The sequence below is a fragment of the Puntigrus tetrazona genome, chromosome 9 (assembly GCF_018831695.1).
Source record: "Puntigrus tetrazona isolate hp1 chromosome 9, ASM1883169v1, whole genome shotgun sequence".
Classification (NCBI taxonomy): domain Eukaryota; kingdom Metazoa; phylum Chordata; class Actinopteri; order Cypriniformes; family Cyprinidae; genus Puntigrus; species Puntigrus tetrazona.
This window is the reverse complement of record NC_056707.1, coordinates 6,111,393-6,183,481: the sequence shown is the minus strand read 5'-3', so window position 1 is coordinate 6,183,481 and position 72,089 is coordinate 6,111,393. Positions and strand designations below refer to the sequence as shown.

Genomic DNA, 72,089 nt, shown 5'->3' with positions numbered 1-72,089 from the left:
TTAATATCACTGGCTGGTAAACAAATGTATTTCAATGCAATTTGTAGACGTTGTAATCGTCTTGCCTGGGTAACCAACCAATCCTGTGTCTCCTTTAGCTCCTTGAGTTCCAGGATTTCCTGGGATGCCCATTGTACCCTTCTGTCCCTTCAGTCCAGGTTCACCAGGGAAACCGGGGGAACCAACATTTCCCTGTAAGTATGAGATGTAGGCTATGTTAACACCGTTTTGGGAATTGACAACTGCAATTAACTTACAGTTATACACAACCTTACAGTTGCATTTGGAATAATGACATTTTTTCTACATCATGCAAGTCTCGATGCTACATAGGCCTTCGTATTGTAACCTTATCAAAGAAACTAATAAAATATGAAAATAAATATTCGCAAATAGATATATACTATAGGAAATTGCATGCAACGTACATGAATTTTATGGGTTATGGGATGACTTGCAAGTCACTACTTTGAAATACCATCTATATGAATGTGCAACAGGAGTCATTGCAACAGTGACCTAAGTGATATCAAATCATTTTCTGACATGACAATCCAACCTAGCCATGAGTTCATCCATCAAGTCCTTATTAACTGACAGCAGCTTTTTAATATTTGGGTGGAGTGTGGAGCATTTAAGTCACAAAACCTGAAGGGAGCAGCTTTGATCTAAAACTTTCAGATGATACACAGAAGAGCTCATTTCACCATCATTGTATGTTACCATTCGTGAAAACTTGAACACATGGTATACACACATTTGTCAGGCAGAGCGACTTTTTTTGCACTGTTTGATGTGACAGACTAGTCGTCCAGTTCTGTTCACATAGCATGTTTCCCTAAGAATGCACTTGTGAGTCCTGAAAATTTACAGGTGTGAGTTCGGTTACAGAATGCGGTTGTCAAGCACATGTATAACCATGCTGTGTGTGAACATTAAGGCCTCAAACACATGACATCATATTCTGCTGCTGTTTGAATGTGGTCATATGTATATGATGATACCAAGAAAGATTTATAGTGTATTGTTAATATGCAAATTCTTAGACTTGATATTTTTATACTCGTACAACAGACCTTCTGTCCTGGGGGACCAGGCATTCCTATTCCTGCTGGACCAGGTTCTCCTTTATCTCCTTTGGAGCCATCAGTCCCCTTAAATCCAGGGTGACCCGGTGACCCACCAACACCTTTAATACCTTTTGGCCCCATTGAACCTAAAGAACCACAACATTTTTACTGATGAATATCAGTATGAATTAGATCATCAAACGAAATAAACAACATTACCATAATTTATCCCATTGATCTTAATCTAAAACGTACTATAACACCCATGGTTAAAAATAAATGATTAAATAATAAAATTGCTTTAATGATGAATAATATTTAAAATCTTACTGTGAAAGGTCATGTGATGTATTTATGGAACATATATATTACATTAAAATGTCTAGAAGAGAGTACTATATTTACCTGGGTATCCCATGTCTCCTCTTGCACCTGGGTCTCCAGTTTCTCCAGTTTGTCCTGGCTCCCCGGGGACTCCAGGGTCTCCTTTCTGACCTGCAGCAAAGCCACAATAATCAAATAATGTCCTCATGATAACATTGAGTCATGTTACTTACCAGCCACTATACTGTTCATCTGACGTCAGACTATTGCCTGGAAACTAACCTTGCTGTCCAGGTGAACCTGGCATTCCATCTTTTCCTGGCATTCCAGGGTCTCCTGGTGTTCCAGCAAACCCCCTTTCTCCGGTGGGACCAGGATCACCTGATTACACAAGATTACAATATAAAGACTAATAGGTTTATAGTTCACTGATTTTCAACATACATCAGCAAAATCTTTAATGACGATCCACCTCCAATGGAAACCAAAAATTGTATGTATGCTTCCAACAAAGGTTCTTTTTTTTCATTTTCAAAACATGAGACCATTAATTTTGGTCCTAAAACCTCTATGACAAACACCTCTCTCCCACTGTACCTCTGTCTCCAATGTCTCCTTTGTCCCCTTTCAAATGCACCATGTCAATATCACTCATGTTTCCTGGTGGCCCCTGTATGCCCGGCTCTCCTCTCTCACCCTTGGGACCCTGATCACCAAACACTCCCCTGACACCAGTCAAACCAGGGTCACCTGAAGGAGATAAATATGATAAATATTTAAATAATACAACTAAATATTCCCTCTGTCAAAGTAATATCACAGTATCTTATTTAGCCCAAATAATATTAATTATTATTAACCCTCTGGGGTCTGAGGTTGTTTTGAGGCCCTGGAAAAGATTTGACATTTTTCCAGCATCTTAAAACATCTGTCAAGGGAAGACTTGTTCACGGAGTAGACGTAAATTTATTTTTAATTCATAACAAATAGCTTCAGCACACATGCTTCATTAAACAACATTAACAATAGACAAACAGAATGGGGCAGACATTGTTTTAGTAGGCTAGATACTGCTTTTCAGTAAAAAGTTTAAAAAGTACAGATTTTAGGAGGAAAACCCTGAACAGAAAAAAATTGTCACATTGACTCACATGTATCTAAATGTAAAAATACAATACTGTTTTGTCTGAAAGTTTGCTTAGAATAAAATATAGAGGCTACTCCTTTTATTAAATACCCCTGGTTTATCACATAAAGAAATACTTTATTTGTAAGTTTTTGTAATATCTGTGTCAAATATGTATGTGTCATGGTAGATTAGACTCTTATTATTACAGTTTTGGTGTGGTAATATGTGGTAACATGGTAATGGATTAAACCATAAGTAACAGGCTGGATGTAACCTTACGTCTATTTTTAGTTATTTTCATAGTCATCCACAAAAAAATACAAGTCTGACTGGACAAATGCAGGCTTCGACTCCAGGTGGTTTAAATTTGCAGTCTATTACCTTTTGGTCCTGGCTCTCCAGGGTTTCCAACAGGACCTAAATGTCCAGGGGGTCCTGTCGTTCCCATGATTCCAATTTCTCCTTTTGGACCTGAAAAAAAAATCTTAAATAAGAATCATCTTAAGGCATCTCAAGCAGATGCAAGAAAAGCTCCAGGAGTAATGGGTGCTCACCACGTTCACCAGGGAAGCCATCCCTACCCGGAGGTCCTAGTTCCCCTGGCAAACCCTTTGGTCCTGGTATACCTGGGACACCAGGGCTACCCCTGTCTCCTGGAGGGCCAGGCATGTCTAAACCAGGTAGGCCTTGAGAACCTTTATCACCCTTTATACCAATCCGACCTAGGACATTGTCGAGGCTTGTTACAAACCATGTTAGACGTGAACATCAAGGCAGGTGTGTGCATATACTGTACATCTTTGTACATTGTAATCAATAGAAAACCTCACCGAGGGGTCCAGGGCCTCCAGGTGGCCCCATTGGTCCAGGTGGTCCAGGATCCCCAAGCCCTGGAGGACCTGGCGGCCCCACTGCACCACGAGCTCCTGGTGGTCCAGCAGTACCTGCAAATCCAAAATTAATTTGATGTTATTACACCCACTGAACCCATCTCCTTTAATTTCTTGCAAACCATTTCTCCAACACTTTCTTCCAGTTTGAAGTGAAACGCATTATACCTTTAAAAATCATTGTCTGACACTCTCCTTATAAAAATAGATCCTTCTGTCTGAACTGGCCCTCATAGAAACTGCGGGTATTCACTGAGCTTGACCAGCATCCCTCTGCCAGTGCAAATGACCTGGTCTCAACCAGGTTGGAGTGATGATGAGCTACATTAAAAAAAGCATATGGACATCGAACTATTCTGTGTCCTCGCAAAAGCAGTCCAGGAACTGAAAGCCCCTCATCAGTGAGCCTCTCCATTTTTCCTGGAGATCCCCTACAGCCTGTCTGATTGCTTTGTCTTTTTCTGTCCTCACCTTTGTAGACAGAACCAAAGTAAAGGAGTACAAAAAGTTGTCTCAAGCTGATTTGATCTGGCAGCTTTCAGAAAACTGCACAGTTTGACTGACAGACCAAGTCTGCCTCGTCCCTTCACTGTCCCTACATGGGATCTGTCCACTGTTCTGAGGGCTCTGAAGGGCAGTCCCTTTGAACTGCTAATGACCTTCGACCCCTGTCACTCTTCATGGCCATTGTTTTGTGCAGCACCACTGCCGTGCAGTTACTGTACACTGTTTTATTGAAAAAAAGCCTTGATTTAGAAGAAAAAAAATGACTTATGTATCTAAGGGAATCAATATTACGTTAGTAACCAAGTAAGATTTCCATTCAGCTGCTGAAGAAAATCTGATGGATTCCTATTCAGGTATTTATCATTACAAGAATGAACTACTGCACTGCTCTATTGTCCTTCAATCATGCAGAATACAACCTATGTAAAGTATTCAGAACATGACTGGCCTTCAATCAGATGCCCTTTCACATATTTTCCTATTGCTTTAGAGCTTACTGTTGAGCTTGTTTTCACCAGAGGGTTTGCATTATCTACAATGACTGTATGATTATGAAAATCATCATTCTTACCCAATGTTGGTGTGCTTTCCTTAAACAATTTGTAATTGCCAATTTTTATGTCCAAATTTTATCAGGGGAAGATCAAATAATCAATCAATCAAATACTTTTACATTTATTTAGCTCTTTTGACAATACAGATTGTGTCAAAGCACTAAATAGTATCAGCTAGGAGAATACAGAGATACTAATGTATAATGCTAAGATTAAACATAATTGCTAGAAATTAAGTGTCCCCAACTAAGCAAGCCAGAGGTGACAGCAGCAAGCAAATGAAACCCAACCCCCAACCCTGTGACAGAAAATGTTTTATTGTGTGTTATTCATTTAAATTATACAAGAGTTTCAACAGACTGTTAATAGTATAATGAGAAGCCAACACAGTAAATATACCTTTGATTCCCTGTAGTCCAGGTGGCCCAGTACCCCTCAGTTCCAGGAACCCCTGGCATTCCAGGATTACCTTTCTCCCCTGGAAATCCTGGCAGTCCTGGCTGACCTACGACACCTTTAGGACCAGGAAGACCCCTGCCAGGTTCACCCTACATATGTTAAAGTTTAGGGTCAATGTAAATGATATGTCTTACCCTTTTATATACAAGCATAATACTTGAAAAAGTCTAAATGACATCCACCATCATACTTTTTGCCCAGGTGTTCCTGCACGACCAGGCAAGCCATCTTGACCTGGTCGACCAGGCTCTCCTGGAATCCCAGCAGGACCTGGAATCCCAGAGTATCCTAGAAGAGGAAAAAAATTGACAATTAAAAAGGTGATAGGATAGTTTATTGAAAAATGTATTGGATATCCAATCAGTTGGAATTGGAATGGATTCAGTTATCCTAAAACGGATAATTAAATTAATAATTTGACAACCATTTTTGCAAAAGTAATTGTAAAAGTAAGGTCAGTCAGAATAAAAAGTAACGTGAATTTATGGAAACCTAGAATATAGATTTAAACATTCAGTTTAGCAGTGTATTTCACCTTTAAACAAAATTTGCTGATAAAAGTTAAACACTTGCAGAAAAAGCAATATGGTACTTTGCCTTTTGGTCCTGGAGGCCCCGGCAGGCCGATTCCTGGCAGTCCAGGGTCACCTTTGTCTCCTGGAAATCCTGAAATTCCACGTTCACCTGGAAAACCTCTGTCACCTGAGTGATAAGTGAAAAAGACATTAGCATAACCCGCTCAGTCCAGTTTTTGGGCAGGATTATATATTAGCATGTACTGAATTTACCCTGAAGACCAGGTCTGCCAACCTCTCCACGAGGTCCAGGGACACCCTGAGGTCCAGGTAAGCTATAAATTTTACCAGCTTCGCCTTTAGCTCCTACAAAGATATGTGCAATTGTCATTATTGTGTAAAGAGCAGAACAATGATAACCAGTGGATAAGCACATTCTTAGACACATTTTTTAAAACACTGACCTGGTAAACCTGGGTTTCCTGGTGAACCAGGCAGGCCTGCTGAGCCTTTTTCACCAGGTTCACCAGGCCGACCTATGCCTGGAAGACCTGGGGTCCTCTCACCCGGAGGGCCAGGAAAACCAGGATCTCCATCCAGGCCGCGATCACCCTTAATACCAAATCTAGCCTAATCACACAAAAAGATATGATACAAAACAGCAGATATTCCAAGGTCAATAAAACATTGCAATATAGATTTTGGGAATCAGATACACTGACAATTAAACGTGAAAGTGAAATTTAGCTATTTGTCAAGCCTGTTTGGTGGATTTTTCAGACTTTTTACTCACAGGCTCTCCCTTTGTTCCAGGTAGCCCTGGCTGGCCATCTTTTCCTGGTAACCCATCAACACCTGGAAACCCTCTGTCTCCAGTAGTGCCAGGTAAACCCTTATCTCCCTTCAGCCCTGGAGCAACAAAGACATCACCAGGCTCACCGTGAGCGCCAGGGGAACCCATTAAACCTGGAGAGCCATCTTGACCCTAAAGTTCAATAATAAGCAAAAAAAAAGGTCAAATTTATATTGATAGGATTTTGTAGTGTTGACATGCACATTTATAGTGGTCACCAGGGACTCTACAAAGGTTAGGATGATTTTAAGGGACCAACAAGGTAAAGGGTGTCTGAGCATGACTTCTACTAAGGGGGAAAGGAGCACGAAGGGGCACTAGTCAGTATGCTCTTCACAGGGTCCAAAAAACATGGCAGCGCCCTGGTGGGTTGTAAGACTCTAGCATGCAGTGACTCTCCCAGCCACTAGGTGGTTCCAGTGGTGTATACAGTTCTTTGTGTTAGTGCTAATCAGGTTCATTTGTAACACCTGTGGACTGGTCTATTTAAGCAAGCTTCTCTCAGTGAATTATGTTCAGTCTTGGACCTTTAATCGATGTATTTTTTGTTCCCGAGAAAAGCTGTTTTTTCATTTACGCAAGTATTCTGCTGCCATTTTGTTTTCTGTATCTTTGTGGAAGCTCGGCTTCTGAGTTTTGTTGTACTTTGTTAAATACCCAGTAAACACCTTTTTTGTTCAGCAATCCAAGCCTTCTGAATGTTACTCCTCTGCTCTTGGGTCCAACTAAAATACATGTCTGCTATGGCTCAGTGAGGAAAACCTCATTCCCTCAACTGAGAGACCTGTGTTCGATCCCAGCGCTTGGCACCCCATCACAGCAAGACTGAACCAAAAAGATGGACCCAGCAGAAGATGCTACTTCCAGTGCTGAGCATATCCTTGCTGCTCTTTCTGACCAAGCCTCTATGGTTCACAAACATGAACAGATGTTAACTGAGATCCTTCAGCAGTTAAGTCAGCTGTCTGCCCATCCAGCATTTACCACTCAATCCACGCCAACGGATCATTCTAGACCTTCACGGACTGACTTTTTACTTGAGCCCAGGCTACCCGCACCAGAGAGATATGATGGGAACCCAGAGAGGTGTCGAGGCTTCATTACTCAGTGTTCTCTAGCTTTCGGCCTACAACCTAACAGTTTTCCAACTGAGAGCAGCAAGGTGGCATACATAATGACTCTCCTTACAGGAAAGGCGCTGGACTGGGCAACAGCATTGTGGGACCACCACTCACCACTCACTGACAATAGTGATCTGTTTGTTGCAGAGATGAAGAAGGTATTTCATCATCCCCCTAGTGGAGGAGATATTGACCACAGACTACTTCAAATTTCTCAAGGAACACGGAGCGTGGCAGAGTTCGCTATTGAATTCCGCACTTTAGCCACAGAGAGTGGTTGGGACCAACAGGCCCTAAGAGCAGCGCCACCATGGTCTCTCCCCTGCACTAAAGGATGAACTGGCATTTCGTGATCCAGCTCCTGACCTGGAGTCCTCATAGCCATTGCCATCAGAATAGACAACCGCATTCGAGACCACGCAGACAGGAACGCCACAGGGACGTTGGAATGTCTGAGCCCCAAATTTTTAGTAGCACCTTTGAATCACCAACACCTTCTATGAATTCTGAGGAACCCATGCAATTGGGAAGGGCTAGGTTGTCACAAGCTGAAAGAGACCGCCGCATGAGGGAGAGATGCTGCCTATATTGTGGAAAACCAGATCATTTCAGGTTCAACTGCCCTGAGTTAATGGGAAAAGGCAACTCTCGTCCAAGGAGAGGGGGGCTGGGACGAGAGTAATTAACTTCCCCCGACCGGCAGCCTCTGGGGTTTCACTCCAGGTTTCACTGCATCTGGGTAATCAACGTCACAAGTTGTGGGCCTTCATTGACTCGGAGCTGCAGGAAATTTTATGGACTATGCTTTGGCTAAACACCTGAGAATTCAGCCTCTTATAACCCAAAGACCTTTGACCATAACCGCATTGGATGGGAGACCTCTGGGTTCTGGCCAGGTAAGCCAATACACACCACCTCTCCACATGCTGACTAATAACCATAGTGAGAAGATACAATTTTATTTGATCCACTCACCAGAGTTCCCTTTGATTCTTGGCTACCCATGGCTGTCTCTTCACAACCCACACATAGATTGGACATCTAGAGAATTAATTGCTTGGGGCACTAATTGTGGGGTTTCAGACCTGTCTCTTTGTTATTTTTTCGAGTTCCCGAAGACATCTCTGAACTCTCGACCAGACACTCCCAAGTCACTGCCTGCTCCTCTCCGGTCAACAGCCCAATCCATAGAGGTACTAACTATTCCCAAACTTCAACCTGTGACCTCTAGTAACTCAGTGTTGTCTTCTCAGTTATCTCGAGTCCCCAGAATATACAGATCTCTGTGAAGTCTTCAGCAAGACCCGTGCTGCTTCCCTGCCACCTCATAGACCCTATGACTGTGCAATCAATCTACTTGCAGGAACCTGTCCTCCTAGAGGGAGACTGTATTCACTCTCAGCCCCTGAAAGAGCCGCTATGGATGACTATATTAAAGAGGCACTTAACAGTCAATTCATTCGCCCATCTACGCTGCCAGCAGGAGCTGGATTCTTTTGTAGCAAAGAAGGATGGTAGTCTTAGGCCATGCATAGATTATCGTGGACTGAATAGCATTACGGTAAAAACCGCTACCCCTGCCACTCATGACTACGGCCTTTGAGCTCCTACAGGGGCAACCATTTTCACAAAGCTTGATCTTCAAATGCTTACCACCTTGTTAGGTAAGGGCTGGTGACGAATGGAAGACTGCTTTCAACACCCCCAACGGACATTATGAATATCAGGTAATGCCTTTTGGGCTAGTCAATGCACCAGCAGTATTTCAGGCACTTATTAATGATGTTCTACGGGATATGCTAAACAAGTTTGTGTTCGCTTTATCTTGACGATATTCTTATCTTCTCCGTTGCTATCAAGAACATGTCCAACATGTACGATCTGTCTTGTCTCAACTGCTAATTAATGGATTATTTGTCAAACTAGAGAAGAGTGAATTTCATGTGTCTACCGTCTCTTTTCTTGGATTCATTGTTTCAAAGGGCAGTGTTCAGATGGACTCCAATAAGTTTAGGGCAGTGCTGAACTGGCCCCAACCACGCTCTGTCAAACAGGTCCAACGCTTCTTGGGGTTTGCAAACTTTTATAGGAGGTTCATTAGGAACTTTAGTTCTATTGCACAACCCCTTACTGCTCTCACCAAGAAGAGATCAGGCTCATTTAAGTGGACTGATAAGGCTAATCAAGCTTTCCTCCGGCTTAAGCAGCGCTTCACTTCTGCCCCATCCTTACACTCCCAGATCCTGAGTTGCCCTTTGTAGTGGAGGTGGATGCCTCAGATGTTGGGGTCGGAGCAGTTTTATCACAGAGAGCAAGGAGTGATGGCAAGCTCCACCCTTGTGCGTATTTCTCTCGGCGACTTCTCCCCGCTGAGAGGAATTACGACATTGGTAACCGGGAGCTTCTGGCTGTGAAGTTGGCACTAGAGGAATGGAGACATTGGCTGGAGGGAGCTAAACACCCATTCCTTATCTGGACAGATCACAGGAACCTCACGTACATCCGGGAGGCCAAGCGGTTGAACTCCGCCAGGCTCGTTGGGCCCTATTCTTTAACCGCTTTGACTTTACCCTCTCATATCGTCCAGGTTCCAGGAATGCAAAGCCTGATGCCCTCTCAAGGCAGTTTGACCCACCTGAGGTAGAGGGCAGACCAACCAATCATACCCAACTCCAGAGTGGTGGCATCTATCCAGTGGGGACTTGAGGTGGCGGTTAGGAAGGCCCAACAAAGACACCCTGTTCCAGGCAACTGCCCTCCAGGTCGTCTGTTTGTGCCCAGCCCCATGCGTTCTGATGTGTTACAGTGGGGTCATGCTTCTCTTCCTTCGGGCCATCCTGGGAGTACAAAGACACTGAGACTCATCCAGAGAAGATTTTGGTGGCCAAATATGCAGAGAGACGTTCAGGCTTTTGTCAACGCCTGTACAGTTTGTGCTCAGAACAAGGAACGCAGAACCCACCCTCAAGGCTTACTGCACTCACTACCCATCCCTACACGCCCTGGTCACATATATCATTGGACTTTGTTACAGGTCTACCAAGTTCTCAAGGTAACACAGTAATTCTGGTGGTGGTGGACAGATTTTCTAAGGCATGTCACCTCATACCATTACCCAAGATTCCCACTGCAGGTCAGACAGCAGACCTACTAGTGAAACATGTCTTCAGAATCCATGGATTTCCCAAGATATGGTCTCCGACAGGGATCTCAGTTCACTTCTCGGTTCTGGAGGGCTTTCGGACGTCTAATTGGAGCATCTATTAGCTTGTCTTCTGGGTTTCACCCTCAGTCAAATGGGCAGACTGAGAGGGTCAACCAGGACATTGAAAAGACTCTAAGATGCCTGGTTTCCAACAACCATTCTGCCTGGAGTTCCCATTTGATCTGGGCTGAATTTGCACACAACACTCAATATCATTCATCCTTACGCATGTCTCCTTTTGAGTGCCAATTTGGTTTCCCTCCTCCCCTGTTTCCTGAGCAGGATCCTGAGGTCCGGGTTCCAGCTGCTGCTCAGTTAGTGCAGAGGTGTCGACGGGCATGGCAGAAGGCTAAGGTAGCCCCTACGTAAGGCCACTCAAACCCAACAGAGGTATGCAAACCAACATCGGAGGGTTGGACCATCACTCAGACCAGGTCAGAGGGTGTGGTTGTCGACTAAGGATCTACCGCTACATGTTGAGTCACGGAAACTAGCACCCCGTTTCATTGGTCCTTTCAAGGTTCTCAGAAGGGTCAACCCTGTGTCTTACCGTCTCCTCCTACCCAGGTCCATGCGTATTCATCCCACTTTCCACATCTCTCGTTTAAAGCCTGTTTTCTATTCTCCTTTGTCCCCAGCCAGGAAGCCACCCCCAGTACCTCGCATTATTGGTGGTCAACCAGCTTACACGGTACGCAGACTTCTGGACTTTCGCCAGCTCAGAGGGAGGAATCAGTATCTTGTTGACTGGGAGGGTTATGGCCCAGAGGAGCGGTCGTGGGTGCCTGCTCGAGATATTCTCGACCCAGACCTCATCAGGGACTTCCACCGTCGTAACCCAATTCAGGGAACGTCAGGAGCCGCCATATAGAAGAGGGGCTCCTGTAAGACTCTAGCATGCAGTGACTCTCCCAGCCACTAGGTGGTTCCAGTGGTGTATACAGTTCTTTGTGTTAGTGCTAATCAGGTTCATTTGTAACACCTGTGGACTGGTCTATTTAAGCAAGCTTCTCTCAGTGAATTATGTTCAGTCTTGGACCTTTAATGGATGTATTTTTGTTCCCCGAGAAAAGCTGTTTTTTCATTTACGCAAGTATTCTGCTGCCATTTTGTTTTCTGTATCTTTTGTGGAAGCTCGGCTTCTGAGTTTTGTTGTACTTTGTTAAATACCCAGTAAACACCTTTTTTGTTCAGCAATCCAAGCCTTCTGAATGTTACTCCTCTGCTCTTGGGTCCAACTAAAATACATGTCTGCTATGGCTCAGTGAGGAAAACCTCATTCCCTCAACTGAGAGACCTGTGTTCGATCCCAGCGCTTGGCACCCCATCACATGGGTACAGTGCACTACTGACGCATTTGTACCGTGGGTGCCACAAAAACCAAGATACTAAATAATAAATATGTAATTAGGATGAAAATATACACACAGGAATTCCAGAAGGCCCAGGAGGTCCCATCACACCCTTCTCTCCTTTACTCCCCGCTTGTCCAGGATAACCTAAAATGAAAACATACAGTGTGATTCATAATCTCAGAAAGAACAAACATAACAAACATAAGCTTTTTTCATTGCTTCTGACCTTGCTGACCCTTTGGCCCTGAAGGACCAGGCAAACCCGGTGATCCGAAAACAGTGCAATCTGTGCATGTTTCACCCTGATTACCTGAAAAAGCAGAAAAACCCAAATTTTGATAAAACCAAAACTACAGTAAACAAACAGAACATTGAATGACCTCTTTACCTTTCTGTCCTATCTCTCCTTGCAATCCAGGAGGTCCAGGGGGGCCTTGAGATCCTTTTTCAATTTTACAGTCTTTATCTAAAAGAGAAATAGTAACACCAGTGACACCTTGGAATTAACATTCAGAGGAACCACACAAAAATCTTTATACGTTTTGCCTCCTCTTTTACCCAGTGGATTTAGAATGTATATCTATATGGTCACTCCATTCATTCTATGAGTTTGCAGAATGATATTACAGCGTGACAAAAATGATTTTTTTAGTAAGTGCATATATAAGATGCCTTAAGTTGCAAAGATTAAATAGCAGCCTATGCTGGGTGTGCACAGAGACTATATAGTTGAGCTATTTCAACTCTGCAGGTATAGTCTGGTCCTTCTGACTCACAACCTTTTTAAGTAATTTATGTTTTCTTATTAAAAGAACCTGCAACTTACTATTCAAATGCTAGTTTTGAGAAGTGAAGGGTATAATGTTAGTGCTTGAATGTCATTTCTCTGATCACAAATGCAGACATGGTGTAATGTTTACGAGGTGCAATGCAAAGCAATATAAAGACAGTACATTATAAGTCATTATAATCAAATATAACAAATGCCTTATTTGTAATGGTAAAGCAGCATCACGCTACAATAAGGGTGTAACGTTTCCATCAGACACTTGGGTATTCAGCCAATCAAAATGCACTGGATAGCTGGACAATCAGAGCACACCTCACTTTTTTAGAACAATGAGCTTTGTATAAATTGTCCCGTTTTAGTAGGCAAGGCTTAGAGGGGAAACAATGTACAGTATGTGGAAAATAATATTTCTTGCGCCCTAAACCACAAAGACATTGCATTTCATCAAATAAAATATAATGTTCTTTTTAGCAACATCATATGACGCCTTTAAGAGGTTCTTACCAATCGGTCCTGGCGGTCCAGGGGGGCCAGGCTGCCCATCAGCTCCTCTTGGACCTTCAAGAGACTGTCCATCATCTCCTTTATCTCCCTTCTGGCCATTCTCTCCGGGGGAGCCAGGAAGCCCAGGAGGACCAGGAATATACCTGCCTGCAGCAAACAATGATTGTGAACTACATTATATGCCAATAATAATTGTAACATTTAATATGGACAGGTAAATTCCTTACCAGGGGGACCAGGAGCTCCACGTTCTCCTGGATAACCTGATGGATAAAGAAAATAGATGAACAAGTAAAGACACTGAAGCATTCAACAGGACAACAAAATATTAACAATAGGGATGCAAAATATTATTGGACTGATAAAAATTAAGCCGATATGTCTTGCTGATAAGAATACATTAACTTGTGCTCAGGGTGTGCTAGTTTTTAGATCACACCAGCAGTGTGGCTCATCCTTAAAGCAAAGTTTTGTCAGAAATATTAGATTGACTGACTGTTTTGGAATGCTTTATTTAATATGTAAAAGCACGCACAAAGTGACACATTTGGTGTGTGACAGAGTAAACAATAGCATGTGTACCGGACCTAATGCCCATTGGGTAAATAGTTTTATTCTGTAAGGGTTGCTATTGGCCTACTTCTAATTACATTAAAAGTAAAATAGCCAATACAAATAACATTTAGGCTGTGTTCTGATGTAATAAAGCTGTAAAGCTGATGTCATAAAATAATGAGTATGTTTTTGATTATGAAGCTATAGCTACATGAAAAAATCGCAAACACTTATAAATTGTACTGATCTATTACATATACCTGTCTCTCCTTCTGCTCCAGGGGGGCCAGGAGGACCAGGAAGGCCAGGACGACCACCGCCCTGTAAGATTTTATAATTAGCCACTAGCCACTACCAGTACATAGTTGTAAGGGAATTAGGTGCAGAAGTGGTGTGTGTCTTTGATAGTCTTCAGTAGAATTTCAGTACAGCAGGCATTATCTTAGTTTTGTATGGCGTTAGATAACCACTTACATATCCCGTGGTCCTCTTTCTCCTTTTTCCCCCTAACATGAACAAAAGTCATGAAAATAAATAAATAAAATGAAATAAAAAATGTGTATGTCTAGTGGCACATCGTGAACTAGGAGTAGTTTTTTTACCTTAGAGCCATCAAAGCCAGGAGTACCAGAGAAGCCCCGATCACCCTATCATAATCAAAAAGTTTCAAAAAGAATTTGATTAAATATTTGAATTAAGAGAGTATGTCTGGCTACAAATTTAACAAAAACACATTACTGATGAGATCTGAAGTCACTATCAAAGATCCCCATACCTTTTCTCCATTCTGTCCATCTTTCCCTGGTTTACCCTTTGAAAATATAATAAAACATTCAGATTTCACATATAAAATACTATCATTTGATGACATAGTAGGTTCACAATCATTACTAATAAAAACAAACAAGATGTACAGCGAGACCTTTTGGCTTAAAAAAAGACTTATTTTTCTTGACATAGTGCACAAAGTATATGAGTGATAATGATAATAAGTAGCTCTTTGTGCAGCGGTTCAAAATTCTTTATGAAGATGATCATCAGCATTTATGCGAACTTGTGTTTATGCAGCCAGTGCTGCTGTCAAAAGCTTATACTACAGCATTCTCAAACTTTAAAAAATGTTCTTCAGACTAACCTTTGAATCAATCTGTTGTGCTGATAATGTAATTCATAATGGGAAAAAATGAGCTTTTATTAAAATTAAAAAGCACATTTTTACTAGCGGTGTACGAAATTGGGACCCCACTGAATGTAATAGTTAAAGCAGTCTGATTTGTACTAAATGTATTTAGTTAAATTAAAGTAAATATTGTGTACAAGTCACTTACGATTGGCCCCGGTGGTCCTTGTTCACCTTTCATTCCAGGTTGATGTGGTGCACAGGAGCCCTTGGAAAATGAGGGCAAAAGCAAAACTAACGTTTTTGCTATACATATCTTATAAAAAAATACATATTGTTTTACAATAAATATCTATTCAAATGAGCGTTGATTAGACAAACTTAGAAAGTCAAAGATTTGAACGCTTTACAGGTCAGACACACAGACGTGTATTCTTATTATGCAGTTACAAATTTGTATGACAATATAATACATTTTGATATATACAAAATGTGCAATAGAATTTCTGTTATGGCTCTAATTATGTGCTGCCACTTACCCTTTCACCTTTCTCTCCTTTAGAGCCTGTTTCACCCTAGAAAATACGCAAGACACATGTAACTCTGAACAATGTAACTTAGATCAAATAAATGTAGTCCCCACATATCTGGACACTTAAAACACACATATAAATATTGATGATATCAAACCTTTGGTCCAGAAATGGTTGTGCCGGGGCTTTCTTGTCCCACTAATGTCCCTGGTGGACCGGGGGGACCAGTTAAACCTTTTTCTCCCTGAAAAAAGAAATGGGACATGATTGTGATAATTAGTGAGGCTAAACCTGAAAAGATGCCAATCAGCTTTGGTGAGGCAGCAGGTGGGGACTGCGAACTTGATACAGAGCATGATGCTTGTGCTTATTGTTTGTATCATATCATCAGCTTCCAGTCATGTTCATTAGCAGGAAGCACTCAGGCAGATCTAGTTTATCACTTTGCGTTTGCATGGCCGAAGAACTATAGGTTCTATAGTTCATGTCACTATAGGTTCTAATGTCAGATGTTTTTTTGAACCCGTGGATCCTCACCTTTTGTCCTTTCTCACCTCAAACGCCAGCCTGTCACCCTACAACGAGGACGGTTAAGACAGACAATGGTCATTTCACCATTTCAAGTCTAGACTAAAATGTTATGAAATATTCAAGACAGATGAGTGGAATAGTTACCGGCTCTCCCTTTTGGCCAGGTTCACCAGGCCTTCCCTTTAAAAGAAAAATTGTACGGTGTGAGATTCAGGAACAAGTTCACTGGTGTTGTGCTTTGGGCTAAAATTTATTTTAGATATTGTAGCTTCAGACTCACAGCAGGTCCAGTTGGTCCAGTTGGGCCGACTGGCCCTTGTTGCCCAGGATTTCCTTTTAGTCCCTAAAAAAGAAAAAAAAAGAATACGATGGAACATATTAATGTATACAACAGACAAGAATATATTAATAATAAATGCATATTTTTAACACGAATCCTTACTGGTGAACCAGGTTGTCCTGGAAAACCCTTGTCTCCTTTTTGAGGGATGGGTGCTCCAATAATACCACCTGGATCTCCCTAGGAGAGGAAAAAATACATGCAAACAAACTTTACTACGCTGCTTTTCAAACATTTTTCAACAAATAATGATCTAAACTACTTTAAAATGTTATTTTTTATCATTCATAATTGATATTACATTGTATCATCAGTGATGTATTGTACCATGTATATGTACCAATGATGTACTCTAGGCTGTAGGCTACATTGATTTTGCCAATTGTTTTAGACATTCGTGCTTCACGTTGTGCTTCCACTGTTTTTTGTTGGGTTTTTTTCAACCAACTTTATTTTGTAGTATAGGTAATTGATTAACATGTACTCTTTTTTCATGTTAGAGCACACAGAAACAAAAACATGTATATAAGAAATATCTATTAGAAAACCCTGTACTTGTGCTAAAATCACTGTAAAATCAATGTAACAATGAGGGGTGAGAACCAGAAAGTGTTTGACTTTACAGGAGGGCCAAAACAAAAATGTATCATACTTTGATATGACTTTGTGTATTGACTTTAATCGTGATTTAAAATGTGCTCCATACCTTTACTCCCTTCAAACCTGGAATACCCTGGGAAAAAGTCAGAAACATATTTGTTAAATTGAGAATCTTTTGTTGGACTGGATTAACAACATATAGTGACTTTTAGCACAGTGTAACACATGGCATGAAACTACTCATACCGGTGGTCCCTGCACTCCTGGGAAACCTGGAATTCCATCAAAACCGCGCTCCCCCTGCGAAACACAAAATAAGTCCCACTTAGGATACTCTAAATAATTGAAGACTGCTGAAGTACTGGCTCTGTCCCAATAGGCTCACTTTGTTCTTTTAAGGTTCAAAAATGCATAAAAACAATAGACATGGTTTACCTTTGTTCCATTGCATCCTGGGATTCCGTGAGGTCCTGGTGGACCTTCTAGACCTGGAAGACCCTGCAGAAAATAAAGCAATAGCAGAAACATATAGATATGCAGAACGTTTATATTTTTGAATAAAAATGTATTAATGATGATCATTAATACGTTTTGATCATTTTGATTTACTTTAAAAAGAATTTACTTACTGGAATACCTGGACGTCCTGGGAAACCAGCCACACCAGGTGGGCCCTACAATAATAAAAAACTCTTTGATTAAGTACAGTATACAGTGTTATAATGAGGCTATTATGTTTCATCTGCCTTACAGAATATTTATAAGATATTTATTTTGCATGATATTTATGGATATTTATTTACTCTGTTTCCTTTAAGTCCTGGAGCTCCTGCCTCCCAGAATCTCCTGGGAAAACACACAAAAATATTGAAGAACACTGCAATTCATGTTTGCCTTTCCTAATTTACACATTACTTAGCCACCATGCTATTATAACTATACATAATTATATGGTTCTGTATATAACTATTACAGCTATAACCCTTGTAACCCATGATAGTGGTAACCAGCTCTAGTGATTGCTAAACAGCTGTTTAAATAAAGCAGTAAGCTCAACACCTGCATATTCAACATTGATCAAATAAGTAGTTTAACGCTTTGAATATCATCAGTTTGAATAAATGACCCATCAGTCTATGCCATGTTGAGGTTTTTGCCCTTTATGCAACTTGTCATATGTTACAAATGTATTATGTTAAACTGTTACGTTAAACCTTTGTACAAAAGTATTATTTATTGTTAGTTTTACTGAGGCACTCCTTTGGGTAATGAGTGCTTAAAATAAAAGTTAGTTTCATACATTCTGTGTGAGGACAGGCATTTCCATTATGCCGTGTTTTATTACTGTTATAGTATATAGGCACACGCACTTTCAAAAAGGGACATTTTGTATAGCTGATTGTCTTTTAAAATGACTTCAAAACAGTACAATACTGTACCTTAGGTCCCATAGGCCCTGGGGCCCTCAGGCCCTGGCAATCCAGGAAATCCCACGAGGCCCATCAAACCAGGGAGCCCAACCTCACCCTAATAAGGATAAACAAAAGATGATGACACATAGTAAATTTCACATGCATCCTCCATCCACCAATGGTCTTACAGGACTTAGCATATGCTGTTAACATAACCATACCACTAGGTGGCACAATACATCCATCTAAGTAAGATTAGTGCTCTGAAACACATGTAAACTGTAATATGGCACGTGTGTACAGTGCATCCTGAATTACAATATGCAACAACTTTTAATAACTATTCTAATCTTTCCTTCACAACCCTCCAAGTCCTAATCTAATTCAAAGGATGCCTTTATAAGTGAGTTAATGCAAGTGAAGGAGTCTGACAATGAGAGGAAAACGTACTTACCTTCGCCCCTTTAACACCGCTGCAGTCACATCCACCACATGAAGAGCCTGAGCATCCACCCTGCAAGCAGAAAACAGCGGTCAGGTTCCCACTGAACCACTAGGAGGCAGTACACACATAGAATTGGCATCAGCAAGCACAGTAGATGTCTTTCAAGAACAAGAGCTCATAATGGGCGATGTAAAGGGTGCATCAGACAAATAAGTCAAAGCTACTGAAACATGCTAATGACAAAAATTAACATGATGAAATTAATAACAGTTGGCATATATTGCACTCAACTGTAAAATATGTAAATAAGAAAGTGGAGCCTGAAGTTGTGATCACTTGTTTCTTAGATGTAGACAAAGGTTGCTCTTTTTTGGTGAAACAACTAACACTTTCAACATGACTAACTTTTCAGTAGCTGAAACGTAGCTCAAATGCTTTCAAAATAGTGTAGCTCTTCCAGAAACAATCCACTTTTTCCAACGATTATTGGTGTGAGTGACGCAACCGAGAGCCATGTACACTGTAATTGTGTGCGAGCAACTTTTCTTCTACAAGCAGACGTAAACGAACAAACAGCTTTATTAGCTTTCTTCCCTGTGCTGGAAAGTCTAATTCATTCTGGTGAATTGGGTTTTGATTAATGACTACTGTCTCTGTCCCTTGGATGGGGCAAGACAACTAGTTCTCTAATCATTTGCCACAAAAGGTAGAGGTCCTATGAATTGGCAGTATGCAGAAAATCTTCATATCACATACAATATACTACATACATGGCATGTGTGAAGATAAAACAGATTGTTGACATACATACATATTGTTGGGACTGAATGATGACAGATCCCATAGAGAGGGTCCTGTAAATTCAAACAGGGGCATCAGGCCAAGAATTTAACAGACCTGTACTTCTGTTAATACTCAAATAAAGGCCTCTAAAGTCCTACTAGATATCACTAGATGGACAGCTGCTCTCAGCCTGATACTGACCCTGGGAACCCATTTCCTCCAGCCACGCATCCTCTATTACTGCAGCCGCTCTCTCCCTCACGTGTGAGGCAGGCAGCCAAATGTCTGCACATCTGGAGAAGCAGGTCCGGCGAGGCACCAGCTGCTGGGGGATTGGCCTGAGACCGCACTGCCCCCCACCCGTGAGCCCTCCTGAAGGCCTAACTGAATCAGCATGTGGGTGCTGAGGACCATGAGAATCACTGCTTTCAGTCTCAAATATCGCCTCTGGCGTGACCCGCTCTGGCCATTTCTACAAAAGCTCACCATCCCTGGAGTGTCATTTCTGTATGTGAACAGGCTGAGCTCTGGCTATAACGTTAGATCTGACATCCCTAATGCAAACTCTGTGCCAATGAGAGATATACTTCCAGCAATTCACAGACAAATGTGTATCCTTTTGTGCAAGGGAACTGAATGTCTTGTAAGGAAAACCCACACACACACACACACACACACAGTATCACGCCGCCTGTTTTTGAACTGTTTAACATGCTGACCTACTTCTTAACAGTCCCCAGTCTGTTAAAACAAGCAGGCACTTTCCAGTACTTTTTAAAGAACTTTGACAGACACAAATGCTGTTTTCATTGTCAACACTTTTACACTACTAACAAATAGGTTAGTAAGAAAAGTATGTCATTTTAGCATGTGCCATCTTGACTGTATTTTAAATAAATAAATACATTTATTAACAATGGCAAAGATTTATGATTACTAAAAATAGTGTTTATATATATATATTTATATATATTATATATATATATATATATATATATATATATATATATATATATATATATATATATATTTTTTTTTTTTTTTTTTTTTTTTTACAATACTGTAATTTCATGATTCCCTGAGGGAATATTATATTGTATTATATTATATATTTGTTTGTATTTATATATATACATAATAAATATACACAGTATACACACATTTGTTATGGAAACATTTAATAATGCTTTTGGCAGCACTAATTTTATTATTTTATATTATGTAGTATTTATGTTATATGTATGTATTTATTTCAAGAACGTAAACTTGATTTTGTCCCCTGTTCGTGAAAAGTGGCCATAATTCATTCATCCTGTTAGAAACAACCAGCAGATCTCTGAAGGCCAGAGTGAGATCTGTTGAGAATCAGACATTCCAGTTTCTCCAGCGCATGACTGGCGAAAACGCATGAGTAGTGTGATCTCTGTACATGTGTATATGTTGCTTTATCATCTGAAGGTATGTTTTAGCGCTCAGAGGTCCTGTGATGACGCAGCCTGTTAATCTGCGGACTGGATCGGCACAGCAAGAGAACCGCTTTGATTTTTGTTTTTCCTTTCCAGGGTCATTCTTGCATCCTAACAAACCCAAACATGACATGAGCAGAAAAATAGCAAAAAGCAGACAAGAGTGCTGATAAAACTCTTAACAAGCACTGCTTTTTATAGATGTAGAAAAATATGTGAATGCTGAAAAGTCGTTGCTTTCAAAGGCACTATCGTGAGATTTTGTGCTTGGCCTGTGATACGTAAACCGTCTCTCTTCTGGTTTTGTCTAGGGTGTCTCCGCACCGCTCTCAGAACAAACAAGCCGTGAAAGTGAGAAAATCAATCGGTCATGAAAACACAAAAGACACAACTTTTCCTCACCTTTACCTCCGTGCTGGTTTCTGGTGACACCATCGGTGTGAAACGAGGCTGTTTTATAAACCCCAATGTAGTTTCTTTGGCTTTTAGAATAGATTTTCTGATATTTTGGATGAAACGACTTGGTATATAATTGGTTTCAGGCTTGGACAGATTGTATAATGAACATGTATAGACATTTATTTCTAAATGAGCAATGGTTTTTAGGCTTTTGAGAAAAAATAAATAAACGGGGACTGACTTGTCTTCCATGAAAGCATGGAAACAAATGATTCATCAGTTGAATCGAACTGATTTGAATTGCTTGTTTTGTCGTAAAAGCAGTTTCATTTTCTAACGCTTGTTTTTCTTCTCTCGCCTCCCTTGAGTTTGTTGTGTTCACATATATGAATGCGACGTGGAATGTTTGGGAGGAAGTGGGGAAATATTGATAGAGCAAAAATATAAATACAACTATGACTGATTAATTACTCGGTCAATGCACCTGTGTTGCTAGAAATTTTAGTTTTGTTTTCCAATGCAAAACTCTAAAGAGTTTCGAGATACACATCTATCTATCTATCTATCTATCTATCTATCTATCTATCTATCTATCTATCTATCTATCTATCTATCTCTTTTGGGACTGATTAATTGTAGGCATCATCGATCTGAGATCTGAGCTTATAACTCAATGTTAAGTGACTTTTTATTTTTACTCACTTTTTACTCAAAACCTGTGCAAATTGAAAGAAAGCATGCTAAAAAAATAAAATAAATAATATGGCTTAATGAGAGAGCACCAAATTAGGTAAAGAGTTTTCAGCAGAGCACAAGGGTTGAGAAAAAAGTAAGAAATTTGTACCGGAAAGCAAGACAAACATCCTGTTATGCGCTTAACCATTCCATAAATCAGACAGGACAGGTGAAACTGATGAGTAAACGATGTGTTTTATATTTTAAACTAAAAAAACGTCACACGCCCTTTAGAGTTCGAAGACATCTTCTGAGTCATAATCAGATCTTAAAAAGATAAAGGAGGAGTGGGAAGTACGTGTTCAATTAAAGACTGCAGGGAGGGTGTTTTAGGAAGGGAGCATTTAGAGGCCACTTTCAGACGACAGTCAGTATTTAAACTTAAAAAGTGCAGATAACAAGAGCAAGGGAGTGTAAAAAAGTCAAAAAGATTGTGAAATGAAGCTCCTAAATCCCCGAGGTACAAACAGTTTGGGTGGATTCTGTCGGTTTGGCTCTCCATGTGTATTTCAGCACTGAGAAGCCAGTACAGGGTTTCTTTTGCTTAAACAGCGTGAAAGACAGATGCAATGTATAATGCATGTAAGAACGAGAGAATGTCGTATGTCCGACTGGCCTTTCTCTTTGACAGGATACAGCAGTGGAAAGAAGGAAGAGCTGTCTAACAGTGTATAAAATAATTCACATCACACACATTATGTAACACAGAGAACATTTAGTGCATCTGGTGACTTGACACATGAATCTCAGATATAACCTGAAAGGTCAGCTTAACGCTATTCACTAAGGCATTAATTGGGAGCACACAGTTTTAACAAATTAACTTATTTTAGGCTTATCAATAGATCTTTTGCCTGGGCAGAAGAGTCACATGAATCTTGCCTTGGGAAACCTTAAAAAAAACCTTTTTGTTTCTTTAAAATCACTGCATACTGCCTAAAAGCTACGGTCCACAACAGCATGATACATTACAGATATTTCTGGGATCAGCTTGCCCTCCTAAAACCAGAGGCCCACTAGAGTGCTTTGGAAAACATTCAGGGCTTTAATAAATCGCTTAATTATTTTAAAGCTAGATATTTTTAAATAATCTTCATTACAGTGCTGGAAATGACCACAAAACACTAAAATATACAGATTTATAACATTAAAGAAATATCATTTTTTTATTATTTATTTTAAAAGAAGCACCAGCACACCAGATTAGGAATATTGCATCTTGTGGTTCAAGAATGAAATATAAAAAGTAATTTTTTTTTCAATAGACGAAGCTTGTGCTTTTCTAATGTTAAAGGAGAATCCCAAAAGGACATTTATTACATTTAAAACAACACTGATACAGCATTACTATAATTTTCATTACTCAAAAAGGAAACTACAATGTTAACTGAAAATGTATATAGGCTAATTCACAGTAGTTATAAATAATATTAAATGAACAAAATTATTATATTTAATTTTATATAATGTTTTCACCTGCAATTCCATTTGGTGCCTCTAGGGGTATCAGAATTATAACCCTTGTATGAAAACGTACACAAGCAGACGAGGCTAAAGCATGAGTCTGACAGTCGCAGAATTATTTACTGCAGTTTAAACGTAGGTACTTTCTTGAAGAATGCCTGATTACTTTGCTGACTTATCGGGTGGGTCATTTATCTAAAGAGAATCAGAGTATTGTCGTTGTTTTTGTTGTCTGAAACAATAACCACTAAAACAAAAGCTTTCCTGTTGGTGCCCTGCCAGATGTAACATTCAGTGCCTTTCACTGCTCATATCTTTAAAGCTTATGGGTGCTTCCTTTCCTTACAGATAGAAAAGCACTGAGAGAAACATTGCGATAAAACTGTTAACCCTTCATACGTTCAATAAACTGACATTTGCAGAAGGATTTGAGAATGTCCGGCCTTTATCTCCAACACACCATAACAGGGCAGCGAAATCAGGCTTACGGCATGACATTCCTGTCAACAGACCTCCGATTACAGTCGCCATATGGAGGCCGTTAAGATAGTGTTACCACATTAAACACGGTGCTGCTAAAGATGTCATTAGCAAGTCAAAGCTAAGTGCAACATATTAGGTTTAAGGTGGAAACTGAGGCTGTAGGACACTCAGACTGCCCATAAAAGTAACAGAGTTTAGATTGTGAGAAACTAGGCCATGCACCTAATATGGAGAAGCAGGACTGAGCTGACCATCAAGCATGTCTGTTATGAGAAGTGAATTAGGCTGGAATGATGCTTCTTCTTCTTCTTTTTAATTATAGAATAAAAAAAGCATTTGGTGGTTTATGCGCTACTCAGTCCTTTTTAATTCATACGCTTACATTTTATTGGAACAAATTAGATTTGAAGGGGTCGTGGGATGCGGTTACAAGTTTTCCTTCTCCTTGGAGTGTTACAAGCTGTTAGTGGATAGAGGACATCAAACTGCAAAAGTCTCAAAACCAAAGAGATGTTCTTTATAAAAGTTATGACTTGTTCAACCCCTCAAAAACGGCTTGTTTAAACATGCCCCCACTTTTCTATGTCGCAGAGTGGGTTTTATTTTATAACGACGCCAAGTGTTTATGCAAAGAAAGAAGGCGGTCACAAATGCATGACATGTCGTTATGTTTACGAAGCGCGATGCAAATAAAAAGAAAAAAGAAAGTGCTAAGTCATGACAATCAGTAACTATGTCCCCATTGGAGGCAACGAAAGCCTCGTTTGTGATGTGTTTTATGTGTCATAGCGACGGGAGGCAGCATCATGTTATGATAAGGCGTACAAACACTTGGGGTATTTAGCCAATCACAATGCACTAGACAGCTGGCCAATCAGAGCACTTTTTTTTTTTTTTTTTGGAAATCAATGATCTTTGTACAAATCGACCCATTTTAGAATGCAGGGCTTAGATGAGAAACAATAACGTACAGTGTGTGGAAAATAATGTGTTTTTGGAAACTTAAACATATCGCATTACACCAAATACACAAAAGTATGTTCTTTTTAGTAACATCATATGACCCCTCTAAAGAGTTAAACTTTATTTTAAGGTGTTGCAGTGTAATTACATATTAAAGTACTGAGTAAAATTAATTAACCATATGTACTATATGGTTAGGAATAGAGTTTGGTTACTTGAATGTAATTATGCATAATGTTTTGTTATTATAATAGCAAGTACATGTGTAACGTGTGAAGTTTATGTTAAAAAACCCACAAAACTGCATGATGAGAACAGTTTACTTTCCTGTTGTGAAATATTCCAGAAAGGATGGGTGGGACATGTTACATTTCCAGGAATTTGTTAGATGCTTTCATCCAATGCAGTTTATATTGCAGTCAATATAAGATGAAAACAAAATTACTGATTTAATGACGTCCACTGTGCATGCAGAAATGATTCTACATATTGCAAAATATGCAAATGCACACCAATATCTGAGAGCTTGACATCATTCACAGTGCTTTTTTTGACCCTTTAATCTTTATTTGACTCTCTAATTTTAGCACTCTCTATTTTACTTATGAAAATATATATTCAAATCAAAAACCGTCCCTTTTACTGCTTGTTCTCTTAAAAATACAAATTGAAATAAAACTAGCTTTTCAATTTTTTCATCTGTTTGCTTTTTATTTATTATATAATGAAAAAATCCTTACTACACGTACAATCACGCCAGGCTAAACGTGGTAACTGAGACTTGTCTTAGCACTTTTTTGTTCATTTTGCAAGTCGCTTTGCATAAAAGCACCTTCTAAATAGCTAAATCTAATGCAATGTAAACGTGGGACTGGGTGGATCATTAACAACCTCGATCTCACGGTAAGACTTTCTACAAAGTTATCATTCAAAATCAATCACCCAAAAAGAAAATGTATGGGATTTTTACTACCACAGCAAATAGAAATGATATCAATAAAATGATACATCATTATAATGGCTCGCCTGGTGTGATAAGGAAGAATATAGAGTTTAAGCAGCTTGCATTGTACTGTAAATGCCCAGAGGATGCTTCCTACTCACTACTTCCACTTTTGTTCAATACAGGACCGCGACTTCCTATATTAACAGGAAACTTTCCTGACAGATCCTGAATCACTACAGGAGCACATTTGTCTCAGCACTCGACAAAAGACTCTAATCTGGATCTAGAACCGCAGCCAAGAGCACCGCCAGTGAGGAAGAGGTCTCTCCAGCAAGGAGAATAGAAGGAAATCTGGTGATTCAGCTTTGGAGTCATCCATTTTTGTATGAAATCACTACTCCTTATTTGCGGCATTGTTAAAGTGCTGCTAACAAACATCTGTGCACATCTGCACTGTGATCCGCTCCAAGCATTACAGCGGCGCAGTCAGAGAGGACATTTCTCACAGCCGCCACGCATTCAAACACGCACACGGCCATTCAAAGGCCCATTGTTTTCACATGTACACATTGACACGCCACTGAAAGCGTCTGAGGCCATAGGCTAAGCATTCCTTCATCAGACGGTCCACACGCATTGTCCCACACACTCCTGGAATCTCCCTGAGGAGACTGGAAATGACCTCATCAGTCAACAATGACAGAATGCCCCATTGTGCGTTTGTCTACATGGCTTATACTGGACTGATGCGTGAATCATACAACTGTATCATCTTCTTAATTCAAATGAAATCACAATGAAATACTACAATCATGGAAAACGTTAATACACATGCAACACTATGCACATTTGCTCAGATGATTGGCATGATGTGAAAGGGACTAATGTGGTCACTGCAAATGTGATACTGACTTCGGTTCAACCACAGACATAAAAAAAGTTACTTCATATCCCTGTCTTTGTCATTTCAGTCAGCAACAATTAGTTAAATATGAAATAAATAAGCAAAAAAATCTAGTTGGAATAGTGTTAACAACCAGACCCATTTAACCTGTGTATCACATGTATATGGCACAATAAAAGTGCCTTTTGAACACTTAAACACTAGATATGTTGTTGTTTCTTATAATTATTAGACTATTATTAATGATTAATTACATATTTTTATAGTGTTATTTTCAATATGTTATAATTATATATTAAATATATTTATATATAATATAAATTATATAGAATATAAATATACTTATATACAATATAAAATTTAAACATTTTAAAAATATATTCTGCACATGTGCATATCTATATATACACATTAAATACACAAAGTACACATACATATATTATGTAAACAAAAACTTTTATTTTGGATGCGATTCATCACGATTAATCATTTGACAGCACTACAACAAATACATACTGTACATGAATGAATGAATCAATTAATTAATAAAACTTTATCGGAATGTGTTAGTGATTAATGATGATTTCTGCAATAATATATGATATGCACTGCAGCAAAATTGAAATTGTTCAAACGACAAAAGAAGAAAAGAAGACTAAAGATGTTCATTCACGATATCACTATTCATGGGCGGCCCCATCCTATATTTTATGGAGGCCCCACAGAATTACAATACGCCACTGCTGTCTGTGTTTTTGGTTACACGCCTGTGTTAACGCGTAAGCATGCACCGTATATGTTGTAATAAAAACAGCAAGAATTCATGGCAACAACAAAAACATTGACTTTTTAACACACTCCAGATGTTCTGCAGTAGTAAGCATTTGGCTCACTCATGTTCCTGAGTGCACAGTGGAATTAGAAACACAGTTTAATTGCTTGAGGCCAGGGCTGACAAGAATCACCTTTCTTCACTTCTTTCTGTTTTCACATGACTCTGGTCAGATCAAAGGGTTGAGATGTGACGCTATGTTTTCTGTCAGGACTCTTATGTAGGTCATCTTGAGAGAAGTAAACCATTACAAGATTACTGATTAAATCTGCCCGTCACATGCAGCAGCGAGTGACTCCATTATTTAGTATATAATTATATGGTTTATTAATATGTTAAATAAGTATTCATTTATATACATTCGTTGTTTTTTTTTTTTTTATGCACCTTAATTTATTTTTAAATATTTCTATTTCAGTAACATTTTTATTAACAGGCAACATGTCATTCATTTCATCATTAGTTTCAGGTAGCAGGTAATTATATTTTAGCTTTATCAATTAAAATAATTTGAATAGCTTTAGTCTTCAGTTTACAATATCAATACTGACTCATATTTCGTAATGTAGCCATCAGTCCAGAAAATCAGAGAGACAGAGCTCTTAATTCTAAATGTCAAAAGGGGACCACATCCAACAGCTTTGTCAAAAAGAGGAGACAGAAAGCTCAATAGAGCATGTCATGACTTCATTAGGACACGATCCAATGCTTTAAAAAGTGACCAGAGTGCAAAGGCTGTCAACAGCTGAAGCCATGTCAAAAGGAACTGATAAAGTGTGTCTCTGAGAGGCGTAGACCATCTCTCATCACATTCTTGCATGTCTGAGTATTTATACCGGAGATAAATCATCTTGCTTATTAACATCTAATCAGTAACACATTCCATCTCATAGTCAAGCACATATTCTGAAGAACATTGAGGGGAGGATTATTTTTTAAAAAAACATGACTTTCGCAATATCCTGTCCCAGCCTAGCCACAATTTCAGCTGTCACCTGACCTCTGAAGGGCAACGTCCAGCCTGGGATCTATTTATCCAGCGTCTACAGGTTAACCTGTCAGTACACTGACCCTCAAACCATGTCCTTTACAGCTCTGATGTTGACTTCCTTCAGCTTTGTGGAGACTTCAGCTTTCTACAAATTCATTTAAAATCACTATTTTATGCCGTATTTGTGTGCATTTTATGTTTATTAGAGAACCATGGTCTTCATTAAGCCAGTAAGAAATAAAGTTCAACCGGCAGAGCGTGTGCTAGTAATGCCAAGGTAATGTGTTTGATTCCCACAGCTCAGCTCTCATTGCTGAATAAATGCCTCCAGCTTGTACATAAACTATATATCAGGGCATGTTACTAGCACATAATATCACGCTGCACAGCCACAATGAGAAAGTGCAAACTTATATTATCTAGCAGAAATTATAAATCATATCGAAGCCATTTGTCACCGATACCCGATCTACTAAATATCGACATTAATATTCTTTGTAAATACCCTGTAATTATAAGTTGTGTGAAACAGTAATAAAAGCTGTTCTTGTTTTACAGCCTCTAGTGTTCGTTTGTATAGGTATGCAAAAATGTAGGTAGAGGCATGTTTTTCCAATAAGCCTGTGTTGGATATCTTTGCAGAGCTGAACCACAACTCCTGGACAGCAATGTGTGTAGGAGGCCGGCCAGGCCCACAGAAAGGAAGCAACTCCCACTCTATTGCTTCAGTCATGGAGGGGTTTCCCTGCCTTAAGAGGATGGATATCGTTATTTCCTTCTGGCCTTTAAGCTATCAAACAATGACTAATTGCAGTCTGTTGCAAATACAACTACATGCTCATGCACGCAAGTGCAAGACAATCAGATTCTGCTCGTTTGAAGCGTTGAGCTTTAACTGAAACCACACGATGCACAATGAGCCAGCAAGTTAGCATTTAAGACTTCAATTCTGCACACTGATTAAAACGCATGCATAGCCCACGTTATTTCTTCAGCTAGGTGCAAGGCGCAAACAGACGTGCCTTTAAAGGAACACTCAACTTTTTTGAAAACAGGCACGCCTTTTCAACTCCCAAGTGTTGAGTTTTATCGTTTTCTCCGGGTCTGACGCTAAATATTAGCGCAGCTTAGCATAGATAATTGAATCTGATTAGACCGTTAGCATCTCTCGCTCAAAAATGACTAAAGAGTTTCATTATTTAAAACTGACTCTTCTATAGTTACATTGTGTACTGATATATATATATATATATATATATATATATATATATATATATATATATATATATATATATATATATATATACTCTCATTCGGTGTAATAATGAAGGTAATTTACTGCCTTAAGTAAATTTACTTCCCAGTCACATCTGCCTAAAAAATTTTCACAAAACTCTTTGGTCATTTTTGAGCGAGGGATGCTAATGGTCTAATCAGATTCAATGATTTATGTGAATAACTGTTGAATGTTCTGACTTGACCAACAACTACTGATGGGGCCGTTATCAAAAAGGAGATCCCCCCACAAGAGCCATAATGTTGCATCTACTGTCAAACATCCCATGTTTTGCATAGATATGTGAGCGCATGCAAGCTACTACATTAATTGAGTGTTTATAAGAGAACTTTAGCTAATGTAGGCTCAAATTTGGAGTCATGTCTACCATGTTCTGTTGTCACAGCCCACTGAACTGTAATCGGTCCAAACAGTGGGAGAAAACTCCAAAACAGCTCAACATGACCATGCTCCAATTATGAACACAACCCAAAACCATCTTCTATCAACAGATACTGTGTATGTCATAAACATCAATGAGATAAAATAGACATGACCTCATTTTATAACAAAAATACATGCATATGATAATAATAATTCCTGCTAATGCAGTAATCTAAGGCATATGGATGTTTGGAGGAGCTCCATTTTTTGCTACGATTCAAAGAGACTGTAGTAAACCTAATCTAATTTACTGTACTAAATATTTTCCTTGTTCGTGTGGGAAAGTGCAAGACTCTGAGAAAATTCACAGCGAGATCCCATTGGAACAAGAGCACAGGTCAGACTCTAAAAACAGGAGTAAATGCCTGAAACGTGAGAAGAGAGAGAAAGGTAGTGGACAGGAGCACAAAGCTAAGAAAAGACATGCATTCAGAGGCAGCCCTCTGTGTTTAATCTGGCTGTAATAAACCTTGTAGAGCTGCTCAAAATAGAAATTGTGTTCCTAAACAGGGGTAAGAAGATTCTGCAGGGCATTTGGCTCTTTTCTTCACTGAATAAGAAGGCCATCTAAAGGACAGCAGACAAAGAAGAAATTTCTGGATTGGAGAAGAGCTGTCAATCAGTTAAAACAATTAACTGTGTTTAAACTCATAAAGTAATGCATTTAAAAATGAATGAAAAATGAAATAAGTTCTAAATTCTATTCTACATATTATTCAAACAACATCAAAAACGGCCAGAAATACAAACACACAAGTGCACATCTGTAATAACTCAATAATAGATTAACTTTTCTCACATTTCATGGAGATAATCTTGCATAATATTAAATAATTTAATGAATGATAGGGATACAAACGCATCTACATCTTGAACATGAACTTTCTATGGTCACAACAGTAAATTAAGCAAAAATGCATGCATATACTATACTATAAACCAACCATAATTCTAACCCTAACCATTTTTAATGTAGTTAATTAATATAAAATTACACTGTAACATAGGCACCTTAAAATAAAGTGTAATCATAAACTTTACTTGCAAATTATATAATATCAACTAAATAAAAGGCCACATTTTTATACACCTAAGTAGCCAGTACTTTCTAAAAAGTTAAGCAGCTGTGATCAGTTTCAATCAGCTCTAAATGTTCTGATATGTTTCATAAATCTCACATAAGTGAATGAAGTAGGCTAGGTATAGTATTGAACTGAATAAACATGCTAAGTTAAAGTTAAGTGATTTTAGCCAAGAGAGCTCTAGGCAAGATGTTTGTGAAGCCTAACGTGAGTCTGTGGGCCGGGAGAGGCATTTGCTGTTTCCTTTCAAGTCTCAAGAGAACAAATGCAGATGAAAGGTGAGGAAATGTTCTCTGCCCGGTTTTTATGGTTTCAAAGGCAATGCAAAAGTTAAGACGGTGTAAGACTGCCATGCCTACAACATGACAAATGCACATGCCACACTCTTCGTGTATTGCAGTAACTCACTTTCTGGGAAGAAGCATCTTGATCTGGTTAGCTCAGGAATCACCTTCAGGAAAAAATATCCTATTTTTTCTTTTTTTCCACAGGTAGAGCACGACAGTGAACTGAAGTTAAGAATATCATAACTTCCTTGGTCAAATGGCATGACTTTCCCCAGATCGAGTGCCTAAGCTAACAATAACCTTACATTGTTTTAAAGGCAGGAAATCTCTACACTTGATGTCCTGAGCAGATCAGGAAGGACTGGGATGGAACATCAGGTCATTATGTTTTTGGAAGAGAAGCAGTTGCTCTGCTCTATATTTAGGGCTGGATGTCAGGCGGGCTTCAGGTTTGATAATTAAAATAACACATGTGTCTCGTTTCAGTCTGATACGTTTCCAACCGGTTTTAAAATTCCAGCTTCTGAGTTTAAATAGTTTCTTCCGCCACATCCTCAAAACATAGTGGTGTCAAAAGTCACCAAATGTTAATTTCCAGCAGATTATAAGTAAATTTAAAAGAAAATGGCAAAGCTACATGGTGGTAAGACAATGCTGTTTCCGTTTAACAAGAGGATTTTCATCAGATGCATAAAAAGTAATAGTTCATTGGGGCAGATAATCAATCAATAAAGACTTATTTTCAATTCTTGCAAAAATGTTTGTTTTTGCCTCAAAACATTTTTAGAATCACATAACTAGCTCCACAGCACTTGCAATGTGTAGCTGTTGGATAACAAACTTTCCAAACTGTATTAAAACATCACCTTACCATCACCAAGTTATATTTTGTAGAAATGTCACCACAGGAACTCTTTTGAGCTGGCCAGTGAGAATTCAACTAGACATGAACTACATCATAGCAACACCTTATCAGTTTTATGGATGGTCAAGCACGCTAATTTTGTAAAAAGCTAATGTTCGTGAGAAAAGTATCACGTGCTAAACCACCAATACTGTAAACAAACTCTCTGTGCTGCAAAACACTTTGGGCAGAGCGAGCAATTATTGCAATCAAGACCAGATCCAATGGGGAAAGTATAGACCCACTGAGAAAAGAAATTACTTCTGTTTGTTGTGTTTTGTACCATCTATGTTTATTTGTTGCTCTCTTTCTAAAACCATGCTGATGCGGTGCTGTGCTGTGCTTTATCAGAGATTTTAGTGCAAATACAGGGAATTCCCACACACAGAAGCATGACAATCTACAAAAGGATTACTGCTTAAAAGCCAGAAAAGGACACCCACAGGTCCCGGGTTCATGTGCATGCAGTACGGACCTTCATGCGAAACGTGCATGAACTCACCCCTACTGGTCCACTGAACAATAGAGGGATCAAACATCATTTGAAACACTGCATTCAGAGCGCTGGACAGAGAAGCTGTCACTGACAATAGTTATCTGTTCTCCAAAAACTTGCACAGAAGCTCGTGTGGCCTACTTATAAATGCTCTAAATAAAACGAGGCGAGGTTAGAGTTTCTGTGTCTCTCTGTTTCTTGGAATCGCATGAATTTATAATTATTTTAGTTATAAACTGTATTTTTTCTGGCTCTGGTGGCTGGTTCCGCCTGCAGCTTGTTCATCTGATCTTTAACAGTGATGACAACACAACATTCTTCCTAATAAAGTCCACAGATGCTTCCTTGTGTGATGCTCTCCGCAAACACTCCTGTGGCAGAGCTGGCATGAATTTTGGGCTAACGTGGTTCACGTGGCACTGTCAAAGACCAAAATAGCATTCAGGTATCTAAATCATGTTTCTCCAACAACAATTTGTGCTTATGTACTATATACCTGAGAAAGTGCGTGTGTTATATCAGAGTAAATACAGCAGGTTAAAGATTCAAACCTGGAGAATAGAGATTAAACTAGTGCAACTAATTAACCTAAATATTCACCAATCACAGTTTATCTGACACTATGTACTGTTTAAATATCTGAGGCCAATAGTGAAATTAGAAAACATACAGATTTATTAATTTTTACCACTGTGCATGATTGTAAACTAATACATTTTGATGGTTGAATCACATAAGCAACACCATATGAGTTTTCTGACATTTTTGTTGCCCACCTAGTACAAAATTTCACTTAATATGGAGTGTTTGAGTATGAGTGAAACATGAGCAATGATAAATTAACACAAAGTCTTGTAGGTGCAAGCTAAAATGACATGGTTGGTTTAGCAAATATTTTAATTTGATTGCCTTATGTGTATGGTGGTTTTGTTTTTTGTAGGTGGTATGCTATATTCAAATGTTAGAACTTTTTTTTTATACAAACAGCATAATAAAATCTTGCCACATTTATCTGTTTTGGATAAAACTGAATGCTCTTTTAGCACCACTGACTAAACATTTTAAGTGTAAAAAATCTGCAAGAGGCCAAGTAATCTAACTTTGCAGAATGTCAGAATATTCTTCTAATGAGCCTGGGTTGAGAATGCTTCTCTTTTGCAATTGTTCTCAAACATTTAGACCTCATTTTACATTAAGTACTTTCTATTCCTTTAAATCTGACCTGATTTCGGTTGGGGTCTGGTCAAAAGGCCAAGAGGGTCTTGGGAGGGAAAGAAGAAATGCATAAAATGGCCAGACAATCTGTTACACATTCTGAAAAGACCTATAAAGACTCCAGTGTTGTCCTTAATGACAAATGTAACAAGCTGTTCACTCCCACTATCTTTTTCTATGATTTATGACCTGGAGTGAAGCTACTCCTGACCAGTCCAAACTTTTTACTGAATGTTTTGAGATACACTAAGACAGCTGCATAAACAAACCACCCAGAACAACACAAACTCCTACCAATTTTGATGATTCAGATACATGGTGAGAAACAGAAGGCCCAGTCTTTCAAAAAGAGAGGCCACCATGTCAGACAGAAGTAAATTATACTTTTGTTACAGCATTTAATACAAAATAAGAACATGATTTGCATTTTCAAGGCTCATAAAAATTTGCATGAGTAGTTTGCTGTTGGTATACTAAACGCTGCAGCTTATTATACTAAAATACGTACGCATTCATGTTATATGTTGCTTTTATTGTTGGTTGGTTGATTGTTTGATTGATTGAAACCATCTTCCTTACAGCTTTTTGTAGGTCTGGTCATGTCTTCTTTTGCCTTGGCCACCAAGTGTTTCAGGACAGCCAGAAGCAGTGCCACTTTTTTCTAATATCTAATTAATAATAATGCATGACGTCCTGTTTATAATACTGATAACACAGGCATCTTCTCTGAGTCATCCTTCATTCTTCTTTGACTGACAGGGCAGATGGCTCTCTCATGCTCTATGGACCAGTAATGCTGGCTGAGTCCCAGTTACCGAGACCAAATGATCCGCTATGGGTATTGCCCAGGCTCCAGCCCAAATTCCTGCAGAGAAAGCTTGGGATCTGGGACTCCTAAAAGTGATGATGACTGTTCCCCCTCATCCCAGTATGAGGCAATCAATATCTCAGACAGTGTGAAATAGACAGGATTTACTACAGCTAAAGAGAACACATACTGTCTTGAGGGCACAGATTCAGTGAAAATCTTCAGAGATTACAGGATACATTCCATTCTCCTGGTAAAGCCATGTGAAGCAGACTACTTCACAGAGTATTTACCCACCTTGGGAGTGGCTCCTAGATAGCTGAGTATGAGGATAAATCAGTGTCGTAATTATAACCACTTCACACATTTTCTGGGAATTGAACCCATGACCTTGGCATTGCAAGTGCGATATTTCACTAATTGAGGAAAAGAAACACTGTTGCTCTTGTCATTTTCTCATCATGGGCCATCAGTACCAGTATTAAGGAAATACAGCACTATTTCCATTGAGTCGGTATTAGTAAATACCCCTCCGAGACAATCTTATAAGTAGACTTGATATATTCTGTGGCCAGCAGATCAATAGGTTAAGAGCAAAAGGACAGTGTTTCCCCAGACCACCCAGAAAATAATACCCTTACAGCCCATTAAACTGCATTTTATGTTGTGTGTGTGCGGTCAGATTGTTCAAATGCACGTTAAAAGTATAACATTTCACTTTACGCTTCACTGTCATAAAATCATGGCCAGCTGTAATAAAATGTACTTTCCTTCAAACATCAGAGATAATTTTAAACTGAATATTCCTAAACAATGATTACTGTAATCATAAACTGGTTTCACTTGATCACCTCTGTGGTTTCCCTATTTGCCTCTTTCAGTCTTGTTAAGCAGGGTTTGTGAATCTGTCATCAGGCCTTCATCAGATGAAGGTTGTCCCAGGCCCTGTCACTGAAGTCTCAAGCCAAGAGGGGCAATCAATGGAAATTCTGTCCCAGGCCCTGTGAACGTAAGAAATGGCCTTCTGAAAGGGTCATGGTTATTCAGTTTTGCCTGGGATTTTAGCTGCCGCTTACTCAAGGGGAAAAATGATTTAATAAAGGATGCATATATTATGAAAATCAATCAGTCTGAATTGTTTTTCTAATTTCATGGCCATTGCTAAATGGTAAGTGAACTGTTTTTGAGATGAATATGACTGTTTCCCTGCAAACTGGGATGGTATTAGGATACGCCTATCTGAAGTCTGTGGTTTCAGTATAAGTTTTTTTCATTCGTGAAACAACTACGACAAGGGCCATAATTAGAACAATTTCATAAAAGTCTTGAAAACTGTTCCCACAAGAGTTGTGGAAACTGTGGAAAGGGAAAATGATATCTTTATAAAGATCTTACAACATTTGACCAAAGAATTTCTAACTTTCACAAGCATTTCTATCATTGCAAACATCACATGCCGGGGGGAGAAAAAATAGATATCACGGTCTTGAATGTACAGTTTGTTCCCACAATTTGTCCATTTGTTTTAGCTCAATCTTGACCACTATCTAACTAAATTGAAATGAGGGAACAAATTAATACGCCATGACCATGATGTAACTCAAGTGCGGTCACTTATAATGAATTAATTCTTAATTCATGACAGCAGTATTGATTTTTTTGCAAATTTTATTTTGAATTCCCATGACTTGTCCAAGCCTACATAAGAAGTGAAAAGCCTTATGCACAGTTCTAGCCAACAATTTGCAAAGAATTACATGTATATCAAATACTGAGTACCCTATTAAAAAGTGTTTATTGGGGCTGCTTGGCTGGAAAACGTAGCACATGCAAGTGCTTTATGAGACTATGGGTTATTTTCTAAAGAGATGAAAACAAAGAAAACTCTCAAAATGTTGAGGGTAAGGGGAAAGGAGAGGGTATTCAGCAAGATAAACAGTTGCAACTGTTGCTTCCTCTGCACTGGCATTCCATCCACCCTCTCTGGAGACGCTGGAACAGCCTGATCTGGCGTAGGCGGAACAGTGCGTAAGCCTAGTGAGGTCCAAAATGTTTTCCCCTCCAATTGGACCTCGTCCATCCTCTTTCTCCCCACTCACTCTCTCTCACACCCATCACTACATGTGCGGTTTCCAAGAATTAGACCCACACACGAGACTCTCACGGGCAGACTCAAGGGGCAGGGCAGGCTTGAGAGATACACTTGAGGAATTTCTTTCACTGTCAGAGGGTGTGATAAGACTGATTACAGCGCACAAACGGTGGTTTATTTTAATCATAAAGTATATAGGCATAGTGTGTGTATTTAAACACATCAAAAGCTTTATGGTTTTTGAGGCCCAGGTATAATTTAGCGTACTGTTTTAGCATGTAAGCCTTTCAAAGTAAAGTCCACTGACCGTTTTCAAGGACGTATGCATTCGAGTGCTTAAATGTTGCATGGACACAAAATTGGTCTATGTGCAGACGATGTGATATTTACATAATACATACACGTAAAATGTACAGATACACATCTCCAGGTGAAAACCTGCAGTCTGAAAGTCCGCCGTGTAAAGAGTTATTACTTCTCAAAAGAAGGAGTCAACTCTGAATCATTGAAACGAGTCCTAAGCCGTTTCATCAACATAAAATATTGCCATATTGTTGTTCTCCTGTAGGTCTTTTGGCATTGGTCTGAATAAAAATGCAAATTCATTATTTGTCACTAGGTGCCGTATTTGGAGCATGGAAAACTACTTTAAATGAAATCAACCAATCACAAGAAACATTTTTAAAAATTAACCATTGAACGAATCGTTTAGGAGTTGTAAGGTAAAAATAAATGTATATTATTTGTTTGACTATGCATGCTAACCTGTTGTTTGACACTCCCAAAACCAAAAATACGAACATAAGCCATATTATGGGCCATAATTGTGGCAGTGGTTTTGTTTGTGAAGTTCACTTAGAGATTGCACTACAATCAGTTTATTGAGTTCACCTTCATTTACTTAAGCTGTTTCTGCACTGTATTCAAGTGAAGAATCTTATCTGCGCTACCATCCTAATGAGTTAACTACAGGAAGTGCACTAGGGGCAGTCCAGCTAATCTGATATCAACTGGAGACATGTGAGACCATGCTAACCTTTATGAGAGTCACAATTGATAAACAAGCTTGGAAAAATGCAGTATCACCAGCCTTCTATTAATGTACAAACATAGATGAGGAAGAATGTTGCATGTGCCACTGCCAGAGACAATATAAACAAACATTTGTTTGTTAGTAAAACTCTTCACCCCTTCTATTTGCAGGAAACTGTTGAAAGAGTGATCATTAGTTGTCATAAACTTCTTTTTAATTAATATTTAGAGATCTCTTAAGAGAGAAAACAAACAGTTGATTTATTCTGGACCACACATACTGTACAACTAACACGGCTAAGATTTAGAGTGGATTTTGCAATACTCTAAATTTCCTTTCTATCCATTTAACCTTACAGTCAATGTAAATTGAGTTCAAGATGTTTTCCCACGACTTTTCCAGTTTGTAATTACTTTTTTTGCAATTTTTTGCGATTGCGCTCACTTATTAAACATGTTTTAAGAAAAAATACAAAGCTTTATTTAATTCCAGATGTTTTCCAATGAGCCACGGCAACCCTGTCTTCATAACAGGCCAACAACAACAAATGGTTACACCTTTTGGTGCTTGCCTCACACAATACAGAGCAAAAACATTATTGTTCTCGGGGTTATTTTTGTTGTAGTTGTTTAAACAGTGTTCAGTGTCACAAATGGCATCTACAGAGGTGACAGAGAGAGGCAGCTGTGGTCTTGCACCGAGATTACAGATTCAGCATCAATACCTGGAGTATACAGACTTTTCAGTATAGCTGCCACAAACCAGTTATGTAAAAATATGTGATAATCCATCAACAAATTTCACTGTAAAACACGTTCTGGTATTTTCGTGCATTTTTGCATGTACTTTGCAATAAGCAAACAGTTATTCTCCCTATATCTGCAAATATCCGCAGTATCAGTGATAGTTTGTTAATCCAACATTTGTGATTACATGCATTTAGAAAATCCACATTATCACCAGATGCAACGGCTTTCGTGTATTCATCATCGTCACAACAATAAATCATCCCGCCAGGTTTTAGCACCCAGACACCTGTCACTTCCCGAATCCTAGCTCTACACGTGCTTCCCGCTGAGACCCATCCACAGCCACTCCCCCTATAAAAACAGGTTCAGTATATACATCTGTGTCGTAATGCAACTGCGTGCAGGGGAGAATTTTGGCTTGGATAAATAGAGGAACTCGTTCCCTGGTTCTAATGATTTTTTTAGATGAGCAGTAAAACGCCTTTAACAAATAGAAAACAAAGTCCAGATGGTTAAGTTTAAGTTTACAAAAGTTTGTGTTAACCGTAGCGGTGTGCACACAAGCGTACAACACACAGTAGCCAAGTTTGTCCTCTGTTTCCCACAGTCTAGCCAAAGAAAAGTTTGATTCAGACAAACATGGTTTCCTAAAACAGAGACTCACTGCTCAGGCGAGACAGAGTGACACATTCTGCTTGTATTTCATAGCACAACAGAGAAATACTTTAAAAATGCCTCATTTCAGGACAGGTTTTCCATAAGCGGCATAAACAGATCAGAGGCAGGTGTTGCTGGTGAAACATTGCTGGTGTCTTTATGTAATATTATGTAATTGCATACATATGTACGTAAATATGTTGCACCGTACCGCACAATGCATATTGCTATTATAGTATTACTGGAACCCTGTTTTATTTTATAACATTACTGGAACCATATTTTATTATTTTCACTGGTTTTATTTGTTTTGTCTTTCTAAAACAGAATAAATCCAATAAAGTACCTTGAAATTGAAATAGGAGGGTGGGGCAGGGGTGAAGGAGTAACACAACCCTCAGAAGAGACCAAGAGGAGTGGCAAATATAAACTGTATAGAAAAGCCGCAGTGCAAATTCACTTCATGACAATATATCAAGATACTAAGACATCTTAAGTAATATCTACGGAAACAACCTCCTCAAATTCCAAACAATCTTTGCGAAACAGCTGAACCTAATAAAACATCCAACCCAGCAAAAGCACATGGATCTACCAAACTGCCAAACAATTGTCGTGCTATAAATTGCGTGACTATGCATAATGCCTTCGACAATTAGGCCATGCACGAGAGAGCTGTAGGGAAATCGTGATTTTAGTTACGGCACAAGTCGCGGGGTGGCTGTTCATATCTTTCTGTTCGCTTAATTGCATTTTGGTTTGCTGTGTGCTGTTTCAAATCTAACGACAGGTTTGACGTTAGGTACACTTAAGTTATATGCCAGCCTTTAACTTCGTCAAGTTGCAATATTCTGAAGTGGAAGTTGAGCGCAAGCAAGTCGCGCGCAAGTTATACGCACTTCTCTGTGCGCGCGACCTAAAACATAACGGAACTCCTTATGCCCAAACCTAGTAACAAAACAGGTATAACTTAACATAACTTAGTTTCTAGTCGGGCTTACCTTGGCTGTACTCTCGTCTATGCTCAAAGAAACTGCGAGAAGAAAAACGGTGACACATGGAAGCCGCATCTTCGCGCCTATGAATAATGTCCAAAAGGACACGCTGCTGACGGATTCTTCTCCGTTTCAAGCGATTCTTGCCTCTCTTCTTTCCGAGCTTGAACTATACGTTTGTCTGCATCTTTGCTCTAAACGATATGTGGCCGTTGTTGAAAGTAATGTCTTGTAGAAGAGCCCACCACACCCCCTGTCAGGACCACGACCACCCATCAATACGCACCAACGCAACCCTGTTTAGAACAACTATCACTCGCGTTTCAACATTGTTAGAGGTTAGTTTAAGTCTTGGAGATCGGTAATTCTCTTTAAACAGCTTTGGCGAGGTGGATTTTAGGCGAGAAAACCAACTTTCCCTAAACGCGAGCGCATCGGGATTGAGCGCGTGAGACCGGAGCGTGCGAGATCCGAGGTAAACTTCTGCCGTCGCTTCACGTTCAGTAATAGACAAGACGTGGTTTACTATCAAATATCCAGCTTCAAAGGTGTGCTGTTAACTAAAAGCGTTTAAATAATAAGTCGATGTATTGTTATTTGACACATTAGCAAACCGTGCCAAAGGGTAGTCGTGTTGTTGGAACAAGTTCGCTAGTTTTTTAGCAAGTCTGTGAAGCTTAAATAATATACGATTCGCTGCTATTAGTTTAAACACCTTGAGTTAGTATGCTTGCTACTGGTGCATGATGTCTTTTAGCTAAGTACAGGTTGCACCAGATGAAATCCAGCTAGTAGCATGTTCGAGAACACAACTGATGGACCTATTAGAAAGAAACATGAGATCTACAAAGGCACCAGTATATATAGCATGCTTTGAACATGAACTAAGGATCCACTGCTGTTCAGATAGGCGTAGAACAGTGAGAATTACTTTGTAATTTTCAGATCATAAATCTGTAAGATCATTGAGTATGCAGTAACAGGATACTGGAATTGGGCAGAAGGAGAGATTTCATCTGTTTTCTGGCTCGCATGGAGGGTGAGAACCATCTACAGCACTGGAACACATTAAGGTAAAATCTTCAGTTTCGTTTTGTTGTAGAAGCATGAGTTTTCCTTTGCACGCATACTGATTCACTCTTTTTATATTGCAGGTGTTTTCTGTTGTGCTTTGCCGTCCTTATCCTTACGACAGAGGTCAACGCAGTAAGTGTGTGTTTTAATTTTCACTATATTAATTGGGAAAGATTAAGTACTGATTGTGGTGTCTCATCTGAGTCTCATTTACGGTGCACTAAACCAAACCCTGAAGATGAGTGGGAGTGTCCTTGTTTCTATTACAAGCTTCTCGTGTGCAATTTGCAAATATTTTGCCTTTTACAGATCTTTGCTGTATGCATGTTCCTTCATTAAATGCATGTTTTATTTCCATTCCATTGTTATAAGGCTGAAATGTAGCTGTTTCACAGCGGTAAGTTCTCACATCAATTAGGTATGGTTGTTAGTGGTAATATAACCAACTGGCATCCCACAGTGAGAGATAAACACTGGTCTGAAGTTAATGAAGAAAATGTGTTCAGAGTCTGTGAGTGGTTATGACAGTATGTGTCTATATACATCTGTTCAATATTATTATGATTATTTAAATGCTTTTTTTATTTTTTGCCAAAGATTTCTCCTAATGGTGGAGTTAATTTGGAAAAGTGTTAGTTTAAGATGAATAATGCTGCCTTGGGGTAAACTTTTCATTAACTGTATCCAAGTTCCTGGAATCTCCATAAATCTAATACTTAAAAGCAACTTTCCAAGAAGACTGGGTTCATGATGAAACAGAAATATAGCGACAGACATTTATATACATCATAATTTGTATAATGGATTATTGAAAGAGAAAACTTGTAGGATAGGACTTGGTTTCAAGCATAGGGTTTGGATTGAATGTTGAGATGTGGCCATTGCACCTCAAAAATGAAGGCATGTGAATGCAAGCTTGAAGATTTTAACCCAAAAATCAAAAATTGTGAAAATGCACTCAGTCTTAGGCCATCAGAAATGTAGATGAGTTTGTTTCTTCATCAAAACCGATTTGGAGAAATGTACCACTACATCACTTGTTCATCAATGGATGTTCTTCAGTGAATGGGTGCCGTCAGAATGAGAGTCCAAACAGCTGATACATTTTTCAATTTTCTTCCAAAGAGAATAATGCTGTTTGCAATAAAAATCTATCATTTTTCTACTTTAGACTTTTGCTTCTTGCTAAAATATGGGTCATCTATCTATGATATTGCTTTTGTCTATCTATGATAAAACATGTTATCTGAATCAGGAGAGAAATAGGCACAGTTTAGTAGCAAAACATTAAATTTAAAACATTAAGATTTAAACAAATATGTTGCTGTATTTTGATATTAAAGGATAACAGGTGACAGAGGAAGATTATGGGTTATATACAGTACACCTCGATAAAATGTCTTCGTACCTTAAAAACATGCAGCTCTTCACATCATAAGATGTTAAATTACGGATTTGATTCGTTACATGTGGAGTATATTTTTATCAGCGGTTTGGATGGAATAGATTTTAGGTTATTCACTAGTTTATCGTAAACACTGCCATTATGTTTTGTACAGATTAATGACTTCCACTGGACAGAACAGTAGTAGCTTTACCATTGGACAGCAGTCTCCATGTGCTATGATGTGAGTCTGAGGATGACTTCGACATGAGAACATCTTTCTTTTCCTGATGCACATGCTGATATGTGTTTCTGGCAACAGCCCATCCCCAGCAGCAAACAGCAAGTTCAAAAGAGCTGATACTTTGCCAGGCGCCTGTAAAAACTCCTTCAGCTGAAACTTCATTTTTTTAGCTGTAGATCTAGCCGTGGTATGCACCTTGGCACCTTGTTTTGTGAAGAAGAAGACATTGCGTACTGTATAAGCTGATTTTATAATAATATTTAGACTTTCTAATAATTCCACTGACTCAGTTTAAGAGACAAGTATACAGTCATTCAGTGGTTCTCGTGATATTCTGCTTTGGTTCGCTCTCAAATTTCAGTCTGGCCCATTGCAAGGTTGTCTACTGATACAAATATTAATTTTGATATGGCGGTTTTCAGGTCTTAATGCATTCAGGGAAAGGTTTTTGCAAGTTTGACAGTTTTAACAACACTGAAAAAAACTAATCGTTGCCCAACACTGATTATTTTGCTCATTTCTATATTTATATAACATTTACATATTCATATGATATATAGTGTATATTCTTTGTATTATTCAAAGACCCTTTTGTATTGGAAGAATTTTTAAGGTACTATTTTCAGATGTTTGTTCATTATATGACCATTAAATCAAACTGTCTTGCATACATACAAACTTATATAAAATGTGTGTATTTCAAAAAAGTGTTGTCTAATTTAATGAACAAAAGCATCTGAAAATACTAAGTAAAAATACTTCTTTTTCTATAACAAGGTATTAAAATCATATGCAAGGTTTTTTTAGAGTTAAACTGATTTCACTGAATAGAAGAAGAAAAAGCGTCCTTGTCTAAAGCCTTATCAGATTTTGTGCCTCCCTGATCAAAAACTTGTGACAGCAGCAGGCTGAGGCTGTGCATTATGCTGGTACAAGGAGTGTAGTGATTTCAAGTTTCATGCAGGCCAAGCTATTTTTAGACAGGCAATGATCCGGCCTGCAGGGTATGGTCATTGTAGGTGACCACACTTGGGCAGCAAAGACTACGCGTGATCCTCCACACAGTTTTGCACTTTTTGGAAGTTTTCCAAAAATTTATATTCGATCTAAGTCTACATGGTCATACTCATAACCACACTCTCACAGTCTTTGAAGTCGAGCCAAAATGCACAGTTGACCCAAAAAGGGTTACTCCACCCCAAAATGTTGTCATTAATCAAACTTTGTTCGTCTTTGAAGCACAATTTAAGATATTTTTAATGAAAACTGGGAGGCATGCGATTGTCCCCAGACCCGATGGAAAGATATGCTTTTTGTACAAATCAAAGCGTAAATATGCATCTCAAGACGTGTCTCTCCACTGCGTCTAAAACAGAACTGTGTTCGTAATGTAGCTTCAAAAACGTTGCTGTTGAACCACTGAAAAAAAAAATCATTTTAGGGTTATTATTGTGTAATTGTGAGAGATGGATATTGCTATTTACATGTAAAACAGAGGCCAGCTGGAGATGTATGAAGGTAAAACAGGTGCAAATACGATTGGAACTGGTTGGACCATATAATTGCAGATATTGCTTAATGCTTTCATTTAATTACAGCTCTGACGTGATATATCACTGCAGGTTGGTTGTTTGAAAAGAGCTTTGAGTATGTCTTTTTTGTCATCGTTGAGATGAAGCAGTTATCTGACCCTTTAGGCCTGATGAAAATGCTTTAAGAAAAGCATTTTGGGAAGGGATGGAAAACTTTGATTGTCGGGAAGTTCACAAAATGGTAATGCGAAGCACATTTTGTTTGTTGTGTGGGAAGATTTCACGATATTATCTTCATCCCCATGAGGTCAATTACTGGCTCTTGTTGTTTGACCTATGTTTGGATGGAAAATGAGTGAAATAAGCGCGTTAAAAATGTTCCAAGTTTTATAATGATATACTAGTTCGTTTTGCAAAAGAGCATTTTAACAACAATCGCATTAAAATACTGTATTTATGCACTGCATTTAGATCAGCAGCGTCTTCTGTTGGAAATTCCTTCGACCATATAAGGGAAGAGGAAATAGATGCGGTCACAGGGTGGTTCCCGAGGTTGTGCACGAGGATAAGAGCGCACGTGAAGCAAGTGTGTGCACAACGGTTTGAATGGGTGGACCAGAACTGCACAAAAGATGTCTGTTGGTGATAAGGACAGGAAAAACGCTGCTACATCGCCTGCCAAAATAATCTGCTTGGTCAAAAAAGCAAAACAATTGGGGGAAAATCTATTGTGTTCGATTAGAGGGATCGAGGCAGGATGTAAAATTGTTCCGAGGGGAAGACCTGTGCTGAGGAGCTCTCAGCGACACTGCAAGTAGCTCAGCCTTTGACATTTTTGGGATGTGTTGGGTTTGTAACGGATGTATGTTCTTTAGATCTACTCTGTGTTTGCATCGGTTTGAGTGTGTACTGTAGTTGGCCCACATTGAAGGGGTACCGTAGTTCCCACAAATGAGTTGGAGTGGCTCCACCCATGTCCTGTGTCAAAGAGCGACCCTCATGACCCTAGATTGGTATGAAGTTCGTGTATCGTGTGAACTTTCCCTGAAGCTGGGTAAGAGCAGCATGTACAAAAATGCAAAAGATACACTTTATATGAGTAAAATAGTTAATAAACATAAAATACATTTTATTTTTAAATCATTGTTTTAATAAACATGCTTTTGTTGTGCTTTAAAGTACACTTATTTTGTTGTCTTGATTAACATTCTAAAACACATTAAGTAGCCTATTTGAAAAGTTCTTTAAATGTACTAAAAATTCAACTTCATTGTTACAAATAACTTAACTATATATTCAAACACCCTGGTCTCATAAAATATATGTACCTCTGTGCACTATTTGGGCAACAACGTTTTATGTACATTTCATCAGTTCAAAAGAGAAATGTCCAGTAGCTCTAAATCACAGGTTCAATATGTTAACCCTGGCTCATTTTTATTATGTTAACATATGTAAGTATTACTACGTTTTTATTACTACGTTGCTTCAGTTACATATTGCTACGGTTCAGAATTGAAATATTTATCGGGGACTGCCGCTAAAAGTTAATGCTATATCAAATGGAAATATGTCCCACGCCAAATCCAGCCCTAAATCTACTCAATATTGTTAACAAATGCAAAACTTGATCCGTGAAAACCCATAGTTATGAAGCTGGATATGTGCGGTGATAACATTTTTTACAGTTTTACTGCCTCTAGTGTTTATTTCTTTTGGAAACTGAGCTGATGTACTTATTGGTACTTATTTCGTGGCTAGCTAAAAAGCGCACCAAGGTATGGAAATGCCATGAGACCAGCTCCCATTCAAAATTTCTACATTTTTTAATAAATGATCTGTAGGGTATTTTGAGCTGGAACGTCACAGACACATTCTGGGGACACCAGAGACCTCTATAACATATTGTAAAATGCGGCAAATCCTTTTAATTTAAGACTAATTCACACAAGTTGTTGGTCAGCTCCACATGATACTGTAGAAAAATAATGTTAAATTTAATAAGAGTACTTATATACATTTTCTACACAATCAGAATAGATTAGTGTACACCACATGTTACTGTTGTTAATAAAATAAAGTTTGTAAGCTTCCCGACTCAAGCTTAGTGCTTTACTGTTAAATGTGTATAAGAATGAAATAAACAAGAAATGAACTTTATTCATTTTATTCATGAATTTTCTCATATAATGTATATATTTGTCAAATCCTTCTGAAATTAAAAGAATACTGCACATTGTAACTTCTGAGTTAAGTCTATTTATTATCAAAGCATTTGGCAGTAATGCAGTTACATTTTGTCAAGAACTTGTGCTCTTAAAAAAATTCAGTCAGGGTCCACAGTGCTCCTAGTTAAAATAGTTAGTCTGGAGCCCTGAAAATGTATAAATTTAAACTGACATTCAGTACATATTTAAGTATATCATGTCTGTAATAAATACTATGTCTTAAAAAATGATTAAAACTACAAGGCAAAGGGTAGAAACTTTTAATCTCTTTCCTGTCTTTGACATTTTGTCTTTCATGGATCAAATTAAATTAAATGATTAATTAAAGCATGGATTTAAGACATACAGCAGAGGTCAATTCTGAAATGTCCGCAAGAGCTCACGCTGCCCTTGTTACATCACTTTCAAAAGTGCAGCTGTCTTAAGAATGTTAGGATTATTTTTATTACCACTTTTTTCATTTCCGTCTTATTATCGTCTCCTGTTTATCGTGATTGCAAATGTCTCGTAATCTCTGGTTGCAACACCGAGACATTGCATGGATACTGGTGTGTTGAAACACAGCTGATCTCAATTGACTGGCGTTCTCTTCCAACACTGGATGATAAATTCCCTCAATGGGCCTAAATATTTACTACATTCTCCAACATCCTCCTTGTTTGTGGCTTTTCTGTGCATGTGTGCCCATCCAGAATGCTTAAACATTTCATGGGAAAACATCCTTGTTTTAATGTAATACTATAATGTCACATGTTGAGCACAGAATGTGGACTTTTGAAAAAAACTAAATGTTCCTGCCTCAGTGACTCAGTGTTTCTACAGAACTTGCCTGTGGTATAGCGTAGTTCCAAGTAAACACTTGATATGTAAATGTAATTAAGTAGAGCTACCGAGAATGAAGCAATAAAGCAATAATGGCCAAGTGTTACAGTGATTTTTCCACAAGTGAGGGGTATTGGTTGACTCTGTATGACGCAGGGGGACCAAAATCTGTCAATTCGGTGGCCTGTTTGTTGCATGTAATGGAAGCAAATACTTGCATCAGCTGTAATTCACTTTTGGGATGTTATATAACGTGACATTTCAACGTGATCTCGTGAAAATTCATATGCATTTGACGTAAAATATGGTTCTATGAAAAGTACATTTACTTACGTTTTTATAATAGAACTAAAATGTACAAAACTGATTTTTTTAGCATCTAAACTTACAAGTACGTACATATTTTCATTAATTAAACGCACAAAACTGACGTATTGACTACACCTAAGATGGATCCTTATTAGTCAAGGCAAGTTTATTATAAAATCACAGCATTGACTGTAATCATTTTGTTATTTTTAATTGTCATATCAATGTCAATCAAGCCTTGTTTCCAATTGCATTATTAAGAAATGAAAACAATTAGTTCTGTTCTGATTTCTGGTGCCAGCTCATTTCCAAAAAAGTCTTTATAATGTTATACAAGACTTCTTAACTACTTAACCTTTACTAAACTACTGCACTACTTGCCAATGGGCCACAAAAGACATTTTCTCCGACAGGCTGACAACAGAACTATAAAATACACCAAAAGTTCAACATAATTACTAAATGAAACTATTTTATTGGGCTGTAATCCAAATCCGAATCCATATGACTGCAATGAACAGACCCAAATTCAAGCCTTTATTCGAGGATATTTATTTCCATCTAATGCTCATTGGCTTTCACCTGTATTCATCACAGATTGCAATATATGCCATGTTCCTGCATATTTTGGTCAACTGTATTTTAAATCCTTTTATATTCGCTAAAATGGATGGGTTTGAGTAGGTTAAGAGGTCTAAAAATCGCTTCTTGATACAACGATAAAATGCACTGATACGAAAATCGTAATTATATAAAATACACATAAATATTTAACTTTTTTAACAGAAAATATGTAGCGATTTGTACATTTTAAAGTAAATTATACACTTCTGTATCAACAAAAACTTTGAAAAATTTACATTTTGTGCTCATACATTTTATGTATTAATATCTACGTATAATCGTGAGATCTGGCTGAACATCTTAGTCATATTAGTTTAGCAATATTAGACAAGCAAGCATGCAGTTACACCGAATATCATATTCCTATTTTACTCAGACAGCACAAGGTTTATATGTAATATTTTAGCATTTAATATTTTACATTTTCTGCACTGATGGGTGTCTGTTAATGGTGCATAAAATCCCTGATAGCATTAGTTAACTTGTATAGCTCTACCGCATGGTTCATGTGATCACATGCTGGTTGTCATTTCACTGAGTATAGTTTGCCACATAAATGGAATGTAGTTTCTTGGAAAGACAGCAAAGTAACTGTTGCTGACTGCTCTTCCTGACCTATTGTGTCCAGTAGCACTGAAAAATCCCCTTGTCACTTCTCCAAATTTTAAAGTTGTTAAAAAAAGCACATTAGAGTGAAACATATGAGAGAAAGGGGGACTGGGGTACCGAAAGGGGCACTTACGTCTCGTTCCATAGATAACCACACAGTTTATCAGGCCTCATTACTTCATCTACACTACGGATCACTGTGATGTGGGCCGCTCTTAAACATGACATACTCATTTCTCTGTTAAATCTCTGCCTGTGGATGTTCTCCTTGTTCAATCGTACAGTTGTTCTCTTTGACTTTTTTTGACTTTGAGTCTTTTGAACTCCAATTCCTGAGTTCTTTTCTTCTTTTCATGTTGGCTGGTAATTGGTCCGAGGCACTACAGACAGTAAAAAAATAAATAAATAAACTTTTCAATTTTGCTTTTTCATTTTAGGAAGCTAACTTGCTTACCATGTCATGAACAATCTAATATTCCAATTCACACAAATATGTAAATGAGTGTGTTTTGTCATTTAAACAGCTTTATAAAGGATCTTGATCGTGATCTGTCGCCATGTTTGTTTGTGCTACAGGATTTACAGCATGCAAATTCATCAATTTCTCCCGAAATACATGATATTAAGTGGGTGAAGAATGATGAAGAGTGAACTTTATAGTTACTTACTTTATGTGTACTTTATGTGATAAGAATAAATCATCAAATTAAATCTGAATAGATTGTTATTATTGCTTCCATACACATCTGTGTGTATTTTACAAGCTTTGTATTTTACAAAGTTGTTTTACTAGTACGTATGTGCATTTAAATGTATGAAACCTAAAATATGCATTACGTGGTGAAGAACACTTCATAGCTGTGATAAGTCACTGAACTTTCTAAATCCCGTATGTGGGACAGTACCGTTTTCACCAACCTGTTTTTACAAACATTTTGGAATGTCTCATAAAAAATGCTGGATGGAAATGCCAAGATGCGCATATAAGAAAAAAACTTTTGATTGAAAAAGTCAATTGATGGGATAATGTGACTAGTAGCGGACCGATCTCGTTCACGTCATCTACTTTGTTACTTGGGGCTCTGAGAAAAGCCTGAGCAGAGTCTGTCGTCAAAGTATTTCTATTTAATTGACTGCTTTCCCAAACAGCAGCTTCCACCTCCGAAAGCAATGACTGCATTTATCTTGTTTGTCTGCTCGCGCTGAGGTTCAAAGAATTTATCGTATATGGAAAAAAGATTATTAAGTGGCTTCTCCTAGTTTTCTTAGTGATATTTAGTGCTAGTCTACCAGCAAGTGCCTTTGTTCTCTTTGGCTCATTGGATGGAAACGGTGCTTTGTTCGCAAAGGTTTAATGCGATAGTCCAGTTTTGTTTTATTTTTATTCAAATCTTTGGATGGAAACATAGCTAGTGACACATTATCCTTTAGAAACAATTACTGTGCTGATTTGCTACTGAAGAAACTAATTGAAAGAAACTAAATTATATGAAAAAGCGCTGCAAGAACCTCTAGAAAAGAACTTCTACAGAAATATAACAACATGCTTGCTTAGATTCGCAGGAGGGGGAATAACAGAATTTTTGTTTTCGGGTCAGTTGTGCCTTTAAATGGTTGATTTGAACTTCTTTTTGAATGTGACATCCCAGACATCCCTTTTTAAGGTAAGATATTTGAACTAATTTCAGCAAGCTCTTGATCGCAGCAGTGTAAAAACACAGTAATGCGCAAAATGTAGACTCAACACAACCAGAACATTTCATGTTAGTCACAAACCTCTCATTTTCAGTGTGCTGTATAGTAGACCTGAGGACATCTGCTCCTTCTTTGCACCCAAGGAGTTTAGACAAAGGCATGTGGAGATTTCACAATGCTAAATAGTCCGGGTGTCCAGTGCTGTTCTCTCTCATTTCCTTTTATAGCCTGCTTGCTGCTCTGTCTTCATTCATGATTTCTAAGACTTTGCTCTCTCATTTTTCCTACTCTGCCAATGCAAAACTGATCATGTTGCTTGTCTTTAGAGAGGTAACATTTTCAAGAGTTGCATTAATGTCCCGATATGAATATACCTCCTGAAAAAAAATGTCTGATTTGCAACACATTTGTAATAGAGCATATTTAAAGCAGCGATAATTGTTTCTGAACCTAACACAGCAATAAATATCTATTCTGTAGGTGTTTGTTTCAACAAAAAGATGCTATCTACATTAATTTCTGCATGTGCAATACTATGTTGTGATCTCAAAACACTTTTACCATAGTGCACGATTTGTAAAGTAATACATTTTGACATTTATACCACACTATCTGATCCATGCATATGGCCTTTCTAACATAGTAAAGTTGCTTGGTAGCCCACCTGGTACAGCATTGCACTTGTGATGTGTCAACAGTAACCTATGAAACATGCAGAAAACATGTATGGAATTGCAGAATCCAGACATAAAAATGGAATTTACTGTATAATACAGAATGACGCAGAATTTTGAATTTTGGATGAATACATGGAGAAAATGAATGAAAAATGATATTTGGGAAAAATACTAAAATTGCTAAAAACAAAATTTAAGGGGGGAAAACGTATTTCATAGCAAATAGCACCTTACTTTTTTTTAACTTTGTTCGTGCCTTTCACGCTGAATGCACTTTTAGCACCAATCACTGGACAGCGCACTTATAAAGTGCTGTGAAATGCAAATGTAATAATAGGCTAATGATAATAATGAAGATGATAATAATAATATTAATAGTAATAATAATAACAAGACTGTAGGATGCATAAAAATGTTTTCTTGTTGGCCTAGTTTATTGACTTTATGTAACATTTATTCATGATAAACTTAATATGAATGAAGTTTACGCCGCTTGCAGTAGCCTAGAGTCCAGTAGCCTGTGGTGAATATAATAATTTATATTATAACAAAATAAAAGATATTATGAAATAAGCCATGAGACCACAAGAAATATATGTCGATGCCTCAACATAAGAAGTCGTGGCCACGAGAAATGGATGTTGTTCCCTCAACATAGCATCTCGAGACCACGACATAAGGATGTCATTACCTTGACCAAACGATCTCGTGGCCACAGCATAATATCACATATGATATTAATATGACGTTCCTTCTAAGTAATATCTCATGGCCACAACAAAACTAAGTGAATCAAAGACAACCCAACCCTCCCTTCATCATAGGCATCTGATCTTATGGCTGTTTGAAAATAAAATGGTTTTGTTATCATTATTACGTAGAAGTGCCATTTGTCCACTTTAAGTAAAGTAACATAAGTAAAATGGCAAGATGTGAGACTTATAATGCATTATAACAATGAAATATAATCCATTGTAACTTTAGTGTATGAACTGTGCTCACTGTGTGTTATAAGTGATCATACTCTTAAAAGCTATCACCACAAACACATTAAAAACTGTTCTTATGAATATCCATGAGATTATGCAACATATTATAAAGTTATTTATAATGTATTTTGTATTCTTTGTAATGCCTTAAGTATACTCTTGTAATATATTGTAATTGTGGGCTTCATAGAAAGTGTTACCACATTTTAAGCTACTGGTTTTTCTCTTTAGATGTTTTTCCTTTTTCCTATTCAATGCCAAAATAGGCAAAAGTGAGAGAGAGAGAGAGAGAGAGAGAGAGAGAGAGACTTTATAGTTATATTTATAGAGGGACCTGAGTCATGTTAGGGAGACATTATCAGACATTGAAGAAGGGCTTTTTGGTCATTAACCATCTACTCTTCATATTTTCTTTAGGAATGTGAATCACTATGTTTTTGGTTCGTCAGCCGGTAGTTAAAAAGAATGTCTCCAGATAGGAATGTTTATTTTCTTTGTGGTATTGCTCAGAAGACCTTTACAACTCCTTTCTCACAGTCTGACCAAAAGATTGACTCATAATGCTTGGCACCTGTTCAGTGTACTGTCTGGCTGAGACTAAGGCCGTGTTTGAGTAGTAAGCATATCCATCTCTGCATTCTATATACACTCTACTGTTTATTTTTAAATAATATATGAAGCGGTATACACAACGCAGCAGTAAACATTTCAAATGCATGTAGTGAGGTCATGTGATAATGCGTGCTACATTGCATTTTTTAATTGAGCTGTTGACTTGGTAACACAGCCTGATCAAGACACCACTACAAACTATGATTCACTTATGCTTTATGATGACTTCACATGGGAAACTTAAGATTAAAATAAATAAATAAATCAATCGAATGTAATCATACATAAGTAGAGAGCATATCTGTGGGGACGTATTAACAATTCTTCCACAATCTGTAAGTGCTCAGAGTCATTAAGTTTGGCAGCCTTTCTAATTTGTTTCTTCCTGCGACATCCCAGTCCTGTCCATACTCCCTTTCAGATTTCTCCAATCTGTCTCCCCCAGCACTCTGTTTATCTGGTCTATCTATCTCTATCACTCCTTCTTTCATTCATCTTTAATTCCTTGAAGGATTTCTATGAAATGTTTTATTTACCAGAGCAATTCTAATTGTCCCTCAGAGCAACAACTGGGAATAAAACTATATCAGTGTCCATTTCCTCTGCTTATCTCCATATAGTTTCTTCTGGATGGATATCACACATCTGGAAACCGTTCTCTATTAATTCTAATATATAATAGTGAGGCATTGATAGCGTTTGCTCTTTTGGGGGAAACTAAACTAATATGGCTTACATTTACTCGTCTCTGCATATTAAACTATACTGAACAAATTTAACCTCGGTACCTTATTGTCATGAATTGTTTGATTTATGTTAACTCATCCACATACAACAAGCTGTTTTTGGTTTCTTTGCATAGGTTGTCTCTACTAAATAAATCCATTAGCAGCTCCTCTTCAGTTCATTTTGGATAAAACTGGGTTTCCAGAAACTTGCCTTTGGAGCTAAGTCTTACAAGCTGCATATCCTGTGTACGGGCCACAGCTGCTCACATGAGAGGGCCAAAGGAATGTCCATAGTTTCCGTCCGCTGGCTGTTTTTTTTTCAGCACTTATTCACTTTTGTCGTATGACCAGTCTTCATACCCCTTAATCTATGCCTTTATACCCCTTAATCTATGAATTATAAAGTTATTGCTACTCTCCTTCACACACAGATTGCATTTAACCCGAAATGTTGTTTTTCTCCGTATAGCAAAAACTGCAAGAAATATATATATTGAACATTAATAGAGCAACATATATTGTGTGAAAAGAAGTTTAAAAATCTTTATGTAAATGTAGGAGCTGGTAAGTGGAGCTTAACCCCACACACGGGTAAATCTCTAAAAGGTGCACCCAACATAATGTATGGCATTTATTATCTGAGTCTAACCATGTCATGTCAGCAAATGAAAAAAGTCAGCCTTCTATTGCTGTGCCTTTAGCCCCAACACCAGGAGCACTCTTTACCCCAAATACCATACCTACAAACATTTACTGCTGTAAATAAAGTTTAAGGTTTTGATTAGCTGTTTCAGGTCAACTCATCTCATTAGTAGAGATTGCAAGACTTAAATTGGAATTTTAATAAGGCAGACATGAAAAATGTGCAGTGGTTTGAGGTCTCTCTCACTCGCAGGTTTAGCGGAATTTTGAATTGGTCTACATATATAACATGCCAAATATATCATCTTCCATCAATGGTGAATGAGAATGTGCTAAAAATCTGGACCTGTTGGCAATTCAAAATTCTGCTGTGTGAACTGAGTTCTGATGAAAAAATACATTGGAGATGACCTACAATCAGAGAGCAAGATACAGGGCAGCAGGAGCATACATCCATTCTGATATACATTGGAAACACAGCAGATTTGATGGTCAGCGCTGTTCATCAAGTTTGTCTGTTGGTAAATTGTTTCACATTAATGCTGTGTATATCATTCAAGGTTTTACTAGTCTTGTCATTCAGCAAACATCTTGTCAGAAGACTTTCATTGTATAAACTATAATTCTTATTTTATAACTTGGCCAGTACCGAGTTCATTTCAAGTTCATAATAATAATTTTATTTTACTCAAAAATCCCACTTCCAGAAGGGAACCCCCAAACCACTGTTGAGCACAGCAACCTCAACCAGTGAGAACTGGGAAATCCCTCTTATTTGAAAAGAAGTGTGTAATGTTTTTATGATCTCTCTATTTCTAAGATATGACTCCTGCTATATGTCTGGTTTTGAGAAGATGGTCCCGTTCCGTTAAATTCATAACAAAGATTATCTCCACCTGCGTGTGTCTGTACATGCCTGCATGTCAGTTTTGTTATGAGCTTGTGTTATGTGGATATTGGGTACCTGGCACAGACTGGGCATTTTGTGAAGAATAATTAGATCAATGCAATCAGTCATTGTAGACATAACACACCCACATAATCATAAATGCACATTGCCTGACTCTGATCCTCTTTATACTCTTTTTTTTCCTCATGGTTTATGGTTACCCAGAGTGCACTGATAGGGGCCATCTACTTCCTTTTTTCTATCCTCTACTCCCTGTCTTTATCTCTGTCTAGATGGGATGCTGGCACACAGTCTCAGTAGAGGCAGGTCCTCTGAGCCCCTGATAAGATATAATATCAGGCTACAGTCTGCATCAGAAATAAAAATTCACTGAATGCGAATGAGATCACTCAGATCACTGATCTCTTATACATACATAAATATACATACATATATACACGCACAACATATATACACGCGCAAACACACACACACACACACATATATATATATATACATAGAGAGAGAGAGAAGGGTATTTCAGGAGAGATTTGGGTGGGTTATGTAAGAGCTGAAGTTTTTTTATAGTTTGTAAGCATTTGCTAGCCACATAAATAAGAGTGAGGAATACAGTTTAGAATGTAACTCTAAAAAAAGGCTCCTTCAGTATTTTTACTTTGCCTCTGTATCATGTCAATCAGCACATATCCTGTAGTTGGCCTGCTGTGCACATGCCATTAAAAAAGTCACAGGGTAAACATGGGTGCATTTACTTTCATGCAAATTCATTGCACAGTAAAACTATGGATGTAACTGTCAGTATCTGACCTGTTTTGTCATGCGTTTCAGTTCCTGTTTTGCCTTATTTGGTCACTTTCCTGTCCTTGTTTAGTATGATCATTAGTTGATTCTCCACACCTGTCTGTCCCTGGATATGCTGAGTTTATAAGCCCAAATCTGTTCAGTTCTCTCTATTGGCTTGCTCAAGCTCCTGTTGTGATTATTCCCAGTATTTCCTTGATTAAAAGCTGTTAAACATTTCCTCAATGCCTGCAGCAGCGTTACGTGAGAGTCATGGCACAGTTTGGTTCACAGTTTTGGAGCAACGGTTTAGGGTTTCTCCATAGATTTATTTTACCAGGACTCTAGCGTGCTCTTTTAATATTCTTCTCACGCATTCGCTTTTGTATGCAGACAGTATATAACTCCGTGGACTCATTCTTTCCATAACAACTCGCTGAAACATGGCATATTTTAGAGTCATGCTCTCTATTATAGTTTTGTGTAGCTTATATGACAGATTTGTTCTTCACATGTTGTGCTTAGTGGCTTCTTTTCTTTCATTTTTAGAGCGATTCAAGCTATACAAACCATTTTTTGAAGTTTCTCTGCTGGGGGTGAGCCAAGAGAGTATTGCAATTACGTATCGTGGGTGGTATGAGTTTTTCTGCTCATTCAAATATCGATACACCCCTAAGTAAAACTGTGACAAACTGAGCCATAATTAAGTCGTTGCACCTTCAGTGCCCCAAAACCAGAGGACACAGGCTAACCTCATGTCACATGTGCGCTTAATAATAGACACAAGCATGCAGGGCCAGTCATGATAGCTTGTTTGTGTGTGTGGTCAATTCCTATCACGCAGTATCATCCATTATATTACACGAGAACATATGTGAATCAGCAGGAGGTTGTGGAGAAATCTTGAAAAACTCATAAAGCGTGCTGGTATTCTGAGCTTTACAGCCCAGCTGCTGCTAGCACTCCCTCAGACATGTGAAACAGCACAGTCCTACTGAACTCCCACTGACCTGTGTGAGGCTCACACTCGAGCACACGCACACACACTCACACACACATGCACATGCGTACACACAGGTCACATTCCACTCCCACCGCAACTCATTATAAAGATCCTGTAATTGGCGTGTGGTATGGATGCCTCCTCCAGCTCCGTCCATCAGGCTTCTTCTTCTGAACCTGTCCACTTTGTATCTCCACCTATACTGAAAAAATCGAACGCAGACGTATCATGCAATATTTTTCAAATTATTTTTTTATTGTGGCAGAAGTCATAGTTAACGATTGGTTAATAGTGAGAAATAAAGAAAATAATAAAACTCTAACCATATTAGGGACGCGCTGATCTGATACTGAGGGTCTAGTGGAGCAAACGATCGCGAAACCCATGGTTCGGATCATACAAGATTTTTTTGGATCATCAAAAAAAAAGAAAAACAAATCATTTATTACTAAAAAGCTTACTTTAAGGATTTCTATAAGCCATCTGAAACTAGCTACTAGAATAACTGCTAAAGTCACTAATACAACAAGAACAAATTGCACAAATAACAAGCATAGATGAACAAAATTATAGGCTAAATAAATACACTAATAATAGTATTCAGATGCAAAAAAGTAATAATTAAGTGTAAAACAACACAAAATACTTACTGCATGAGTTAAATACAGATTAATCTTTGTTAAAGCTGTTGTGTTGTTACTGGTCCGTAAAGATCACGGATCGTCTACAATCTGTTGAACCTTTATCAGGATCAGCTCCGATACCCTCATTTTCTGCGGACTGGATATCGGTGAGATGAGACCGATCCAAATCTGATATTGTGCATACACTATTCTGTGTTATTGTTAAGCCCCATGAAAGCACAAAAAAACATTTTAAAGCACCATGAATTTTTGTGCACTGTATTTCAAGTTTATTTCAAGCATTTCCATAGTTTAATGTGAGGTACAGATGAATATTTAATTCATTAAATTTCACAAACTCTTCTCTCCGCTGCGTTTTTCATCCTCCATTCAGTATTCAAACTCTGTGTCTCATTCGGTTACTACAGTCAGAACGATTAAACTCTCTTCAAGAGCGCACAGTAAGAGAGGTTTAATCCATAATCAATATCTCTTCCCTTTGTACTTTGACCTTTTTTATACCAGCTCAGGGCTGCGCAAGTATTACTAGATATTATAGAATTACTGTGCACCTGTGATTTTTCTAGAGAATCTTTAGCTGAAGTATAATCCACTGACCAAAGTTTATAATAGTATTCTATGTAGTAGATTGTGTTTAATACACAAAAGAGTGACAACCAGGTCAACACAGATAAGTAAAGAAATTCTACTTTGATTTAAAAAAAAAACAAACAAAACTGCGCTGGTATCGGATTAGATTGCTATTGGCAGATACTACCAGTTTTTGGTATAGGATCAGATCGGTTCCAGTAGTATACCACACTGTTCAAACAAAAAGTGTGTTAATGTGATGTGGAAAAAATACCTTGCTATTTTTACCTTGCTGTAAAGTTATATACAATTTTGTAGTTTTTAATCATTTTAAAGCCTTAAAATGATATTTCTGCTCTAATAAAAGGAATAAAATATGAAAAGTTTTAACTGAAGAGTTAAATTTTTATATGAAATATGTAAAAGCTTCACATTTAGGATTGTAATTTTGCTAAAAATTGGTCTCATGTTTAAATTACTCATGTAGTCATCCTTTTTAAGAAAATGGGTATTTATTACTTGTTTTATTGACAAGCAACATAAAGCTACTCTTGACAATTGTGGGGTGTGAACACCTGAGGGGGCAGGTGCTTTACCCCTTATTACCAAAGAGAGGAAAAAAAGATTGAAGAAATAAATAATTGAAGAAAGCAGAAGGATGGCAGAAAGACTTACAGAAATGTAAATTGGAGAGAAATCGTGGTGCTTCAGAGGGAAGTTTGTCTGCGGTTCATGTGGGCCATATAATGATAGTGTTGTTCAGGAACAGCTTTCGTCCTGGGCTGAATTATAAGTAAGCTGTGAACTACACCATCTGTTGCCAGACAAACTGATTTACTGTAAAAATGGTTGCAAATTGTATACAGTGTCTTGTTTTTGATGTTACTGAAGGAAAGGACAGTGTCTGGTACATGTGTGGATGATGTGAGCATCTATCTTTGTTTCAACAAGCAACATAGAAACACATACACACACACTCTTGTCTTCTATCATCTTTCTAATCAGGCTCTCAAGCCGAGACGAGAGCACAGCTAAGGTGAAAGGTCAACAGAGTGCAGAAAGTCAGAAAGCTTTAAAGTGATCTGAGGTTCTTGACTAGGGTCACTGTTCAAGCAGACAGCTGAATAGTTAGAAGTCTTATTCAGTTACAAAACATCTCCCTTCAATCAACGATTGAGTCAGGGTACAGCTCCAGTTTAATTCTGGCTGAATTTAAAGCCACAAGTGGCTTCATACGCGCTCAGACATCAAACATCAGCCCTCATCATCATCCACAGCTTTGTAGTGTATATGAGAGAAGGTTTCAAAAGTGGACTATTGTGTTTATATTTCACCTCAATGTTGTTTTATGTCTTTAAACTGAGATTCTATTTCATTGTCTTCAATCACTTTGAGACCATTTACAAAAATGTCAATATTTTATGTTTACAGTAATATTCAGTAGCTTTAACGCAAATGGTGTCTGCAATGTATGTTTTTACAACGATGCAAGAAAATCTAAATAGCTGGAAAACTCATTTCCTTTTTTCATAATTTCTTAACACTGGAAATACTCCTTAATCTGAAGTAATTGTAAAAGATAGAAAATGACCTTCACAAAAAAGTACCGTGTGATGCCGGTGGTGGTATCACATGGCAATAACTTTAATACAGGCCTACCTTACAACTTCAAATGATAACCATACACTTGATATCTATAGATTATTTCAAGAAATTATTTCATGATGCTATTTCGGTGGCTTTTTTCTTAACAGAAGCTGGATGTGTAATACATTGCACATACTGAACAAGAACAAACTGCACTTTAAAATGTCTGGAAAAAAGAAAAACAACTAAGAATTCAGTTCTGGTTGCCTAAAACTTTTATAACAGGAAGGATGTCCCAATTCTCTCTCATGAGGCTGTCATCTGAGAACAGCCATTAGCACATTTTTTTTTTTTTTTTTTCAAACTGCAACCCCTACGGTATTTTGCAGTGTTCACAGAGGAAGCCTTATTTTCTTTATTTATTGTGTAGAATATTGGCTAATGGTTCAGGGAAAAAATAACTAAAGGCAGTTTTTGCCTAAATCACCTAAAAATCTGCTGTCTGTATCACATGCAATGACGGTAACTTGCTGCTTGGCTACCATAATATGGTGCATTGTTAAAGAAATCTACTAGCTAACAACTTTTCTCATACATCCCTTGTGTAAGCCATGTTGGTTCAATAATAGACATGACATAGCACTGCTTGTGGAGTTATAACTTATAACTCTAATAAATTATTACTTCAAATTAGACCAAATTAATCTCAGTTAATTGCTGTAAATAACTAATATGGCATCATAGAACTGTGCTATTTTCAGGACCAAATTATAACAAGCTCAGGACCAACTAAAGACCAGCTTAAACCAGTTCAATCCAGCTGCTGTGCTTCTTTTTTTCATGTACATATATTGTGAGAAGTCGACATATTGATTTTAGCGACACGGCTATACTCTTGGATATCTTTGTGGTGTCATTATATGTGGTTTCTAGTTTTAGTTTTACCGCCCCTTTAAGAAGATTGAGCTATGCTAACCCTCAATTCACATTCATGAATTAGATCTTTACAATCCACTCAAAAGCTCGCCGTCTGTCCCTCGCAGCCTTCATACGTCCGTGGTACATTAAACATGGCGTCCACCGTGACTAAACCCTATAATCAAATATAAACCAAGAACATATTGTATTTTTTATTTGTTTAGTTGATCAGTCTTTACGCCTATTTCACTGTCCAGAGGAAAAGGCCTGAAGCATCTGGATCCCAGCGTGTTCCAGACACCTGTTCGATGGTTTGGCCAAGGCTGGACAACAGTGCTGAAATGGTTGTGGGAATTATGGTTTTGAGGTTAACCACAGAGAGTTATGACTGGCGCATTGAGAACAGCATGAGTCATGTTGCCTTTGTGTATACAGGCAAACACTGACCTCCATAAATGGATGTTTCTTTCTCTTTATCGTAATAACACCTTCCCATTTAAACAAATTGAATGGAAGTCATTTTTGTGCCATGTGCCCGCACAGTTATGTAAACTAGCAGTGTTTAAGTCATTACAGTGTCATCAGGCTGTCTTGTAAACACCACAAAAGGTGATGTCCAGCAAGACACATCAAACAAAACCATGTCTAATTGTGTGGACTTTTATAATGGCCACCCAGTGGAACTGCTTGCAATTTAACCACGTAACTGATACTAATTTATAACGATGCTTTCAAACAACCTTTGCGTCTTGAAGGTGCACTTAGTAAAGTTTATGTTATGCTAGCTGATATGCAGCATCACGCAAAAGTAATAGTTTTCCTTTATTAATATGTTTGAAGCAGGGTAACAGTAAGCCGTATGCATCTGAAGAGTGAACATAGAACAAGGCCATATGAAACCTCGAGGAGGGGACGGGTTGTGTCTCAAATAGGAAAAAGACACAGATCACTGTTATCTTGCTCTTTTTTTCTATTTATAAGACACGTTAATCTCTCTGGTACTAGGTGCTTCCTTCATAAATTCTAAGCTTAGAGAATTTGTAGTCTAAACATGCTTTTATGCATGCTGTCACATCACCACCTTTTGAGAAAAAAATTATGATTGTGTGCACTTGTACTGTACTGCACTTAATTGCATTTAATATAAGCGTAAACTATAATCGGTTAGTAATAGTAAGGTAGTTGTTAAGTTTAGGTAGATTATAGATGTAGAATAAGGCATTAATATGTGCGTAATTACTACTAATAAATGGCTAATATTCTATTAACATGCATGTTAATAAGCAACTAGTTAGCAGACACTAAAATAAAGTATTACCTTATTCTCATAATAAATATTCTTTACACAGTATGCTAAAGTCTCTTTTAATGTACTTCAGTCTATAACAATACTTGAAAATGAACAAAGAGTTGTTCCTTACATCATTATTTGCAGCATGTGTTAAAATTCAGCTATTAAATAGACTGATTATATGTAATTTGGGCATAATTGTTGAAAGATCTTTGCAGATGAATGCAGATAGTTTCATGCTGAAGTCAGGGCTCTGGAATGGAACATAGACTTCTCTCTGTCTCTTATTTAAGGAGGCTTAAAATGTCTTTGAATGAATGAGGCCTATTGAACATTCAGCTTCCTACTACATAACAACAAGATGCCTTTGAAATATGTATCATAAATATGTCTTGACAGTTGAGAACTCTGAAGTACATAACATGCTTTCACACTACAGCTCTGTATGGTTTGGTTGATATAGACATTTCTACAGGATGTGAAATAGACTTAAAGGTGAAGTGGCAGGTGGGTGGTTTTGTATAAAAACAGTGTGCACGATTTCGTGAGTGTGGCTTCGAGCTTCATAGTTAGACGATTGCAGTTCGGTTTTCATTAATCTATGCCTCTGTTGTCTAGTTTCATTGTTGCTTTAGTGGTCAGTGTTGTCTGGGACATTTCTCGCCTGTGCAGTAACAAATCTGCATCTGTGTTTTTGCTCTCTATGTTTAGTCTGTTTTTTTTGTCTGTTTTTTTTTTTTTTGTTTTTTTTTGTTTTAGACATAGCCAATGGCCTAACAGACAGACTTCTGACCTTCCTGTAAGAGCTGAACAGACTGCGCCAAGTGTTTCGTACCATGCGGGCTTGGCTTTAGCCCAAAGAACATTTAGACATCAGAACATCACTCTTAGTGGGAAATAAATTTATTGTTCACTTTTAAATGTAAAGGGACTTCATTGTGAAAAGTTTTTTTTATTTTGTTTTGTTTAAAGGTAAACGGTTCACTTTGTGCGTTTCTACCAAAATATGAAGCAGTAACTTTTTCAACGTTGATAAAAATAAGAAATTGCTCTTGAGCAGCACATCAACATGTTAGACTGATTTCTGGAAAACCATGTGACACTGAAGACCGCATTGCATGATTAGTATGTTAAAATCATCATGCTTTATTCTCAGCTCCTGGCAGGAAACTGAGCTCCTTTCTCTGTTATGATTCAGAGTTGTTACTCATTACCCTTTGTCCTCTAGTGGTTCGATTTGGAAAACCTCCTATTTCCATGGACGAAAAAACACACTCTTGAGCGCATACTCAAGACCTTTTTTCACAACTTGTGTTGCGAGTGAACAAATGCTAATCAGGTGATCTTTGTCTCGGGCTTTTCGGGGAAATGCTTTTCCAGGTAGCGGTGGAAAAGGACGTTTTTGTGGGGAAAGCGTGGGGTGGAACAGGATAGAACACAATACTCCTCTCATCATCTGCTATAATCATCAACTATTTAGCAATAAACTGAAACTGGCCTGTCTTAAACTCATTGTTTAGGCTGCCATGACGTTTGTGCTACTCTTTAGTTCTTCATCTTTCCCACCTTTTATAAAACAATGCTTCCCTATGGAGTCATCTGCATGCATTGTTTAAAAGAAGACCGTTAATAGCAGTACACATACAGCTACCATTTGTTTGATATTAGGCTGTTACACCATCCTCTTAGTATTTCACGTATTTGATAAATAGTACATTTTTAATTCTTTAATTTGATTTTAAATCTGGGCTCTGCATTACGAATATTTGAAAGGAAGGACATGCAACTTTATGTTTCTTCTGTCCGAGGTCTCCTTTAAAAGAATTCTTTGTGACTTGAGGCAGGAGGCTCAATGTGGCCTTTGTTGCTTGCAAAGCATCTCATGTCAGACGAACAGGGAAAAATGTCTCTGAATCACTTTGTCTGACAGCGGTGAAAAAAAGCAGACAGTTTTGTCTTGGTCTTATGCGTTCCATGGACACATAGGGCTGTTTCAGCAGTCTGTGGGATCAGTGTGTAGGTGTGAGCAGACGTTCTGCCCTCATAGAATGAAACCCTCTGACAAATAAGGTCCCCTCACAAAAAGAAAAAATAAGTCATGTGTTCATTAGCTGCATTCATTAGTGCCATTCATTTACAGACCCCCTAAGCTGAATTCCTACAGTTAATGCACGTCACAAGTTAGAAATTAACTTTTCTTTACAATGATATGCTTTGGTTGGCACTAAGTTCAAACTATGTAGTCCAGCTATGTAATATATGTATATTGTCAGAGTCCTTGTGTGTACAAAAGATTATTACAATGAATTAATGTCAGAAAGAATATCTTGAAGTATTCAAAATAAATGACAAGTGTATGGTAAAAGCTTTAATGTGATTTATATATAACACAAGGACAATCCACCAATTGCTTATTTTCTTCCAAAATAAAAATGGGAGATTCTGTAAGTGGTTGGTGTTTTTTTGTAACGTAAGTAGTTGGGTTGGTTTAGTAAGACTTTATAAAACCTTACCAATTAATATTTTTGAAAATGTCTGTCATTGTCTGTCTCGCATAAAAAAGAAGGATGGTTTATTGGGTGTCATAGTTTGACCGTGAGTCATTAGAGTGTCTGGAACATGATGGGGATTCACATCAAGCTACCACATTAAAAAAAACCGACAGCACTGTGAGAGCCTCTGGCCCTACATCACAACGTTCAGCATTCTTGTTATTTACAAAGTGAAATATGCTATAAATCAAATACACTTTGTGATTTTGCATGCCATAACATCTGTTGGCATCGAATAAGCACATAACCCAACTATCTTTAAATGTGCCATCTTACCATTGTCTTTTTTTTTTCTCTCTTCCTCAGGGAGTGAAGAAGAGCGGTGGACCATGTGGCGGGAGAGACTGCAGCGGAGGGTGTCAGTGCTTTCCTGAAAAGGGTGCGAGGGTAAGTTTCATCCTTTTAGACAATCTTAATCCATCCTACGCCACTGTAATGGATTTGATTTCACCGATATATATGCACAATCCAAAATACAGAACCAGTGGAAATTTTGTCATGAAATATACTAATTTGTGATCTAATCTCGCGCTTGCATTCAAGAGATAAAACCCAATATTTCAATGGATAAGTAATAAAGAATATTGGTATTTGCTTGTGCAACACTTTCAAACTAACACAAACATATTTTTATATCAAGATCAAATTTGAAAGTGCATGTATATTAAACTTTAAACATTAGTTTAAGTTGTATTGAACTCAACAGGATGACTTAATTTTTAGTATATATATATATATATTACAGTGCAGTCCTTTATTAAATCATAGGTGCTTGACAGAGCATCAGGCTGTACAAGAAGTGTTTGCTACTTCACTATATCTGTAACCTTTCGTCTTTTTTGCGGTGAAAATAATGCTCCTTAGGGAGGGTGGGGGAGAGAGGAAATACATTCTTTAGCAAACATCAGGATATGAAGGGCCTTGCGAGTATGACTTGAGATGTCAGTCCAGTTCTCTTTTTTCCTGCATTGTACAGGTTCAGGAAAAGGGGTTTGATTGTTTAGTTGAGTCATATAATAAGTGTCAAGGCTGCTAAAGGTATAAGGCACTCATTCCACAAGACATTTTTTCCTTTTGTTAAACATAAATGAAAAAACATAGAAGGGAAGGAATCACAGACAAACACTACCTGTTTGCGTTTCTGACGCACATGAATAGTCATATATCTCTTTAGTTTGACATTCTGTTATGAGTAAGTCAGTTTTTACCAGTAATTTATAGTTTTAAATGCATAACAGGATTCACGTTGTTATACTGATCACGTGGTTGAAATGCTTTGTTCTGTTAGTCGTAAATTTAAAATATAAAGTGGTAGCAAACTTGGCACAAGGTAATATGTAATATGTATTCCATACAAAAGCACTGTCAAAAATTGCTGCTTCCAGCGTCTGTCAGCATCTTACTTTAGCGCTTTTCCACTTTTTGTGTAGTACTCAGTTTGATGTATGTGTTCATGAATGATGTTTATAGGGAAAAAACAGCCTCACAGATGTCTGGACACAGTTCATATCTCCCACTGGGTCCATAGAGACTCTGCTGTCCGGCCTTGACATGTGAGGCCAACGGGAAATAAACGTGAAACTAATTTGTGTTATAACGACTGGACCATTTGATAACAAGTTGAGAGATTCATTTTTGGCCAGAGGAACGGTGTCTTAAATATATTTTTGTATTAAATAATGCATCTGCAGGAGATTGATGATTTTAGATTTATGCGTGGTATTTTCCAAAAGGATCATTCAATGGTTCACAGTAAACACATTATCTTGTTATCTTATCAGTTAACCTGAATCAATACCATTTTTGATATGAGTTATGACTTGATGAAAAGAAATGTTTTACACACTTTTTCACCATGTTGAATAAAAGACACGTATGTAAACATATAGCTTTATTTTAGCAGGAAGCGTAATACAATGCATATCATCGGATCATTTCTTGGCTCTTTTAATAGTTTGTCGTTGGTGGGAAAACAGCACAGTTCCTCTTGCCTGTCTTTTTTTGGGTGCGGGTAAGATGCGTGTTCTCTATAAATGGATCCGTGTTTCATGTAAATATGTTGTGCATCCTGCATCTCCTTTCATAGGCTTCCGTATCTGTGTGGGAGAGGATGCATTGGAGCGATCCGTTGACTTGACTGTTTGCTAACATTGTCTGCTTTTACTCTCGCTACAATTAAAATGAATTGAAATTAAAACCGAGAACAACGCAGCAAGAAACAAGCATTATTTTTATTTTTATTTTGAGATGAAGTCCACAGTAATTCGAATGCCATCATCATTTCCTCACGCTTCTGTACTGAAAGAGACTGTTCTTCTCTTGTTATTCAGCTTAAAGCATTTTATTTTTAATTTCCTTTTAAATATCACAATCTTCCACTCGCCTGTTCCTTTCCATATTCAGCTGTGGAGTCTTGGAAAAAGTCATTTTAGATTTAAAGAGCACACATAGACAAACAAAAGAAGCATTGTAGGCAGGAGGAGGCGCAACATGAAACTGGACACAGAGAGATTTCTTTTTCTTTTTGGGGCGATTGGTATTTGCGTGATCTAAACAACTGTAGCTGTGTCCCAAATGACACACTGTACGCTATACATTTATACACTATGTACTTATGCACTACGTACTCAACCGTACAGTGTGTGAAATACATAAAGTTATTTTGTAATACATAAGTTGAGTGCACACTACTACCATGTCATAGAATCATGAATAAGTATATACCAGCCATATAAACTTCAGATCTTGAATCTATCTTTAAACTGCACAAGTATGCAAACTACATATGACCACAATAGCTTTCAGACTTGAAGGCTTTTTCCAACTTTCAGTAAAACAGACTGGCCAAAACCCTGTTAGTACCAACCGAATAAGCAGTAAATCGTTTCGCTGAAAACACAGACCCTGACAACTTAATTGAAAAAAGTGCCTATAACAAATTCCAAATGGCGAATGCTTTTCCTGATCTCTCCTTCCTTCCTGTCAGTAAATGATTTGAGTTTTGCATCTTTGATGGTTAGTCTCCTTTAAGGACGTTAGCGTATTGTTTTGGACAAACGTTCCTTTCCTGTCTTGACAAACATTCCTTTATATTTATATTCTGGACAATGTCAGGGTCAGAATAGATCTACGCAGCTTCCTTCAAACAACATATTTGTACAATATACTAGAATGTAAAAAAGAAAATAAAACTGACTGTAAAACTGAGTTGTAAAACTGTATTTATGATGCTTTTGTCAGATACGGCACACGGGACTAGTAAATACCGTAATGACATTTACAGTAGACTAGTCACCCCTCTTTTTCAGTTACATACTTGCATATCTGTGGTCTGCTTAGGCTGCATGATAAAGATGCCCCTGTTTTACTAAAGATTCTTGCTTTTTTTCTTAGTCTCAACACAGGATTTAGACCAGCAGTTTCCACTCAATAGGCAGTCTAAACAGTGATCTAAACGTAATCACCAAGAGTGACTTGAAAGGAAACAAGCAGAAGGCAGCTAAAAAGATGCACGTGAGGTTTGACGTGTGTTCAAAACATCTGTCTGCCTCTCCTCAGACAGGTACGCTTCCTGTCCTGCTTCGGAGTGATTCACAGTCAGTCGGTCTTATCGTAAACATCTTCGTAAATAGCTTATCTGTCTACACTGTGAAGAACACAGAGTAGTTTGTACGGGTGTGCCAAAAAAGATCAAGATTTATATCAAGATCATCCACCTCTCAGATCAGGCTCCAAAATTAACGTTTCACCATTTATTATTATTTTTGCTTTATTTATTCATTATGAAAAGTCATATCTTCTAAATGTCATCTGTTATTCCCATATGTAAACTGTAACTGTAAATTATTATATGTAATTAAACGTATACCGTGTCCCCAGGGTGTGCGTTATCTATAAAAGTCACGAAGCTCTGCTGACGGTCGACTGACGTTAGAATCAGCACAAAAACTGGGGGACACTCGTTTCCATGACCGAGCAACTGCATGCAAGCTTTAAATCACAAAGTACAGTACGATTAATGTAACGCATGCTGCCACTGGACACTGGAGCAGTGCAAACCTATCAGAGCAATGATCCACAGATGGCAGGACAACATTAGCTGTCTGACTGCATTGTGTCTTCTGTAAAGTTTGGTGGAGGAGGGCTGATAGTATAGGCCTGTTTTTTGAGAGGATGGCCTTACAGCACACAGGGACATTTGGACAAGAATGAGGGATTATTCCCTCGTTCCTCTCTCCCTTTTGGAGAGTTTACAATAATCTATTTCTAGACAGGAAGGAGCAGATCAGTCTCTCATGACTTCATAGTGAATAGAATCAGATCATGTTATGACTCTCTCTCTACCCAGACCCTTTCCGCCCACAGGAACGTTTCCCATACATGTATGGCACACTCCCAGACCTCTCACACATGTTCTGCCTCCATGTGCGCTTACATATGTCATACTTAAATGTCACAATGATAAACACACCATGGAATGGACACCATTTGCATTTCTAAGAAATGTTCAAACACGCAGGCCAAAAAATGGAGCGCTGTAATTTCTTAGAAGACCACACACGAGAATCAGAAATAGTGGTCGTATAGAGGCAATTATGTGATGTTCTGCATTTTGTCATTAAACCATATATAATTTCCAGCTGTCAAGTGGAATATAACCACAATTTTCACATTTTTTTTAGAAGTTTGTGTAAAGATCTAATATGGATAATATATAAACAGGGAGAAAATGTATATGCTAATACACTAATGGCTGCAAAAAAAATCAGCATTGCCATTACATTCACAATTACTTTTTCTAATGTTCACGATGGGCATTAGAAACAAAAACATCAAAAACTTTAGCCTGAAATTATTAAAAATGTTTAGTTGGATATTCATGCAAGTGAACACCTGTTGAATTCTGTTATGAGTTAATAGGGAAAAAAAGCTTAAATGCTTAAATGAAGTGTTTGCTAACTCAGCAATTACTAAATGGATTTGCTGCCAAAAGAGTTTATAGATAATATGTGTTGAAAATTGCATTTAGAATGAATAGGCTTTAGAAAAGATTAAGAAAATCCTTGGAAAATACTGTAAAAAATAGTGCAGCAGCTGGTAATTCAGCAACACTGCCCACATGTTCTCTATCAAACCCCCTGGAATCCCCTCAACGATGGCTGTGAGCTGGTAACGCTCAATTCACATTTTTTCATGACAGCTTACAGATGATACTACAAATGATGCAGTGGATAGAGTGAAATCACAGGATAATCTGTTTGTGGTTTTGTTTGGTGGCCAAATCAGTAATGGATCATTTCCCTCAATTGACAATTGTGTGTGAAACTTTTCCTTTAGTAGACCGAATCATGCTGCAGGCCTTACGTCCACCTACATTTGGAGCTGCGCCCAGGTTGGCCAGTTGGTGAGATGGTGAGCATTGTTTCAGCACAGCTGGGACTGGAGTGGGTGGCAGAAGCCTGCTAAGCAATGCACTAAACCAGTTACTGGATAAACAGCCAACGTATCTTTTTAGCTTGTTGAACATTTAAAAAATTTAAAAAAGTTTTCTACTATAAAGACCCTTTTCTGCCTTTTAAAGGTTCCATGGATGGTCAAGGTTCTTGATAAAACAATTGCATGAGAGGTTTATTCAAACCTCATTAAGTTCATTCGACAGCATTTGTTGCATATTGTAGATTACCCAATTTTATTTCCACTTAAATCAATATTATAGCCACAAGAAGGAAATATTTTAACTGTTTTTAACTATTTTAACTTAAATACCAACTATAACTGTGATCTTGTGATTTTATTAAATTATATTTTATCTTTCTGCTTTATAATTCTCAAGGAATTGACCCCTTTTTCTTTCATTGTAAGTGCCTCATAGCAAATTTTAAAATTGGTCTTTAACATTATGCCAAAGATTCTATTAAATGAGCATAACATGCATTTCAGATTTTTTCTTTAAGCCACCTAAGTTACCTGTTGTGAAGAACAGTAACATAAATTTTAATGTTTGCCACTCACTAAACATGTAGTACTTCAGCTATCATCACTCCATCTGTCCAATGATGAAAACATGTTACCCAAAGTGACATAAACATTACATGGTTTCCTCAATGGAAACCTGATATTTCCAGCTCAAGAGGTGTTTGCTTTTATAAACCAGGGCGCTAAATCCCATGGGCATGTCTGTTAGGATATGAAAGGTAAAGGGTCTGTAATGTTATTGATTATCTGGTTGAAGTGGTTTAGTTCTTCCCAAAGTCTCGTTCTCACTTGCATCGCAGCCGGATCCTGTCTGCACTCATGCGCCGAGCCTCAGAGGGCTCATTCCTGAATCTTGAGGCAACGGGGCAGGTGCCACAAGCACCTCCTCAAAAAGTGGGGGGCCCAGCCAGACCTCCCAACACATGTGAACCGCAGACTTCTCATGCACTCACATAGACATGCTAATGGAAAAAAACTGTGTAAACAAATGGCATCTGGAAAACAAAATGAAGCAAAACCAATGGGAGGAAAATATTTCAGCCGCAGTCTCAGTGTTTACATACTGCATTGTTTACTGCAATATCTTTCATGTCTTGTTTCTTCAGCTCTGGATTGAAATACTTGATGCAGTGTGAGGCACGTGCGGCAACACGTGGGTCAGAGAGCGAAAGATTATGTCTCTGGACCAATTACAGTCAAATCTAAACACATTAAAAGTATAATAAACACAGGATCTCAGTGTAGCTGATCTGTGCATAATGTATCCTCTGAGCCCAAGCCAGTTACAGTCAGAAAAATGGCAAATTATTTATTATGGCTGGAGAGTGTCAATATAGAGATTTTCTTCTTCTTCCTTTTTCATTTTAAATAGTG

The 72,089-nt window shown here is 38.0% G+C and overlaps 1 protein-coding gene and 1 long non-coding RNA gene across 2 annotated transcripts in view; one reads left to right on the top strand and one right to left on the bottom strand.

Moving 5' to 3' along the window:
* LOC122351469 (collagen alpha-1(IV) chain-like) overlaps positions 1-6,409 on the bottom strand; it is a 16,158-nt gene extending 9,749 nt beyond the window's left edge. Inside the window, exons 1-14 of the mRNA XM_043248545.1 lie at positions 6,242-6,409; positions 5,913-6,078; positions 5,722-5,814; positions 5,526-5,635; positions 5,124-5,221; positions 4,944-5,008; positions 3,354-3,467; positions 3,078-3,245; positions 2,905-2,994; positions 1,992-2,144; positions 1,677-1,775; positions 1,476-1,565; positions 1,077-1,216; positions 79-192 (exon numbers count right to left, since the gene is read on the bottom strand). Of these exons, the coding sequence (XP_043104480.1) occupies positions 79-192; positions 1,077-1,216; positions 1,476-1,565; positions 1,677-1,775; positions 1,992-2,144; positions 2,905-2,994; positions 3,078-3,245; positions 3,354-3,467; positions 4,944-5,008; positions 5,124-5,221; positions 5,526-5,635; positions 5,722-5,814; positions 5,913-6,078; positions 6,242-6,409 (1,668 nt within the window). The remainder of the gene's footprint in view (positions 1-78; positions 193-1,076; positions 1,217-1,475; positions 1,566-1,676; positions 1,776-1,991; positions 2,145-2,904; positions 2,995-3,077; positions 3,246-3,353; positions 3,468-4,943; positions 5,009-5,123; positions 5,222-5,525; positions 5,636-5,721; positions 5,815-5,912; positions 6,079-6,241) is intronic.
* A 34,390-nt stretch (positions 6,410-40,799) lies between these two features.
* On the top strand, positions 40,800-65,631 carry LOC122351301. Its single transcript, XR_006251731.1, has 4 exons — positions 40,800-41,291; positions 41,762-41,889; positions 41,971-42,022; positions 65,547-65,631. It is a non-coding gene; the product is annotated as an uncharacterized LOC122351301 (long non-coding RNA).
* Positions 65,632-72,089: the final 6,458 nt, after the last annotated feature.